The sequence below is a fragment of the Heterodontus francisci genome, chromosome 3, assembly GCF_036365525.1.
Source record: "Heterodontus francisci isolate sHetFra1 chromosome 3, sHetFra1.hap1, whole genome shotgun sequence".
Classification (NCBI taxonomy): domain Eukaryota; kingdom Metazoa; phylum Chordata; class Chondrichthyes; order Heterodontiformes; family Heterodontidae; genus Heterodontus; species Heterodontus francisci.
In genome coordinates, this window is record NC_090373.1 from 129330438 (window position 1) to 129402526 (window position 72089).

Below are 72089 nucleotides of genomic sequence, written 5' to 3' on the forward strand. Positions count from 1 at the left end.
GCCCATTGTGTCTGTGCCGGCCATCAAGCACCTAACTATTCTAATCCCATTTTCCAGCACTTGGCCCATAGCCTTGTATGCTAGGGAGTTTCAAGTGCTCATTTAAATAATTCTTAAAAGTTGTGAGTGTTCGTGCCTCTACCACCTCTTCAGGCTGTGTGTTCCAGATTCCAACCACCCTCTGGGTGAAATTTTTTTTCTCAAATCCCCACTAAACCTCCTGTCCCTTACCTTAAATCTATGCCCCCTGGTTATTGACCCCTCCGCTAAGGGAAAAAGTTTCTTCCTATCTAACCTATCAATGCCCCTCATAATTTTGTATACCTCAATCAGGTCCCCCCTCAGCTTTAATAATAATAATTTAAAGCAAAATACTGCAGATGCTGGAAATCTGAAATAAAAACAAGAAATGCTGGAAATACTCAGCAGGTCTGGCAGCATCTGTGGAGAGAGAAGCAGAGTTAATGTTTCAGGTCAGTGACCCTTCTTCAGAACTGGCAAATATTACAAATGTAAAAGGTTATAAGCAAGTAAAATGGGGGTGGGGCAAGCGATAACAAAGGAGAAGGTGTAGATAGGACAAGATCACATGATATGTTAACCAGAAGGTCATGGAGCAAAGATATGTTAATGGCGTGTTGAAAGACAAAGCATTAGTACAGATAGGGTGTTAACGGACTGACATTGAACAGCCATAATTACAAACATGAATAAAACAGTGGGTAAGCAAACTGAACAAACTAAGATGAAATAAAATAAAATAAACACAAAAGAATATATATTTAAAAAAGGAAAAAGAAAAAAATAACTAAAAATAAAAATAAAATGGAGGGCCCGTCATGCTCTGAAATTATTGAACTCAATGTTCAGTCCGGCAGTGCCTAATCGGTAAATGAGATGCTGTTCCTCGAGCTTGCGTTGATATTCACTGGAACACTGCAGCAATCCCAAGACAGAGATGCGTGCATGAGAACAGGGGGGAGTGTTGAAATGGTAAGCAACCGGAAGCTCGGGGTCCTGCTTGCGGACTGAGCGGAGGTGTTCCGCAAAGCGGTCACCCAGTCTGCGTTCGGTCTCCCCAATGTAGAAGAGACCACATTGTGAGCAGCGAATACCGTATACTACATTGAAAGAAGTACAAGTAAATTGCTGCTTCACCTGAAAGGAGTGTCTGGGGCCTTGGATAGTTAGGAGAGAGGAGGTAAATGGGCAGGTATTACACCTCCTGCAATTGCAGGGGAAGGTGCCGTGGGAAGGGGATGAGGTGGTGGGGGTAATGGAAGAGTGGACCAGGGTGTCACAGAGGGAACGATCCCTTCGGAATTCTAACAGGGGAAGGGAGGGTAAGATGCCTTTGGTAGTGGCATCATGCTGGAGGTGGTGGAAATGGCGGAGGATGATCCTTTGGATATGGAGGCTGATGGGGTGGAAAGTGAGGACAAGGGGAACCCTGTCATGGTTCTGGGAGGGAGGGGAAGGGGTGAGGGCAGAAGTGCGGGAAATGGGCCGGACACGGTCGAGGGCCCTGTCAACCACAGTGGGGGGAATCCTCGGTTGAGGAAAAAGGAAGACATATCAGAAGTGCTGTCATGGAAGGTAGCATCATCAAAGCAGATGCGTCAGAGACAGAGAAACTGGGAGAATGGAATGGAGTCCTTGCAGGAGGCAGGGTGTGAAGAAGTGTAGTCGAGGTAGCTATGGGAGTCAGTGGGTTTATAATGGATATTCATAGCCTATCCCCAGAGATGGAGACAGAGAAGTCGAGGAAGGAAGGGAAGTGTCAGAGATGGACCACATAAAGGTGAGAGAAGGGTGGAAATTAGAAGCAAAATTGATAAAGTTTTCCAGTTCAGGGCAGGAGCAGGAAACAGCACTGATACAGTCATCAATGTACTGGACAAAGAGTTGGGGGAGGGGGCCTGAGTAGGACTGGAACAAGGAATGTTTGACATATCCCACAAAAAGACAGGCATAACTAGGACCCATGTGGGTACCCATACCCTCCTTTTACTTGAAGGAAGTGAGTGGAGTTGAAGGAGAAGTTGTTCAATGTGAGAACAAGTTCAGCCAGGGGAAGGAGGGCGGTGGTGGATGGGGACTGGTTGGGCCTCTGTTCAAGGAAGAAGCGGAGAGCCCTCAAACTGTCTTGGTGGGGGATGGAGGTGTAGAGAGATTGGACGTCCATAGTGAAGAGGAGGCGGCTTTCTCAGCTTTCTCTGCTCCGAGGAAAACAACCCCAGCCTTTTCAGTTTCTCTTCATAGTTGAAATGCTCCAGCCCAGGCAACATCCTGGTGAATCTCCTCTGCACCCTCTCCAATGCAATCACATCCTTCCTATAGTGTGGTGCCCAGAACTGTACACAGTACTCCAGCTGTGGCCTAGTTAGCTTTTTATATATGGTGGTGGGGGAGGAAGGGCAAAATGGCCATGTCAATATTCAGGTGCAAACAAGGTTATACATTGTAAATAAGATGGAAATAAGTTTTTCCCGGGAAAGCCACAGCCGTCTCAACTGTTTCTAACACCTTCAAAGACATGTGGGCTACACCTCAGATCTCTCTGTTCCTGCATCCACTATAAAATTGTACTATTTAGTTTATATTCCCTCTCCTCTTTCTGTCTGCCGAAATGAATCATTTGACAATTTTCTGCACGTCTACCAAATCAACTTCCTATTGTCCCCTGGGCTATTACATCCCATTAATGCTATGGAAATGTACAGAAGTTTGCGATTCTAAGCGGCAAGGTGACACGCCTATTGCAGTTTCAGCTCAGTGTGTTATCAGAGTCCAAAGTTAGAAATCTGTAAGGATGGCTGAAAGGAATTACTGTGGTACCAATAACAGAATTCAGGGAACAGAGGCGAGTGGCGTTTCTACACTTCACTGACCTCTCCAAACTCTTTCAGGCTCAGCTTGTGAAGATGCAAGCTGTGCTCTCAGATTGCCAGCTCAGCCTTATCAACTCGTTTCCCACTGATAGGTCACGGACAAATCTAATGGATTGTCACTCCCACAACACTGCAGCTGACCTGTGAAGGAACAAGGTATCAGGAGAGCCGAAGCGAGAATGCACACTGAGCTGAAAGTGGACTAGGCGTGTCACCCAGCTGCTGGAAACCACTTTCGTGCATTTCCAAACACCAATCGGATGTCACAGCCAGGAAGAAAATACAAAGCTGACTTGGTAAGTACGAATTTTTATCAGAGATCTCTACTGACATCAAGCAGGTAAGAAGTGAATTAGGACAATACACTTGAATGAGTATAAGAAAAAATATTTTATATACTATAAATACAGGATGTATTACAAACCTTGCTATTATTGTATATATATATATATGTTATAACCATTCACTTGAGTACGTTTTTACATATTCGATATTTTGTTTGAACTAGATATTTCACTGCTGGAACACACGTGTTCCTGAGCAATGTCAGAGCATTCAAAATCGTTCATTTTTAGTGATGTTTAGGTTAGTAGTTCTGATGTACAGCTAAAGCTGGAACCTATTAGTCGATGTTCATACTCTATACAGTAGCACTTTAATCACTCCTGCGCAACTCTATCAGCAAGAGACAAAATTAAACTTTCTTTTCCCCCTCCCTGACCAACAGATTTTAAAAACGAAGCAGACTTCTGCACTTGGCCATTTTCTAATGTTTAAGAAAATCGGGCTCCTCCATCGAATGCCGACAAACCAGTAACACTGAAACAAATGTCATTAAAAAACTGGCAGTAAACCAAAGCCAATATATGTTTTGTGTGCATTGAAGAAAAAAAACAGCGACCTCTTTGTACCAGCTTAATATCAGAATTGCAGCATTATTTCGGAAAGCTAAAGGCTGTCAAGAACTTACTGCTGCACCAAAGCTGACCCAGCAGTCGGTAAGTTTGCTGGATTGTGAACTAGAGTTTATAGAGGCTTCCTTCAGAATTAGTTACTCAATGAAAAAAATGATAATCGATCAGGTAAGAAACGATTCTAAGGAACAGCGTTGTCTGAGGAAAATGTTAGGACTTTTACATTTTATAAACGGTGCTTCATAGAGAATGGAACACGATTCAGTTCTGCAGACCTGCTATCATTCAAAAGGGGGTTCCGGGTACTCGTGTTTTGAAATATTAACCCCAAGCACAATTTTGCTCCCCTTCTGGGGTACGGTACAATGGGTAAGAGACGAATCTGAACGGGTCAGACTCGACAGTGACTGCAGGCTATTCCATCCCGGAGAATAATACAGCCGAAACCTGATCTTGTCCAACACCAAAGTGTACTTTCTTGCAGGAGACATCTGACATCAGATGATGGCTCGTTTGTTTCAGGGTCAGAGTTCCGAAATGTAACGACCGCTGCAGACTGTGTTATTAATACCCCCTCCCTCCATCGCCCAACCCCGTTTAAATGAATCAAGCTACCCAGAGCTGAAACCAAACATGCGAAGGTGTAGAGTTATGAGAGAGTTGAGATATTGGGACCAATTCTGCTGTAACATAGAAGGCTAAGAGGAGGTTAACAGAAATGCTTTTAAACTAAGGGAGCCATTCTGACTTTGGGCAATGGTGTAAAACAGGCGATATCCATTCAGCCCGTAGTTGTTCATATCTTTTTAATTTCCAGAGGGTTGGCACAGACCTGACCCTGAATTCCATGGATCTGTGAAGTTAGCATCAGGTTGGACACTTCGAACTTTAAAATGCTTCACTGCGATCAGCGTGTCAATCAAATGAATCCGATATTGTTTAATCGATGTTAAATGAGTTGTCAGCTTTATTTTCTACATACGTTTACGTACAATTGTGAACCACAATACATTTAAATCTGAGCATTACCGGTGCAATGGATTTGCTTTGATTGTTAAAGTAAAGCATGCTAGGTTCATCAGCTCGTTACCAATGGCGCCAGTCTGCAATGGTCTAAGTGGTAAAAGCAGTCTCAGAGGCATCAATTCAGCAAAGTCACAATCGCCATTGCTTTCAGTGGGGGACGGAGCTGTTACAAGGAGCTGTTCAACAGCTTTGACGAGAGAAACTGCGGAGCAGCAGAAAAGGCTGTGGAAATTATGGCGTGGCGTAAGTAACGGCTTCTGCTGTTGCCACTAAGATGTCAACTTTGTCCTGAGTCTTGGAGCAAGTTCCTCTTTCTCCTTTGGTCAGGTCCGAGACAGTAGCTAATCGGGACTCATTCCGCAATTAAAGGCATTCCTTTATTAGTTCTTGTCTACGCTGGTTAAAGATTTGAAAAGGTGACATTATTTTTTTGAATCAAAGTTAATTAATACCATTAAAATAATTCATAGTTTTCCAGTTTATTCTCTTTATAAATAATGGTTTTAATGTTAAATGGCATTTTTACAAGTTGTTTAAATGATCTACCACACAAATACCTATAGAACCTCTAATATATACAATGATTAATGTTACTGTCAGAATTGGAAAACATTGTTTTACATAAATAATAAAATAAATGGAGGACTTAAATTATTTAATGGGCGGCATTAGAGAGGAATGATTGGTATGCTGAGAACGACAATCAACCCGCAATAATGTGGCAGGTACTTAGGAGGTATTTTATTAAGTGTTTTTACATATTTAATAGTAAATATTGTTTAATCCGGATGGCTGGGTTTTGTTTTGGCTCCGAAGGTGGTAATCATCTGTATTTGGAATATATTTAAAGATCTTATATCTGCATGTACTTTCTACAAAATGTACTTGCTGCCGTCAAGTCAAATTTTCCCATTATAACTTTGTATGTGCACATTTATAATGGATGCTTCCTATGTAAACTTCTCGCATTGTAATCACATCCTCCCATTGATGGGGATGTTAAACCTCAATTTTTGCACCACCCAGCAGAAATTCTTATGTTTCAACCACCTCGACATCTCTAATTCCTGACACCTGTGAGGCAGAGTGAAAGAAGATAAGCAGCTAAAACAGCATTCCTCATCCTAATTTGAGTTTTTTTTAAAGGAACAAATAAGTTTAAGTTTGAAAGAAGATAGAAAGCTTCTAATTATCATCTGTTTTTCTTGATGGTTAGAATATGTAAACTTTCTAATTAACGACACCTGTGAGACATAGCAAAAGAGAGAGATAAAAATACAGCAACACAATTCCAAGAACCAATCACAAAACTCCAAATTTAAAGTTTTCAGAGATCCTTTTTAAAGTTGTAAAGCAGTGTTACCAGAGATGGATTGTCTGCAACCTCACCCAATGCCACAAAATGCAAACCCTCTAGCTTCTTATACTGCTGATAGATACCAAGCTTCAGCAGTGAGCTAAAACACATTGTTATAGGCAGGTGGGAAATGGGGTGGCTGGCTTCCACTTTTCACCTCCCAATTGACCACAGACTGTGTTTTGTTAAACTAGTGTTTCAGCCCCTGCATTTTGTTGGCCAAATAAGCAGACAGTGACAGGTTTTCTCATGAGTTGAAAACAGAAGATTCAATATTTATTGAACAATAATCACCCAAAATGTTTTCAACACCACCCATGCATGCATTCACTCTCTCATGCACACTCAAGAAAAGATAGATTGAAGGTAAAGGATAAGAGGCATTAAGGTGTAAAGGTCTGCTGTTTTCAGGAAAAACCTGTGGGATCCTCTTGGAAGGTAGGTTTTTTAAAGTTGCAGGCCTGTTTGCTGGTTGTCTTGCCCTTGCTGAGTTGTTGAAATCTCTTGGCAGTCAACACTACAGTTCAAAGACAGTGCTGGTATTTCTTAGTTCACTTTTCACAGGTGGAGGAGACGGTGCTGGAATTCATGATGACTTTCGATGTTCCCTCTGTGCTTGGAGATCTCAGACTGCTGTTCTGATGGCTTAATGACTGATGACTCACTTCATTCTCTAAAAAGGTTACCTTTAAAGGTAAATTCATAAAATGTTAGTTTCACCCATGTGACTTTAGGTTTTCCGTTCCTGGGGGGCAATACAATTGCCTCTGATTTAAACTCATTTTAATAAGATGAGGTATGTTCACACTCTATTGTGGTGATTGTAGCTGGAGACATGGTGTCTGTGAGTGCCTTTGTTTTAGCTCATTTTTTGGATAGCTCACATCCATGCATGATGATGAGCTGTTTAATTTCAATCCAGACAGGGTTAATGAGTTTCAGTTCTGGCAGACATGAATGTATATTTCAGTGCAGGGGAAGGTATGTGTCATCTGACTTTGTCCTCCATCTTGTTGAAGGCAAGTGTACCAGTCTTTTTAATTTTTTTTAATATATATAACTCTTCAGTTTATTTTTGTATTTCCATTGCTGCACTTCCTGTGATCTAGACACACATATTTCAACTCACAGCTCTGCTGAGCCTCAAGTTCCTCTGCTATAGTTCTGTCAAATTCCAGATTCTGCATCCACAATGATAGTATAGACTAAATAATTTCCTCCTCTTTCATGCATAAAACCATTACATTGTTGATATGGAAATTGACCGATTTGGTTGTTGTAAATTAGTAGCCTAATGTTATGCCCTATATGGCATAACCAACCTTATTGTTATAAAATAGGGTATCATCCAAAATGCTGTACCATGAGAAATTTGCTGGCTATGATTAAAAATTTTGCATATGCTCACATTTTCCTGTTTACAAACCTTACTTCATTTTGTTACTATTTATAATAGCAAACCTGTAAGTAAGCAACAGTCTATGAGAATATAGTGCTCATGCTTGCCAGTGTTGGTATTATAACACTCCCTGCTTCCTCTAGCTTCCATTGCTCAGCCACACCTCTAAAACCCAGATTCTTTGCTGCTTCGATGATTTTAAAAGAGGCTGTAAATTGAAAAAAATCATTGTGGTTTCTATTCCCTAATTTGTGCTGCTCTTTATTATTCAATTTGTGCTGTCTAATAAATGAATCTTAAATATTTATTTACGTTTGCTGCCCTAACCCCTGTTCCCCACCAAATTAGCCTGCTTTGGCTTCCAACTCACTCTGTTACTTTGGTCTACCTCCATTCCACTAGACATTATGAGGCCCTTTGGTTTTCACACAGTGACAACCCCATTCCTTTTATTGAGCATTTTGGATTTTCACTTGGGCAAGTCCTGTTCCTCTTTTTTTAAGCTCTTTGATTTTAGCTCTGCCAGTTCAGTTTATTTAGATCTCTTGGTTTCTGCCAGTGCTAGACCTATTTCGTTGTTTATTGAGGTCCTCTGTTCTTTTTGAACCCCACTTCTCTGTTTTTATTTCAAGGCCTTCCAATGCCAAGCATGATCATGTTTCCTCCTAATAGCCTACTCACCTGTGCTTCCTTCCCACTATACCTTTGGACTGTGCTCCCACTTTAGTTTTTACTCTGTGCCTTTCTCCTTCTTGTTGTTTCTGCTCTGCTCTATTAATTTGCCAAAAAAAACCCATCTGTTTTTCGGTCACTCACTGCCCCATTAACTTTTAATCCATTGCTTTTTTATTGTATTTGTTGATGCCCATGCTTTTTTAATTTATGATTCACTGGTTGCTGATATTCTATTAACTCACAGTTTCCTAGAACAAAGAACAAAGAAAATTACAGCACAGGAACAGGCCCTTCGGCCCTCCAAGCCTGCGCCGATCCAGATCCTCTATCTAAACATGTCGCCTATTTTCTCAGGGTCTGTATCTCTTTGCTTCCTGCCCATTCATGTATCTGTCTAGATACATCTTAAAAGACACTATCATGCCCGCGTCTACCACCTCCGCTGGCAACGCGTTCCAGGCACCCACCACCCTCTGCGTAAAGAACTTTCCCCCCTAAACTTTTCCCTTCTCACTTTGAACTCGTGACCCCTAGTAATTGAATCCCCCACTCTGGGAAAAAGCTTCTTGCTATCCACCCTGTCTATACCTCTCATGATTTTGTACACCTCAATCAGGTCCCCCCTCAACCTCCGTCTTTCTAATGAAAATAATCCTAATCTGCTCAACCTCTCTTCATAGCTAGCGCCCTCCATACCAGGCAACATCCTGGTGAACCTCCTCTGCACCCTCTCCAAAGCATCTACATCCTTTTGGTAATGTGGCGACCAGAACTGCACGCAGTATTCCAAATGTGGCCGAACCAAAGTCTTATACAACTGTAACATGACCTGCCAACCCTTGTACTCAATACCCCGTCCGATGAAGGAAAGCATGCCGTATGCCTTCTTGACCACTCTATTGACCTGCGTTGCCACCTTCAGGGAACAATGGACCTGAACACCCAAATCTCTCTGTACATCAATTTTCCCTAGGACATTTCCATTTATTGTATAGTTCACTCTTGAATTGGATCTTCCAAAATGCATCACCTCGCATTTACCCTGATTGAACTCCATCTGCCATTTCTCTGCCCAACACTCCAATCTATCTATATTCTGCTGTATTCTCTGACAGTCCCCTTCACTATCTGCTACTCCACCAATCTTAGTGTCGTCTGCAAACTTGCTAATCAGACCACCTATACTTTCCTCCTGCTTAAGCTGTGCTGCAATGCTTATCAGCAACTTTTTATTGTTGTCAGTGAGTAGTGTTTATTGTTGGTTTTTGTAAAATGAGTTCTCCTGTTGGGATTGCACATTATCAAAAAAGACACTTGGCCTAAAAATTGGATAGTGCCAGTTTTCAGGTGCAGGAATCACGATGCGTGATTAACCTGTGCCCACTCCAGCACAAAGCTTGCGTGCTGCCTGCTCACCAGCATGACTGTGACTGAACTCGTTGCTGACTGGCTGCACACTAAGCAGGGGCCTAGGTTCTTACATGACGAGCACGAGTTAAAGCCAGCCTGCACCTCTTAAAGGGGAGGTGCATTCTGCCTGGAGCATTTGGTAGAATTGTCTCCAAAAGTGCTTCCGAAAAGGAAGTAAGTGTGATAATAGAGCAACAGGCCAGAGAGACGCCTCTGATGTGGCACTGGAGGCACTAGTCCAGGAGGTGGAAATAAGCAGAAACATCATGTTTTCACAAGGGGCCAGGATGCCCTCAAGGCATACACTGTGAAGGGAATGGGAGCAGCTAACCACAGAGGTCAATTCAAGGAGTGTGACCCCAAGGGCCTGGCTGCAATGCTAGAAAAAGTTCAGTGACATCACTTAAGTGGTCAAGGTCAGTGAATGCAGCTTCAAATGCCATCTTCTACCCACTGCACCACCAACCTCACACACTGCTATAAATGCACCACACACCCATCACTCACCCATCAGTAATTTCTAGCAATCAGGACTCAAACCTAACATTCATATGTTGCACTTCACCCTCACACAATTACTGCTATTGCAAACCTCACATCCAAACCTCACTGCTTCCAAATACTTCCAGTTATTCAGCAATGGCAGGTATGTCACCCAAGCAACTTGCACCACACTCACTGACACTCGTCCCTTTCTCTTGCACATTTGTCAAGGTGGCACATAACAGGAAGGAGCAGCAAAGAACTGGCAAGGAACAAGAATGCCTGCATATCCTCAGCTTCTTGGAGGGGACAGTAATGCGAATCATTGGGTCTGGAAGTGAATGAGGCTGTTGCAACCGGTGTCACTGACAACATTTAGGATGTAGGTGTGTTCCTTCTGCCATATGCACCTTGTGAAATCCCATTTCACCCTATCCCACAATCAGGCATGAAGTATAAGCTACAGAAGGTGTGACTATGGATATCTTGCTTACCATCAAACCCCCTTTCCTTCACACCAACCTTTCCAACTGTATTTGTTCTTTCAGATACCCAAGAACTACCACCTGAATCCTTGGAAAAGTCCAGTGACATTCCCTTCTGACTCCAACAACTTTTGAGAGCTCCTCCAACAACACAGAACACACTACTTCCACTAACTCTGCAGCAGCCAAAGAAGGTCAAACGCACCTCACCTAAAAGTCCCATTCTGATGCCTTTCAATAGCAATACTGGGGGTCCCTTGTGCAGCTGGATGTATGTCAGCTCAGAATGGTTAAGAGAGGACGTTAAAAGGACCGGTGAGATCCAAAATGGCAGTTTGCATGCCAAATCAACATTGGACACTGAGTGACATCACGAACTGCCTGCTTCTGCATGCTTCCGCTGCATGTATGCTTCCAAGTGTGGTGCACCGTGCAGGCCACATTGGAAGTAGCTGGAAGTGGATCAACCATCATTTTCAGCACTTCTGGGCTTCATAGCACTATCACTAGCAGCACAATGGAGCCCAATTTTGCAGCCACCATATCATAGCAAATAACACATTTTGTTGTATTTTAAATGCTTCAATTTATTCATTTAATTTTTAATTCCGATATTAAAACTTCTGCTGTCCACTTTTTCAAGATTTACTGTAATCAAACCATTTCAAAATGTCAAAATACAACTTTTCAACGATACACATTCCTTGACTCCCATGTGCAATGCCATAGGACACCAAATTGCTATATATAAAGACAGTACTGTCAATTTATCCTCAATTGATACCCAACTGCTTTTGAAACTTTACATTGAATAGAACTGAAATCAGCATTTCCTCTAACAGTATTGCAGGCAACTCATTGACACCTTTGAAGAAAAACAGGAAAGTAGCTCATTACATACCTTAGTCATTCCGTACTAATTATATTCTACCTAATTATAGTAAATGGAAAGGAATTTACACCATTTTTGAATATATTATAATTACAAAAGTGAAAGATTTTATAATGACAAAATTTAAATGAAACGTCATCTAAAACAGAGAATCACAGAATGGTTACAGCACAGAAGGAGGCCATTTGGCCCATTGTGTCTGCACCTGATTTCTTCAAGATCAACTCACCTAGTCCCAGGACCCCTCCTATTCCCCATAGCCCTGCAAATTTTTTCTCTTCAGATAATTATCCAATTCTCTTCACAAAGCCTTGATTGAATCTGCCTCCAGCACACTATCTCAGGCAGTGCACTCCAGATCCTAACCACTTGCTGCGTAAAAAAGTTTATCCTCAAGTTGCCTTTGATTTGTTTGACATTCACCTTATTTTTATATTCATTCAAAAGATGTGGACATCAAAGGCTAGGCCAGCAATTATTGCCCATCCATAATTGGTGAGCCGCCTTCTTGAACCACTGCAGTCCATGTGGTGTAGGGACTCCAACAGTGCTGTTAGGAATGGAGTTCCAGGATTTTGACTCAGCAACAGTAAAGGAACAACAATATAGTTCCAAGTCAGGATGCTGTGTGGCTTGGAGGGGAACTTGCAGCTGGTGGTATTCCCATGCAATTGCTGCCCTTGTCCTACTAGGTGATAGAAGTCATGGGTTTGGAAGGTACTGTCTAAGGAGCCTTGGTGAGTTGCTGCAGTGCATTTTGTAGATGGTACACACTGCTGCCTCAATGCATCGATGGTGAAGGGAGTGAATGTTTGTGAATGGGGTGCCAATTAAGTGAGCTGCTTTGTCCTGGATGGTGTCGAGTTTCTTGCGTGTTGTTGGAGCTGCACCCATCCAGGCTAGTGGAGAGTATTCCATCACACTCCTGACTTGTGCCTTGTAGATGATGGACAGGCATTGGGGAGTCAGGAGGTGAGTTACTCGCCACACGATTCCTAGCCTCTGACCTGCTCTCATAGCCATGGTATTTATATGGCTACTCCAGTTCTGGCCAATGTTAACCCCAGGATGTTGATAGTGGGGGTTTCAGTGATCATAATGCAATTGAATGTCAAGGGGAGATGGTTAGATTCTCTCTTGTTTGAGAGAGTCATTGTCTGGCATTTGTGTGGCGTAAATGTTACATGCCACTTATCAGCCCAAGCCTGGATATTGTCCAGGTCTTGCTGCATTTCTGCACAGACTGCTTCAGTATCTGAGGAGTCGCAAATGGTGCTGAACATTGTGCAATCATCAGCGAACATTCCGACTTCTGACCTTATGATTGAAGGAAGGTCATTGATGAAGCAACTGAAGCTGGTTGGGCTTAGGACACTACCCTGAGGAACTCCTGCAGTGATGTCCTGGGACTGAGATAATTGACCTCCAACAACCACAACCATCTTCCTTTGTGTTAGGTACAACCTCCAACTGCGGAAAGTTTTGCCCCTGAGTCCCATTGACTTCAGTTTTGCTAGGGCTCCTTGATGCCATGCTCAGTTAAATGCTGCCTTGATGTCAAGAGCAGTCACCCTCACTTCACCTCTTGAGTTCAGCTCTTTTGAGTGAGTGGCTCTGGCAGAACCTAAACTGAGCATCACTAAGCAGGTTATTGCTGAGCAAGTGCTGCTTGATAGCACTGTCTATGATACCTTCCATCACTTGACTGATGATCAAAAGTAGACTGATGCAGCGGTAATTGGCTGGGTTGGACCTTCCTTATCAATCTTTTAGTCATTCTTTGCAGTTTTTTATATTCTGTCCAATCTTCTGACCTGCCTCCCATCTTTGCGCAATTATAGGTTTTTTATTTAAGTTTGATACAATCTTTAACCGTTTTCGTTAACCACGGATGGCGGGTCCCACCCTTGGACTTTTTCTTTCTCATTGAAATGTATCTATTCTGTGTATTCTGAAATATTCCCTTAAATGTCTGACACTGCATCTCTATTGACATATCCCATAACCTGATTTGCCAGTTCACTTTAGCTAGCTCTGCTTTCATGCCCAAATAATTGCCCTTATTTAAGTTTAAAATACTAATCTTGGACCGACTCTTCACTCCCTCAAACTGATTGTAAAATTCATTCATATTATGATCGCTGATACTTAGGGGCGCCTTAACTATGAGGTCATTAATTAATCCTATCTCGTTGCACAATACCAGGTCTAGTATAGCCTGCTCTCTGGTTGGCTCTCGAATGTATTGTTCCAAGAAATTATCCCGAAAACATTCTATGTACTCCGCATATAGGCTACCTCTGCCCATCTGATTTTTCCAGTCTTTATGTAGTTTAAAATCCCCCATAATTATCGCTGTACCTTTCTGACAAGCTGCCATTATTTCTTCCTTTATACCTCATCCTACAGTGTGGTTAATGTTAGGTGGCCAGTACAGCATTCCCACAAGTGACTTCTTGCCTTTATGATTTCCCATTTCTACCCAAACTGCTTCTACATCCTGGTCTCCTGAACTTAGGTCATCCCTCTCTATTGCACTAATACCATCACTAATTAATCGAGCCACCCCTCCACATTTTCCTAGCTTCCTGTCCTTCCTAAATGCCATGTACCCTTCAATATTCAGATCCCAATCTATGTCATCCTGCAGCCACATCTCCGTTATGGCTATCAGATCGGACTTACTTATTTCCATTTGCGCTCTCAGTTCATCTGTTTTATTTCGAATGCTATGTGCATTCAGATACAGGGCCTTTAGTTTTGTCCTTTGATTATTTTTGTAACCTCTAGCCTTATCTGTTGATTTACTCTTAGATTTGTATGCTCTGTCCCTTCCTGTCACAGTCTGTTTATCATTTCCCATATTCATACCTTTCTCTCTTGCCTTGTCTCTACTTCTTGATTTACCATATCTTCCCAAATTTGATCCCTTGCCCCCACTATAAAGTTTAGAACCCTCTCTACATCCCTAGTTATGAGGCTCTCTAGAATACCGGCCCCAGCACGGTTCAGGTATAGATCGTCCCAACAGTACAGCCACTTTCCCCAGTACTGGTGCCAGTGCCCCACAAATCGGAACCCACTCTACCACAACAGTCTTTGAGCCATGCATTAATTTCTCTAATCTTATGTTAAGTTAATCTATCGTTCAACAATAAGTTGCAGTGCTGCAACAGTGGCCAGCATTTTACAAAGCTCCTGATGTGGGCTCAGTGGTGGATGGGGGCGGTGCTGAAAGATCATTCCGGCAGCAGCCCGCCATGGAGCCCGATGCCAGGAGGGACAGGCCTGATCTTCCTGGCGGCGGTGAGGTTCCATGGTAGGCCCCGCCACTGCTGGGCGACAGGACCATGATTAAAATATTCAGATTAGTAGAATGCATATATTTAAATAAAATTGACTCCAATATTACCGTCAGGGCCGTGATCTTCTGAGCAGTGGCTGGCACTCACTTGCCTTCACTTTCCCGTCTGGGGAAAGCAGATGCCTCGGTGGTGGGGAAGGGGGGAACCTAAGATTTTTAGTATGGGGCAGGGTGGAGCAGGGTCAAATTTACATCAATAGTGTAGGAGATGGTGGGAAGGGGTGACCTGTGCACTTTGTTCAGTTGTGGGGGTGGGGGAAGGTCAATTGTGGAAGGTAAGTGCTTTGGGGGGGGGGGGGAGTGGGAGAGGACAAATAATGAATTTTCTTGTTATTGGGGGATGGGAAAGGGTTGACAGTTTTTTAATCGGTACAGTGGTATAACTTTACAACTTTAAACATTTAAATTAGCTGGCAGGGCTTTTAAAATGGTACCGGTGCCTGTGCATAGGCAGCTGACACCATTGCTGCCATTGGAGAGCCTGCCGCCTCCATGTGATTGGGGGTGGGGGTGGGGGGGGGAGGGGGCGACCCGACCTGCATATTATTGTGGGCCGCCACGAGGAAGATTGCGGCAGCATGGTGGCGCGCGGCCCGACTGGTGCATAAAATCCAGCCCAGTCACGCACTACTTTATAATGGGGCAGGAGTTTCCGCGAGGTTGCGCTGCTTTTTCGGCAAAAATCACACAAAATTGGCCAAAACTGCACAAAAGAACATGGAATTTCAAACACAAATTCTGTTCTGCATAAATCGAGTTTCCATGATCTTTGCTTCTAGTTTATAAATTTGCAATAGAAGCCAGTTCTGCCTCCAATTCTGATCTGTTGTGCAGCCTGGATTTTATTCCCTCCATCATTGGTGGCCCCTTCTTCAGCTGTCAAGGTCCTGAACTCTGGAATTCCCTCCCTAAATATCTCCACCTCTCTACCTCCCTCTCCTCCTTTAAGACGCTCCTTAAAACCTATCTCTTTAACCAAACTTTTGGCTGATGTCCCAATATCTCCTTATATGACTGGATGTCAAATTTTATTTGATGATGATCAGTGAAATGACTTGGAACATTTACTGTGTTCATGGTGCTATCGGAATGCGAGTTGGTGCTGCCATAGAAACATCCCAGAGTACTTCCTGCAGTGGGACAGCTGGATCACAGTATGTCCTACTATTCCAAATATGGCCTCACCAGAGATCTGTACAAAATTAGGATTGTTATTATTTTGGCATATAGCCAAATGCCTTTAAGATGCACCAAAACAGAAGAAGTTCACTGTAGAGGATTTGGATCATTTGAGGAGCATGATTTGCTGAAGAAATGTCAGAGACTTTGAATATAATTTACCAAAATTCTTTATGTTATGATCCCCGTGGAAACCACCAACAAATGAAACGAATCGAATCCACCGACTGACCCCAAATTAGGAATCAAAAACCAAACAGACAAGATTTCACTTTTATAAATTTTATGTCAACACTCAAAGCAAAACCAAAATAAGTTAAACATGAACTCACAGCTAAATCACAGTCGATATATATCTTAAAGGTTACACGTTAACTGTCAGATGCAACAAGATAGTCCTTTCAAGGCTTCAGAAAAGTCTTATCAGCAAGGTGGCACTGAACAGTCCCAAATCCTTCAGGTCTTTGAACTTTCCAAGTAGATCTCCAGTTCCTGTCTCGCCAAGATGCAAATGCCAGCTTCCGTTCGATGGTAGTTTCTCTGCAATCCGAACCTCACCAAAAGTGCGCACCCTTCCAGAACTTCAATGGTTTTTCTCACAACAGTCCTGGTGGTGTAGCTTTACAGATAACTCTTTCAGTCACTGATGACAATGGTTGCAACTTGTCTTTTCCAAGGGCCAGCTACCAGAAAACGGGTTCCAATTCAAAGAGCTTCTCCTTTTAAAACTAACAGCTCCCAGCTTTTTTCCAGTTCAACAGCCCTGGGAGATTCTTTTAAAACAGCACACATTTTTTCTGCTTTTCAATCTCTTTAAACAACCAATCTCCCAGCTTTTTGAGCTGGCTTCTTGTGAAAATCACACGCAGCCTTTTTACTGGCTTAACACTCTGTATTACAGAGTTTTCTTGAAACTTAAACTAAAAACTTCTAGTCACGTGTCCTTGTTTATAAAGAAGTTTTTTGTTTTCAATCACTGGACTGTTTGTTTGTCTAACCTGGGTTTGACTTCCAACTTGGAAGACCCCAGCCCCAAATCAGGGACCGTTTCAAAAACTGAAACACATGCTCTACAGAACTCAGTTTCCATATGAAGACTTCGTACCATTTTGGATAGAAAAATTTGCCAGCGAACAGGAGGGTAGCCTTTTGCAAAAAGGAAAAAGGAGTAATCCAGAAAGCTCTAGGTCAGATAGTCTTACTTCAGTTGGTGGTAAATAACTAGAGTCTATAACGCAGGGTGAAATTATTAGCAGTTGGGAAACGTGAAATAATCAGGGTCAATGTAGGCTATGCTTGACCAACTTTACAGAATTCTTTGAAGAAATATTAATGGATCTGTTTTTTCTGTATTTTGAAAAAGCATTTGGTAAGGTATGGAATATAGCAGCATAGTGGTTATGCTACTGGATTAGTAATCCAAGGTATGACTTCAAATCCCACCTTGGCAGCGGGGGAATTTAAATTCAATTAAAGATCTGGATGAGAAAGCAATTGTCAGTAATGGTGATCCATGAAACTACCTGATTTCTGTAATAGCACATCTGGTTCACTACTGTTCTTTAGGGAAATCTGCCATTGTTACTCAGTCTGGCCTATATGTGACTCCAAACCACAGAAATGTGATTGACTCTTAACTACCCTCTGAAATGATCTAGCAAGCCGCTCAGTTGTATTCAAGGTGGTGACTCACCACCATCTTCATGGGCAATGAATGCTGGCCTTGCCAGTGATGCCCAAATCCCATGGATGAATAAAAAACACACTCCCTGTCTGGGCTCACATGTGAAGAATAGCCACTTGTGGGTGAGGATTATGGATAATTCAGCATCTCTAGATCGTATTCTAATGAATCAAGTCCAAAAAGGAAAGGGAGAAAAAAATTGATAAAAATGAAAACTAGTGTGCATTGAAGTAACAATAACTAAAATTGGGCTTCCAGTAAAACTAAAACCAATTTGAGGAGCAAACCTTAGTTCTGTGAGAAAAAGGCCATGAAAGAACAAGCATGAGTAGACATGTGGTAATTATGATAATTAATATATTTTTAAATATTCATGATCTATCCACAACCATAATATTTCCCCTAACCTCTTCATGCCAACTCCATCTCCCTAACCTCTGTGTCATGAAAACGTGCTATGCTGAATGATCTTTTTTAATCCATCGGTTGGAAACCTAAATTAAATTTTAAAAAGGAAGCAGGAGACAAAGAACTTAAATTAAACTTTTTTTAAAAAAGCAGCTAAGACGTCCACCACAATTTGCATTTAAATCTCCTACATACCAAGGTATTGAGGTGGAGATGCATGTCTGAATAGCCCTCATCCAGAACGGTGGCTTGAGCAGTTTGAATGAGCTACCTAGTATTGCCTTCATGAGCAAGACAATCAAAGCCATCTTGGAACATTAACACTAGTGAAGATGAACCTCAAAGAGTAAAGACTGAAACAATGGGACCCAAGATAGGGATTAGAATTCTTAAGACTTGAACTAATTAAGATGCAAAAGAGAGAATACACTGGGGCAATCATGTGACAGTCTCTCCATCAGTGTGAAAGCTTGGAATTTCTTTTGGTTACATCAGACAGGCACCTGAGTTTTAACCAGTGCAGGACCGAAGTGGAGGGTCTGTCTGTCTCACTCTCTCTGTCTGTCTAGGCAACGCTGTAAGTTCCAACCCTGCCTGCAGGCTGCAAAACATCCAAGTCTATGTTTGCTGCAGACAGAGACTCTGGGGAGAAAGCCATCTACCTCACTGTCTCCAAGAAAACACCGAACCAGGTGGCCACCTTTAACAAACAGAAACTTCAGGACAACAAGTTCAGCCCGAAGACAACTGAATTACCAGATGCCACAGACTGTCTATTCTTTTATTTGTTCTGGACTCTAATCCAACCAATCTACTCTTCTTCACTCTGTTAGCTATTTGTGTGTGTGTGATTCTCGTGTGTCTGTCTGTGTGTGTGTCTGTGTGTGTTTGTGTGTGAAAGGTGGAGCGTAGTTTCATATTTTACTTATATCAGGTTTTGATTTTAAGTACAATAAACTAACCTCTTTCTTGTTTAAACTCAAGAAAACCTGTCCAATTGGTTCTTTTATGATCATAGCACGTAAAGTGTTAAAACATTCACTGAATTTGTAAACACATCCACTATTTAAAAGAAATAAACCCTGTTGTGGTCAAACAAGGAACGGGTCAAGAGGGGAGCTTTTCAACCCCTCCTCACCTGATCGTACCAACTGAATGTCTCAGCTATGTTATTCTCTCTTCTGTGCCAAAGTGAATTTAGAACCGGTTGAATTTAATTCAGAGCTTGTGCTACTGAAACCACCTGGGTAAAATCTCTTACAAACAAACAGGGTAATTCTGCTTTAAATAAAATAAAACATTTTAATAAACTGCTTACCTTAAATAAATCAAGTTATTATTTTATGCAAGTCATGCAGTCATTGTATTATTATTTTGTTTATTTATGTAAATAACTTAAATAAAATGTTCTAATTTACTTATTTATAACTCAATAACTATTAAAAGAGAAAATGAGATAGTGAGTAAACATTTTTGCTCAATTTTTACCTAATTTTTAATTTCTCTCCAGCCTTGATTTTTCAATGGATTTGACTTTATTAACATTGGAATAAACTCAATTTAATGCACCAAGTTGAATCTATATAGCACCTACAGAAAAAATTGCCAAGCACTTCACAGAAACTTAAGGGAGAAAAAGCAAGGGAGAAGCAAGTGAATGTTTGTCAAAGACATGGGTTTAATGATGACCTTACAAGAATAGAGGCAGGTGAGGTGGTGGAAGGTTTGGGGGGGCGGGGGGGAATTTCCAAAATGTGGAGCCAAAGGCAGCTGAAAGCCAAGAGTGAGACAAAGAGAGGAAACAAATGCAAAAGAGGCTGGAGTCGAAAGAACAACAAATTTGAGGATTGGGGAGTTGGTGGGCCTGGAGCAGGAGGGGCAGAGGTGGACGTTATAGCACTGAAGGAGTTTACAGAGATAGGGAGGGTGAGACAATGGAGAGATATAAACACAAACGTAAGAATTTTAAATGCAATGCCTTGGCAGACTGAGAGCCAATGTAGGCCAATAAGGATAAGCTGATGGGCAAGCATTAGGTACAAATAATATCTAGTGGCAACATCAGTATTGGCTTGATCTTTATATGCTGCAAGCCTTCTGATCCTTTCTAACTAGGATGCCTAGTCTTCATTGGCTCAAATACCAGTGCTATTTATTGCTCTCATTGCAGGAAGAAGAACCTAAACCATATAGACAATGAATGGATCTCAGACACCATGCTGGACCTTGGAAAATGGATCTGATTGGATAAGCGAGTCCTGCACTACTGCACATAATTATCAACTGATTGATGTAATAGAAACAATCCTCCTTCCTTCATTTATTGGTGTTATCTGTTCAACAGGACTGGTCGGAAATATTCTCATCTTATTTACCATTATCAGGTACAGAAAAACAACAATGAAAGGATCTGAAAGATTAATTGAGTTACTGCTATACGAATTTGTAAAAGAAATTTACTGAATTAATGAACATCAGTGTTTAGATTTTATTTTAAGCATGACAGTGTTTCGTCTTTATGCGTGAGCTTTTAGAGATGTGCCACAGTAACAGAATTCTATTGTTGCTGTTAGGTGAAATTTACATTCTTTTGCTATCAGATAGTAAGAACAAGATTGATGGTTAGGCTTTTCAAGGAAATTTAATAAAATGGCTTTAAACATATTTAACAAGTCTGTGATGAAATATTCATTCATCAGATAGTAAAATATGAGTCAAAGGTACTGAAGAGCAAAGTTATTAAATGGGAAAGTGTCCCTCTGAGCTTTAGACAGCAGTACTGTAGTGCTACAGCAGTGTATTAGACATTTATCATATATGTTGGGGAGGAATGTCAGTTTTGTAGCCTACATTAATATGCACATGCAATTTGAGCAATTTCATAAAAATGTCTTGTATCAGAAAAGCCAAATACAGGTTAAGTTACTATGCAAAATTGATTAAATTGGTACATTTAATTATGTTCCCCATTTTAGTACATTGAACAAACATCTCTGTCAAACTTTGCTAATATGTTCTTACTGTGAAATTTAATGAGGTACGAAAATGGCTCAGGGATCATGACGTGTGATTAACCCAAGCCCGTTGCTTCCAATGCAGGCAGCATGCAAATTTCATGCTGCCTGTTCATTTACATGATTGCAGTTTGCAGCAAACTAAGCAGACTGTTGAGTGGCAGCATGCCTGAGCAGGGAGTGCACAGTCGTGACAGGCTAGCACGAGTTCAATCGAGCCTCCACTCCTTAAAGCCACTTGCAACTCTTAAGGGGGAGGTGCATTTTGATTGAAGCAGTTGCTGCAAGTCATTCTGGCAGTGAGCTTCTCCAGAGAAAGAGAGGATTGTACAGCATGGCAGACGGGGGCTCCAAGGTCCTCCAACACAGCACTGGAGGTCTTAGTGCAGGAGGTGGACAGGAACAGAGATGTTCTCTATTAACAGGGGACAAGGGTGCCCTCCAGCCAGACACTGTGAATGCAGTGGGAGTGGGACCATCATGGTCGGCAGTCTAGCCCCAAGGATCTCGTTGCAGTGCCACAAGAAGTTTAATGACCACATATGAGTGATCAAGGTGAGTGAATACATAACAAAATGCCATATCCTTAAAACTGAACCACTAGCCTCACAATGCTCAATTCACCATCCCCAATTTGAGCACCTACTCTAATTCACCTCTCTATCAACCAAAATCCGACACATTCATAGTTCCAGCTTATTCTCACACATTTAACACTGCCACATGTCTCACACCACATTTCTCAGCTTGCACACTATTCAACAATGACAGGCACATTACCCAAACACATTGTACTACACTCACTGACACACTTTCCACTCTCTTGAAGGACAAGATGATGTATAACCATAGGCAGCAGGATCATTTTTTTAATTCTTTCATGAAATGTGTGCATCACTGGCAAGACCAGCATTTGTTGCCCATCCCTAATTGCCATTGACAAGGTCGTGGTGAGCTTCTTGAACCACTAGAGTCCATCTGATGCGGGTACACCCACAGTGCTGGTTAGGAAGGGAGTTCCAGGATTGTGATCCAATGGCAGTGAAGGAAAAGCGATATATTTCCAAGTCAGGATGGTGTGTGGCTTGGAGGCGAACTTGCAGGGTGGTGTTCCCATGCACCTGCTATCCTTGTCCTTCTAGATGGTAGAGGTTGGGGGTTTGGAAGTGCTGTCTAAGGAGCCTTGGTGCGTTGCTGCAGTGCATCTTGTAGATGGTACACACTGCTGCCACTGTGCATTGGTGGTGAAGGGAGGGAATGTTTAAGTTGGTGGATGGGGTGCCGATCAGGCGGCCTGCTTTGTTCTGGATTGTGTCGAGATGCTTGAGTGTGTTGGAGCCAGACACATCGTCATTGCTTGGCACTTGTGTGGTGCAAATGTAAGGATGGCAGATTTCCTTCCCTGAAGGACATTAGTGAAATGATGGATTTTTACAACAATTGATGATAGTTTCATGGTCAACATTGCTGACTCGCTTTCAATTCCAGATTTTCATTAATTAATTGAATTTTTATTCATTAATTGAATTTAAATTCCGCCATCTGCCATATTGGGATTTGAACCCATATCCCCAGAATATTAGCCTGAGTCTCTGGATTACTAGTCCAGTGATATTAACACTATGCCACCATCTCCCCTAACTGGCAGCGAACAAGCATGGCTGCATGTCCTTACCCTGTGGAGGAGGCAGTGCTGGCCATCACTGGAGCAGCCATGACCTGCAGGCATGGCCAGTGGCAGGGCTGAAAGCAGCAAAGATGATGGTATGCTCATGCCTAATCCTTCTTCTCACATCTCACTTCTCTCTCATTCCTCAATCTCTTCTGATTTACAAGCTACAGAAGGTGTAAGCATGCACCTCTTGGTTCCGTCACCCCTGGCACCCCTCACTGCAACCTTACCCTTGTGCCTTTCCCCTTTCAGATACTCAAGAATTGCCACCTAGATAAGCAGTGATTCAGTTGCAAGAAGTGGAAGAGGAAGAAAAGACTGATGATGGAGTTACTCGTTATCACCCTTGCAACCACCAGTTCAGATACTGACTTTGCAGATACTTTAGAAGAAAGCTTAGAGGAGGGATCTGCATATGGTGGGACACCGGGCATGAGTGGCCTGCAGCCAGGGCAGGGGGAAAGGGTGGCACAGGTGAGTACTTGATGGAGGGAGGGGGCGCACACAAGTTCTGCTGCAAAGGACTCAGATGAAGATTTCGACCGGGCAATGTACAGAAGAAGGCTCATAACTATGCACATGTATTGCTTGATATATTGGGAGGCCTGTCAGAAAGCCTGTAGTCAATATCAAAGTGCACGGACGAGGCACTAACTGTGCACCCAGCTTTCTGGAGAGCTTGGAGCCCATTGTTTTCAGTGCGGAAGTGGTTGCCATCTCCATTATCACACCAAAATAAAAGCAAAGTACTGCGGATTCTGGAAATCTGCTCTGATGAAAGGTCACTGACCTGAAACATTAACTCTGAACAAAGAAAAGAACAAAGAACAAAGAACAAAGAAAATTACAGCACAGGAACAGGCCCTTCGGCCCTCCAAGCCTGCACCGATCCAGATCCTCTATCTAAACATGTCGCCTATTTTCTTAGGGTCTGTATCTCTTTGCTTCCTGCCCATTCATGCATCTGTCTAGATACATCTTAAAAGACGCTATCGTGCCCGCGTCTACCACCTCCGCTGGCAACGCGTTCCAGGCACCCACCACCCTCTGCGTAAAGAACTTTCCACGCATATCCCCCCTAAACTTTTCCCCTCGCACTTTGAACTCGTGACCCCTAGTAATTGAATCCCCCACTCTGGGAAAAAGCTTCTTGCTATCCACCCTGTCTATACCTCTCATGATTTTGTACACCTCAATCAGGTCCCCCCTCAACCTCCGTCTTTCTAATGAAAATAATCCTAATCTGCTCAACCTCTCTTCATAGCTAGCGCCCTCCATACCAGGCAACATCCTGGTGAACCTCCTCTGCACCCTGTCCAAAGCATCTACATCCTTTTGGTAATGTGGCGACCAGAACTGCACGCAGTATTCCAAATGTGGCCGAACCAAAGTTCTATACAACTGTAACATGACCTGCCAACCCTTGTACTCAATATCCCGTCCGATGAAGGAAAGCATGCCGTATGCCTTCTTGACCACTCTATTGACCTGCGTTGTCACCTTCAGGGAACAATGGACCTGAACACCCAAGTCTCTCTGTACATCAATTTTCCCCAGGACTTTTCCATTTACTGTATAATTCACTCTTGAATTGGATCTTCCAAAATGCATCACCTCGCATTTGTCCTGATTGAACTCCATCTGCCATTTTACTGCCCAACTCTCCAATCTATTTATATTCTGCTGTATTCTCTGACAGTCCCCTTCACTATCTGCTACTCCACCAATCTTAGTGTCGTCTGCAAACTTGCTAATCAGACCACCTATACTTTCCTCCAAATCATTTATGTATATCACAAATCTGCTTCTCTCTCCACAGATGCTGCCAGTCCTGCTGAGTATTTCCAGCACTTACTGTTTTTATTCCATTACTACACCTGTGGATTTAACCATGATGTAACATCTGATGGCTGACATTTGAGCTTCCATTGAAACACAAACAGAAGTCTGACTGCTCCTTTGGAACCTCAGACTGAAATCATGCAAGCTCAGCTTACTACCATGGATGTCTAGACTGCTGCCATCATGGCTGTGGATACCAGTGTTCAAAGGAACTTGCAATCTCTCACTGCAATGCAGTAATCTGTCCTCTAACTCATAGCTAGGGTTGCTGAGGCACTGCTCCAGGGGAGTGACAGTGGCTCCCTGGAGCACAAGCCTGCTGTCCACCCTCAGGATAACAGCATTCATCCGCAGCATCCCACAGCCACTCGGCCAGTGTCCTGCTGTTACTGTCAGCAAGCCAGCCCAGACTGCTGTGGTGGTGCAGTCCAAAGCCAGGTCTTCTAGCCCCAGAGCTGCATGAAGTTGTCCAGCAAGGCCATCTGCTGTCTTCCCCATTGACAGTCAGCAGCATTCTGCCAGCCATGCTACAGCCACTGGAGTAGCCCTGTGTAAGAGCAAAAGGCTAGACAAAGACACACGGAAGACAGGCACTAAGGGAATGCACAAGGGTGATTCGTTCATGTTTGTAAGGGACATTGGATGGTTTGATTGATAAAGTTGGTTTGAAATAGTTGTTTTGTGTTGGTTTTATTTTTAGCATTGTGACCAAGAGGATGCTGTGATGGTCAGTAACAGAGGGAAGGTAAGACGTGGGACTGTTTTTGAATGGGAAATTGTGATCGCTAGTTTCGCAGTCAGATGAGGTGATCATGGACAACATGACCAGAACTGGGCTGTTGTAATTGCCTCCTCCCTTCTTCCTCCTCCTCCTCAGCTGCTCAATACATACCAGGCAGCTAGGTGCCCTCATGGTGGAGAGGTCTTGCAAGACACAGCAGACCACCACGACTCATGAGATGTTCTTTGGAAAGTACTGTAGGACTCCTACCGAGTAGTCCACACAGCGGAAGTGTTGTCCAATGGTCTGCTTGATAAAATCTCGGGTGGCAGCTTGGCTTTTGTTATATGCATGCTGCCCACATGTGTGTTGGTTGCACACCGGAGTCAAGAGCCAGGTGGTCAGCAGATAACCCTTCATGCCCAGTACCTAGCCTCTGGTTTCTCATGGTAGTTCAAATGTAGATGGTACAATGGACTGGAGCAGAATAAAGGTATCATAGCTACTGCTAGGATACCTGCATTGACCTGCATGATGCCCTGAGTGTGGTCACACATCAGATGGACATTGAGAGAGTGGAACCATTTGCAGTTTCAGTATATTTCTAAATTTATATATGCCACCCGCAAAGCGACATACTTGCAGTCAATGGCACCTTACACCATCAGGATGCCTGCTATCCTGGCAAAGCCAGATGCTCAATCTGCCTGCTTTCTCTGGAAAGACAGAATGCAAGAAATTCCCCTCTCTGTCCATACAGAGCATCAGTGACCTCCCTTATACAGTGGTGGAAGGCGAACTGTGAGATGTTGAAGATGTTGCTTGCTCCAGCCTGGAAGGAGCCTGACATGAAGATGTTGAAGGCCATGGTCACTTTTACAGCCAAAGGCAGTGCTGTCCTCACCTTGCTCTGAGGCTTCAGGTCTGCCTGCAACAGGTGGCAGATTTCAGTGAGCATCTCCTTTGTAAAACAGAGATGGTGAAAATCCTGTTTCTCGCTGAGGGTGACAATGGAAATATGCTCCCTAAAGTCCCTAAGTTGATTCAGCCTCTTGCTGAGAACCCGTCTCCCCCTTCTCCTCCACCCTTTTCGAACAGCTTGTTTTGCTCTCTGTTGTCTCTGGTCATTGTCCCTGTCATACTGCGGGCCCAGGGGAATAGAAACTACAGGACCCAGGACTGAATGAACAGATTTGAACCATGATGAGGATCAAAATTAGTCCACCAGGAGCAACTGTATATGAATATAGGCCCAATTTACTCAGTGTCTCATCTTAGGACAACCCTCTCATCCTAGGGACCAATCTAGTGAACATTCGCTGTACCGCCTCCAATGTAAGTATTTCCTTCTTACAATATGGAGATCAAAACTGCATACAGTAGTCCAGGCATGGTCTCACCAAAGCTCTGTACAATTGTAGCAAGACTTCCTTATTCTTGTACTCCAATATTCTTGCAATAAAGGTCAACATGCCATTTGCCTTCCTAATTGCTTGCTATACCTGCATGCTGACCTTCTGTCTTCCTTGTGCAAGCACACCCAAGTTTCTCTGAACATCAGCATTTAGAAGTTTCATGCCTTTTAAAAAATATTCTGCATGTCTGTTCTTACCAAAATGAATGACCTCACACTTCTCCACATTACACTCCATCTGCCACCTTGTTGACCTGTCTATATCTCTTTGTAGCCTCTTTGTGTCCTCCTCACAGCTTACATTACTACCTAGCTTTGTATCTTAGATTCATTACTCTCAATCTTGTTGTCTAAGTCATTAATAAAGATTGTAAATAGCTGAGGCCCCAGCACTGATTTTTGAGGCACTCCACTAGTTACAGCCTGCCAACTTGACAATGGCCCGTTTAGCCCTACTCTCTGCTTTCCGTCCATTAACCAATCCTCTATCCATGCTAATATATTGCCTCCAACTCCATGTGCCCTTCATTATCTTGTGTATTAGCCTTTTGTGCGACACCTTATCGAATGCCTTTTGGAAATCGAAGTATACTACATCCACTGGTTCCCCTTTATCTACCCTCCAATTTACATCTGAAAAAAACGCAAACATATTTTCCCTTTCATAAAACCATCTTAACTTTGTCTGGTCATACTATGATTTGCTAAGTGCATTGTTAAGACTTCCTTAATAAAAGATTCCAGCAATTTTCCGATGACTGATGTCAGGCTAACTGGCCTGTAGTTCCCTGCTTTCTCTCTCCCTCCTTTCTAAAATAGTGGTATTACACCATATGGGGAATGAATCAATACCCAAATAAATGAGCCTGAGTAAATGTTGTTATTAACACGGTTATCACTGTGAAATGCATATTGTTCAAGGTCATAAAAAGGTTATCTGTGATATTACAGCCCCATTATTTGAACAAGCCCACCACTAAAAAAAATTAAATTTTGCTGGTAACACAGTATACCAGGCAATCATACAATGCTGTTTGAATTAATTTTGGATTTGTTTCAGGTCAGTGAGGAAGACCATCCCAGATGTTTATATTTGTAACCTGGCGGTGGCAGATTTGGTTCATATTATTGGAATGCCATTCCTGATTCATCAGTGGGCACGAGGAGGAGAGTGGGTGTTTGGCAATACGCTCTGCACCATTACCACATCGCTTGACAGTTGCAACCAGTTTTCCTGTTGTGCAATTATGACAGCTATGAGCCTGGACAGGTAAGCAAGAGCACGATGTTGTTACTTTAACAAATCTTTAAAATACTCTAAAAGAACTCCTGATCTTTTTCTATTCGTGCATTCATGGGATGTGGGTGTCCATCACTAATTGCCTTCTTGAATACAATTGCATTGTTTGCTAGGCCCTTTCAGAGGGCAGTTAAGAGTCAACCACATTGCTCTGCGTCTGGAATCACATATAGGCCAGAGCGATAAAGGACAGCAGATTTCCTTCCCTAAAGGGCATAGTGAACCAGATGTGTTTTTATGACAACCCAGTAGTGTCATGGCCACCAATACCGTTACTTTTTTATTCCACATTTATTTAATTTATTGCATTTAAATTTCCCAGCTGCTGTGATAGGATTTGAAGTCATGACTCAAGATCAATTAGTTCCAGCTTCTGTAAAATAACCACAAAGCAACTGTACCCCCTCTCCATACTGTATTTACCCACCCACAAATGATGGGCGTTATAGGACAATCACATGCAATTAAATGCTGAGGACTCTGTTAGGTCTCACCCCTGGAAATTTGTCAGGGTCAGATATGATGGTACAAGTGTGGTGCCAGAGGACTGGAGGCTAGCTAACATGGTATCATTGTTTAAAAAGGGAAAAAGGGATAGATTGTGTAAATACAGGCCAGTCAGGCTAGCCTCAGTGGTGGGAAAGTTATTGGAAAAAATTCTGAGGGAATGGATACATTTTCATTTCGAAAAATACAGATTAATCAAAGACACTCAACATGGATCTGTTAAGGGAAGGTCAGGTCTAACTATCATAGAGTCATAGAAGGAGGCCATTTGGCCCATCTCGTCCATGCTGGCTCTCCTCAGAGCAATCCAATCAGTCCCGCTCCCCTGCTCAATCCCCGTAGCCCTGCAAGTTTATTTCTTTCAAATGCCCATCCAATTACCTTTTGAAGTCATTGATTGTCTCTGTTTCCACCACCCTCCTGGACAGCGAGTTTCACGTTATTACCTTTCCCCTGCAGCACTTGCCCAAATCTTCAATCCGTGTCCCCTAGTTCTTGTACCATCAGTTAATGGGTACTGGTTTACCTTGTCTAACCTATTTAAGCCTGTTATACTCTTGTACACCTCTATCAAATCTCCCCTCAATTTCCTTTGCTCCAGGGAGAACAACCTAGCTTTTTCAACCTAACCTTGCAAGTAAAATCCCCCATCCCTGGAACCATTCTGGTAAATCCCTTCTGCACCCTTTCAAATATCCTCACATCCTTCCTAAAGTGTGGTGATCAGACTGGACACAATACTCCAGTTGGGACCTAACCAGACTTTTAGAAAGGTTCAGCATAATTTCCCTGCATTTGTACTCAATGCCTCTATTTACAAAGCCCAAGATCCCATATGCTTTATTAACCACTCTCTCAATATGTCCTGTCACCTTCAAAGATCAATGCTCATGCACCCCAGGTCCGTATGTATCTGCACACACACTCTTTAAAGCTGTGTCATTAAGTCTATATTGCCTCTCCCTATCCCTTCTGCCAAAATGCATCACCTCACACTTGTCAGTATTAAATTCCATCTGCCACCTGTCTGCCCATTCTGCTAGCCTATCTATGTCCTTTTGTAGGTGGTTCATATCATCCTCACTGTTTGCCACTCCTCCAAGTTTGGTATCATCGGCAAATTTTGAAATTCTCTGTATTCCAAGATGCAAATCATTTATCTATAGCAAAAAAACAGTAGCCCTAGCATTGACCTTGGGGAACACCACAGACTAGCATCCTCCAATGTGAAAAACAACTATTCACCACAACTCGTTTTCTGTCTTTAAGCCAATTTTTTTTATTCAATTGGACACTGACCCTCCTGTTCCATGAGCCTCAATTTTGTTAGCCAGCCTTTTATGTGGTACTTTATCAAACACTTTCTTAAAATCCATATAGACAAGATCCACCACATTCACAACAACAAGAACACAAAAATTAAGAGCAGGAGAAGAAAATATGGCCCATCGAGCCTGCATCACCATTCAATACATTCATGGCTGATCTTAGGCTTCAACTCTACTTTCCCACCACTCGCCATATCCCTTTATTCCATGAGAGACCAAGAATCTGTCTATCCCAGCTTTAATTGTATTCAATGATGGAGCATCCACAACCTTCTGGGGTAGAGAATTCCAAAGATTCACAACCCTTTGAGTGAAGTAATTTCTTCTCATCTCAGTCGTGAATGATTGGTCCCTTATCCTGAGACTGTGCCCCTGTGTTCCTAGATTCCTCAACCAGCAGAAACAATCTCTCAGTGTCTACCCTCTCCATCCCCTTCAGAGTCTTGTATGTTTCAATGAGATCGCCTGTCATTCTTCTCAGCTCCAGAGAACACAGGCCCAATTTACTCAGACTCTCATCATAGGACACCCCCTCATTCCGGGACCAATTTAGTAAACCTTCACTGCACTGCCTCCAATGCAAGTATATCTTTTCTTAAATGTGGAGACCAAAATTGCACACAGTACTCCAGATGTGGTCTCACCAAAACTCTGTACAATTTTAGCAAGACTTCGATATTCCTGTACTCCAATCCCCTTGCAATAAAGGCCAACATGCCATTTGCCTTCCTAATTGCTTGCCGTACCTGCATGCTAACTTTCTGCGTTCCTTTACAAGCATGCTCAAATATCTTTGAACATCAACACTTTCAAGTTTCACACCTTTTAAAAAAAATTCTGCTTTTCTATTCTTATGACCAAAGTAAATAACTTCACACTTCCCTATATTATACTCCATCTGCCATCTTGTTGCCCACTCACTAAACCTGCCTATATCTCTTTGCAACCTCTCTGTGTCCTCCCCACAATTTACTTTTCCACCTACCTTTGTATCATCAGCAAACTTAGATACATTACTCTCTGTCTCTTCATTTAAGTCATTAATATAGCTTGTGAATAGCTGAGGCCCCAGCACTGATCCTTGCAGCACTCCATTATTTATTGCCTGCCAACTTGAAAATGCCTCATTTATGCCCACTCTTTGCTTCCTGTCAATTAACCAATCCTCTATCCATTCCAATATATTACCCCCAACTCCATGAGCCCTTATCTTGCCTATTAACCTTTTGTGTGGCACCTTAGCGAATGCCTTTTGGAATTCCAAGTATACTACATCTACTGGTTCCCTTTATCTACCCAACTAGTTACATTCTCAAAAAACTCAAATAAATTTATCAAACAGGATTTCCCTTTGGTAAAACCATGTTAACTTGTTCTAATCATACTGTGCTTTTCTAAGTGCATTGTTAAGACTTTCTTAATAATAGATTCCAGCATTTTCCCAACGACTGACTGACCTGTAATTCCCAGTTTTCTCTCTCCTTCCTTTCTTGAGAAGCAGTGTAACATTTTCCAACTTCCAATCTGATGGGACCGTTCCCAAATTTTGGTAAATCATAGCTAGCAGATCCACTACCTCTGCAACTATCCCTTTTAGAATCCTAGGGTGTAAGCCACCAAGTACCAGGGTTTTGTCAGATTTTAGTCCCTTAAGTTTCTCCCATACTTTTTCTCTGCTGATTTTAGTTTCCTTAATTTCCCTTCATCAACCTTCTCTGTTACTTCATCAAAAAATTCAATTAGTTTGTCAGTCATGATCTGCCCTTTACAAATCCGTGCTGGCTATCCTTAATTTACTTAAACCATTCCAAGCGCCTGTTGATTTTTTCTAAAACCTTATCCACCACTGATGTTAAACTAACTGGCCTGTAGTTGCTAGGACTGCCCTTACACCCTTTCCTGAATAAGGGTGTCACATTTGCTACTCTCCAATCCTCTGGCACCTCTCCCATATCTAGGGAAGATTGGAAGATTATGGCAAGCCGTTCCGCTATCTCCATCCCCACTTCCTTTAGCAACCTGGGATGCAAGCCATCCAGAACAGTTGACTTATCAACCCTAAGCATAGCCAGTCTTTCCAATACCTCCTGCCCCTCAATTTTTACCTTGTCCATTGCCTCTACTCTCTCCACTTCTACCGATATTTTGTCCAATCCCTCTTCCTTAGAGAACATTGATACAAAGTACTCAAGTATATTTGCTTTGCCCTGTGCCTCTAAGCATATATGATTCTCTTTGTCCCTAATAGGCCCCACTGCACCTCTTACTACCCGTTCAATATTTACATGCCGGTAGAAGATTTTTGGGTTCCCTTTTATGTTGACTGCCATTCTAGTCGCATATTCTGTCTTTGTCAGTTTTATTTTCCTCTTCACCTCCCCTCTTAACTTATTGTATTTGACCTGGTTCTCACTTAAGAATTCACCTGAAAAGCATCATACACCCTCTTTTTTTGTTTCATCATTATCTCTACCTCCTTCATCATCCAAGGAGCCCTGTTTTTGGTTCCCCTATCTTTCACCCTTGTTGGAATGCATCTAACCTGCACCTGAAGCATCTCTTCCTGAAAGATAACCCATTGTTCCACTACAGTTTTTCCTGTCAATCTTTGGTTCCATTTTAGCCTGGCTAGATCCCTTCTCATTGCATTGAAATTAGCCCTCTTCCAATCCAGCCATTCTACCTTATATTGTTCCTTGCTTTTCTGCATTACGAGCTATATTTCTGTTATTGTCACTACATCATATTTCCATACTGCTATTTGTGCTTGTAGCTCATCAACCTTATTCATCACACTTTGTGCATTTACATACATGCATTGTGATCCTGTTTTTGCTTTTCTCTAGCCCTTCTCAGTCTGCTCCTATATAATATGGAACTATTCCCTTCTGTACTACTTTTGAACACTCTCACATTATGCACCTTATTTCTCTTTTCTACTTCTATATGCTGGTGCCCATCTCCCTGCCAATTTAGTCCATACACTTCACAACCACACTGGTGAAGCTCTTCAAGGACATTGGACCCAGTCCTCCCTGTTGAATAGGTGCCTTCTGCCCCAGAACTGGTCCCAATGCCCCAAGAATCTGAAGCCCTCCCTCCTGCACCATGCTTCAAGCCACACATTGATCCTCCCTATCAGTGTGTAGCACAACTTCTGACTCACTCCCTTCCCCCTGCAGAATATCCTGTACCCTCTCTGTGATATCCTTTAACCTGGCACCAGGGAGGCAACTCACTGGGCTGAATTTTACAGTGCCCCCCCCCCACCCCACCCCACCGACATCAGGGGTCATGGCGGAGGGGGGGTGCTGGAAAATGCATCCCGCAGAGGCCCGGCATGGGCCTCGACACTGGATAGGCCCAGCCCGATGTTGCCGGTGGTGGCGATGCCTCATAGCAGCCCCCTCCCCCCCAACCCAAGACATGTGAGGTGTCCTAGAGTTCCCACATGGAACAGGAATTGCAAACAACATGTCACAGCTTCCCATTATGATCTAAAAAAACCTCTCTTCCCTCTTTTATAATATAGTTGATCCAAGTTTAAACTATTTATTTTAATTAATGCCTCGAGACCTGCTCTGTGCTACTACCCTTATTAATACACTCACTGTTATACTCACCCTGATTGAGGTTATTAACATCCTGGCTCCTAATGTGAAAGAGGGAGAAAAAGAGAAACACTCACTAAACAATCACTATTTTAAATAAAAATAAAATAAAATTAAATTAAAATTAAAAAAGAATAAAAAGTAAAAATAAATAAAATTTAAAAAATAAAATAAAATAAATAAATAATAAATAAATAAAAATAAATAATAATAAATTAAATAAAATAAAAAAATAAGTCACTTACCTTTCCTGTGACGTCACACTTCGGATTTTTTTTTCCTGATTTCCTCTTGCAGTGCTCTATCTCACTCTGTCTGCCGTTGCTTTATCCTTGCTGCATGTCGTGCCTTCTGCTATTCCCACAGTGCTCTTGTTGAGGAGGTAAGAAGGAGGGTCGATGGAGGTAGTGCATTTGATGTAATCTATCTGGATTTTGGCAAGGCTTTTGATAAGGTCCCACATGGAAGACTGGTCACAACAGTAAAAGCCTATGGGATCCAAGGCAATGTGGCAAGTTGGATCCAAAATTGAGTCAGAGGCAGGAAGCAAAGGAGAATGGTCGATGGGTCTTTTCGTGATGAGAATTCTGTTTCCAGTGGGGTTCCACAGATCTTAGTACTAGGTCTCTTGTTTTTTGTGGTATATCTCAATGATTTGGACTTGTGGTTGATAATGAAGAAGAAAGCTGTAGACTGCAGGAAGACTGAGGTAATGCATTTGGGGAAGGCTAACAAGACAAGGACATACACAATAAATGGTCAGATACTGAGAAGTGTAGAAGAACAGAGGGACATTGGAGTATAATGCCACAGATCTCTGAATGTGGCCAGACAGGTAGATAAGGTGTTCAAGAAGGCATACGCTATACTTGCTCTTATTAGCTGAGTCATAGAATATTGTTATGATCCCTGTGGAGACCACCAACAAATCAAAAAAAAAATCAAATCCACCAACTGAACCCAATCTAGGAAACCAAAACCCAAACAGAGATTTCACTTTTATAAATTTTACTGTAACACTCAAACCAAAACCAGCATAAATTAAAAGTGAACTAACAGTTAACTTCTGTTTATATATATATATATATATATCTTAAAGGTTACACATTAATTAGCAGAAGCATCAAAGATAGTCCTTACAGATCTTAAGAATAGTCTTATCAACAAGCTGGTGCTAAACAGTCCCACAGTACAACAAAATCAGAATCTTCCTCAGGCAGTTCTTTAAGTTCTGTCCTCCAGGATGCAAATACAGAAGTAATGAGGTCCTGTCGATAGCAAGCGATGAAATCTTGCCTTTATTGGTTCGATCTTGTCACCTCTTGAACCACCTCTGCCTTTCTCACTACCGTCCTGATGGCGTGGTATCATTGATAACCTTTTACTCACCGAAGACAACTGCCGTAAGTCATTCACCAATGGTCAGCCCTCAGTCCAGGTTTCTTTGTCAGCAGTCAAACTACTTCAACCAGCTGCTTTGTAGTCTGATTCTCGAGAACCTGCAGCCCTCAGTCAGTCTCTTTAAAACAAACTGGCTGATTTTCCATCCACTGCAGAATTCTTCACAATTTCCAAAAGTTTTCTTTTTAAAAACACATGTAGCCTTTTGCTGGCTCAACACCTTATAGATTTTCTTGCTAAACTGTAACTAAAACCTCCAGTCACATGTCCTTGGTTAAAAAACTGCATGTTTGTTCTCAATTACAGGACAGTTTGTTTGTTTGTCTAACCTGGGTTTGATTCCCAGAACTTGGAGACCACAGCCTGAAATCAGGGACCGTCTCAAAAGTACAAACAGAAGCTGTAGAGAACTCAGTTTACACACAGAGACTCCATAACACATCCCCGCTTGAAAAAAGACCTTACAATAGTATGGTTTTCTTTAAACAGTTCAACAAACAAAAACAATAAATTCTTAATATCATAAAAATGTTTAACAAATAGCTTATTGTATGCTGTACAGGTATTATTTTCACATCTCAGAGCTTTCCTTCACTCTTACAGCTTTCTTAAATTCTGGACTGAGCATCAGCAATTACATTAATTTTCCTTGCAACATGTATAATTTTCAATGTAAATGGCTGTAACATTAAGCTCCAGTGAAACAACCTGAGGTTCTTTGTCTTGAACTTTTCCACAAACACAAGTGGATTGTGATCTATATAAACCAATACTTCTCTCTCTAGCTATTGGTTACGTACACCTCAAAAGTTGTAAAGCTAATGCAAGACTTAAATCTTATTATTCGATGGTCAAGTAACTTGTTTGATGTTTATTGAGCTTCCTAGAGTAGTAGCTATTGGGCCGTTCCATACCAGCATCATCATCTTGGAGCAGCACCGCTCCTACCCCTAGGTCACTGGCATCGATAGTCACTTTGAATTGTTTATTAAAATCTGGGGCTGCAAGAACTGGTACTTTTCTGAAAATGGCCTTTCACTTCTCAAATGCGATCTGCCTGTTGTGCCTCAATCAAAAAGGATCTGCTAAACAATTCACCATTGTTAGCCTTGGAGCTTTTACCACCAACATCTCCATCCACATCTGACCATTCGGACTTCATGTTCTTTTTCAATAGATTATTCAATGGAATGATCACTGTGCTGACGTTAGAGATAAATTTCCTGTAGAACCCAAACATACCCAGAAATCGTAACACTTCTTTCTTTGTCTTGGGTACAGGAAAATCTATTATTGCCTGAAACTTGGCCTCTTGTGGTAATACTTGACCTTGATCCACGATATGTCCTGAATAAGTGAGTGTGACCTTGGGAAACTCACTCTTAGCCAGGTTCATGACAAGGTTAGCTTTGGCCAGCATGTCAAACAGAGCTCTTAAATGTTGGAAATGATCACTCCATGTGTCACTGTACACCAAAAGGCTATGGATGTACACAACACAATTACTCCATCTTGGAAGCTCGCCGCCAAGATCGTCAGCAAGCTATAAAAATTCAGCCCATAATCTAAGAGGGTAGTTTCCTCCTCCTGTGCAAAAAATCTCTCCTTAATGAGTTAAAGAGGATCCTTAACCTTATGCCATGACCAGTTCAAATGGACTGAAACCAGTGGACTCATTTGGTGTGTCCCTGGTTGCAAATCATAAAAATGATATACCTTTATCCCAGTCATGGGGATACTCAAAACAATAGGCCCTAATCATACTCTTTAGGGTTTGGTTATATCTCTCTAAAGAACCTTGCAACTGTGGGTAATGTGCAGATGATTTGAGTTGCTTCACTCCTAAATTACACATGACCTTCTGAAATACCCCTGACATGAAAATTGACCCTGGGTCCAACTGAATTTCTTTCGGCAACCCATATCAAGTGAAAAACTGAATCACAACTTATGCTGTGATTTCTTTCAAGGGTATTGCCTATGGAAATTCGGTGGACAAATCCATGATAGTTAGGAGATACTTGTGACCTGACTTAGTCGTGGGTAAGGGTCCAACATAATCCACAAGAACCCTACTAAATGATTTGTCTAATGCAGGTATCGGTATTAATGGGGCTGGCTTAACCGAAGGTTGTAGCTTCCCAATCATCTGAAATGTGTGACACTTCTTACAGAAGTCAACCACATCCCTGTGCAGCTTCAGCCAGTAAAAATGCATCATTACCCTAGGCTATATCTTCCAAATACCCAAATGGCCTGTGTCTAGAATCTCATGGGCAATCCTCAAAATTTCACTGTGGTAGCAAGGAGGGACAGCAATTTGATGAACTACAGCCCAATCCTCATCAGTGAACCTTTGGGGAGGTCTCCACTTCCTCATCAAAATATCATTCTTAACATAATAACACTCTGGGACCTTTTCAGCTTCTGCCTCAGAACACGGCATCTGAGACAAGCTTCTTAACTCAGGGTCTGCCTGTTGTGCCTCAATCAAAGAGGATCTGCTAAACAATTCACCATTGTTAGCCTTGGAGCTTTTACCACCAACATCTCCATCCGCATCCTAGAAAAAGGTTTCAGCCAACCAAACACCTAAATTGTTCTCCACAACATCTGAATCCTGTTTAACCCAATGAGCCTGGGATCTAGACATAACACAATCTGGGAAATTCTTCCTGCAAAACTCAGTTTCAGCAACCTCAATTGGCCTTTCCGAAACTACTGGAGACGCCAATACGTTATCCCCAGCCAAGTCATTTCCTAGCAGAAAATATACACCGTCAATGGGCAATCTAGGAACCACATCAACAGTGTCAGGACCAGTGACCAAGTCACATTTTAAGGAACAGATAAATAGGTTCTATCTATCCCTTGGATTACCACCTTTGCATTCAGCGAACTACTGGGGAAAATGTTCATGCCACCTGCCAACATCAGTGACTATGCCACCCCTGTATCTCTAAGGATAACAATTGGCTTGCCTGCCTCACCAGACGACTGTGGAAATACTTCACCCTTAAACAGAAAACTTTGATAGCCTTCTGCAACATGATTCACTCTATTAGTGAATGTGGGAGTAACTACCTGCTTATTGTGGACCTTACCTGCTAAGATAATATTTCCTGAGGAAACACCCTTCGACAGTACACAATGGGCTTGTTTTACCACTTCCAATAGTCAGCCTTCACATGTCCTTTTTATAGCATGTCAGTCATCTTGAACCAGACGTTTCCTCTTGGCTTTCTCTTTTATTAACCTGAGGAATGTCTGTGTTTTTATCTTTGCCATCTTCCTCAATGGAGCCAGATCTCTTTTCATTATCAAACTTCCAATCTCTCCAATATCTTTAATAGTTTCCAAACTGGGGCCTGTAACTACTACCTTTGTGGGTCAATTTGTAATCATCTGCATTACTGTGGTATCCCTTATTTTACCAACTTATGTTCTTCTGGGTGGGACCGTATTCCTGAAGGGACACTATTTTTGAATCCTTCCATCAGAATTATTTCCCTGAGGTTCTCAAATTCTTGTGGAATCTTCATCAATCTGCACCACCCATCAAATATCATTTCCTTCGCTGTAGCAAATTCCGTGTATGTCTGGCCCTGTTTCTTTCTTAAATTCCTGAATTTTTGTTTGTAGGCCTCTGGTACTAACTCAGGCTGTCTTTACTCTGTTATAATTTCGTGAGTGTTCATCTGAAAGACATGAGTACACCTCCAAAGCTTTCTTTACGAAAACACTCTGTAGGTGCATTGGCCAGGATGATTTAGTCCCCTCAAGATTCATAGCAATTTTCTCAAATGACACAAAGTACATTCTTACTCCCTCTTCACTAAATTAAGGTACCAAGCATGTATTCTTTGCCAAATCAAAACTCTGAGGAGTTTCATCTGGGTCATCCTCAATTTTCACCTCCGATGCAAGCCCACCAACTTAGAGCCTTTCCAGTCTAGTTTTGTACTCTAATGCCAATTTTTGCATTTCTTGTTCTCTTTCTTTTTCTTTCTCTTGCCTTTCCGGTTTCATCCTCTCTAGTTCGAATTCAAGTTTTCTCATTTCAAATTGTCTTTGTCTTTCTCCTTTCTTTTCAGCTTCTCTAATTTGAATTGCCTCCTTTCCCTTTCTCTTTCAATTTTGGCTGGTTCTACTTTCTTTTTCTTTCTTTCTTTCTTTTGGGCCTCCTTATCTCGAGAGACAATGGATACGCGCCTGGAGGTGGTCAGTGGTTTGTGAAGGCTGGTTCTACTTTAATGCTAGCAGAAATAACCTCTTCTTTCAACAGCTTGAGGCAAGGAACCAATTCTTTCTTAGCCCCTGGGATTACACTAACACCCATGTGGGTCGATATTGCGACCAAGTCGACCTTTTTCAACAGTTAAAATATACTGAGGGTCAACTCTTTCCTCTTAACAACATCCTGTACATTAATGGTATTCATGTTGATTTCCCACTGAACACAACCAAAGCCTTGTTTCTTTAAAGTCTAGAAAATTCTAGCTAATTCATTTCACAGCCTAATCATAAACAGTCTGATCCCAGATGACCCCCAATTTTGCTATGTTCCCCATGGACACCACCAACAAACGAAAAGGATCAAATACGCCAATTGAACCCAATTTAGTAAACCAAACCAAACGAGATTTCACTTTTATAAATTTTACTTTAACTCTCAAACCAAAACTTTATAAATTAACCATGAAACAACAGACAGATCACAATCAATATATATATTACAAATTACACCTTAATTGTCAGTTGCAACAAAGAAGGGTCTCTCAGTTTCACTGGGCAGTCCACACAGCATATACGGCACCAAATTACAGTCACACAGTTCTTCACAACTCTGAAGTCCAACAGGTAGATTTTTAGATCCTTTCTTCAAGGGTTTAGCCGTTTTTCTTCTTCCGACAGCAGTTTCTCTCAATCTGAACTCCACAGGTGCAGTCTTCACCACAAGGTGCACTTCACCAGAATCTCCTCAGCTCTGCTCACAGCAGTCTTGATGGTGTGGATTTCCTTTATCCGAGTCCTTTAGTGACAACCTGTGCACTGTATGGCCAGGTCTGGTTAGTCGGCTACGTTAAGTAACAGAAACAGCTCCTGGATTTAATCTTCACTTTCTTCTGCTTGCCAGCACTCCACTCCTGCCTGATCTGCTTCATCTGCCTGGTCTGCCTGATCTGGGGAGGACTCTGTCTCCTTTCATCTGGTTCTAAACAATGTCAGTTTCCCCAGAAATCTGAAGGTGTTTTTCCATCTTTGGTTTCAGCTGTTAGGTTCCGTTTCTGTTTCAGTTCTAGATTCCCTCTCAGTTAGGGTCTAAAAGAAACAAGCTTTACAACCACGGATTTCATCGCACATGCCTCACAACTTATTGCCTTAAAACGGGAATGGCCATGAATGTGACTTTTGGGGATGTGTTCCCCATTTTTTAGGGTTAATCTCCCTACCAGAGCTTCTCCCGCCTGTCATCGGGGATATTAATAGCAAGGGTTTGGATACTATCAGACCAAGAGGTAGCCTGGAGAAAGCTTTGACTTGGTGGGCAAGCAGAAATGTAAAAGCAGAGTAGAGCAGAGACAGCCAAATGAACTCAATCTCAGTGACAAGAAAATACATGACCTCATCATCCTTGTTGTTGAAGGTGGAAGGGTAGGGATGGGGGTACTAAAAGAGATTGTTGGTAGGGCAAAAAAGAATATGGGAGTTATTCTTGCTCTCCTGGATGATTCTGGAATAGTGAACAGTTTTGGCAGAGGAGAGGGAGGCCTAATAATGCTTGGTGTGGTCCAGCCTGATCGAACAATGCTTGGCTTGACCAGTTGTGCACCAAATTCCAGTGGGATTGACTGTGATAGGAAAGAGAATGGGTGGCATAAAGGGTCAGATCTTGCAGTCAGTGGCGAAGTGGAGGCGTACACTGCTGAGTGCATTTATACTTACGTGACTACCTTTTCATTGGCTGCAACAGGAACTTGCTCTCCCAGCTGCAGGATGGATCCATCAGCAAGGAGAGTGGGGAGGACTAGTGGCGTGGCTCAATCCCACCGAAGCCACGTCCCCTCTGACATCATGAGCTGAAGACACGGCACTTGAGGTCTGCCTTCAGCTCAAAGACAGGGAAGTGGTTTTAATGATTGTGAATTTTTTCTTTGATCTACCTTTAACTGCAACTTCCTCCAGCACCCTGAGCTCCCCCAACTCTAGCACCCCACCTCCTTCCCCTCGGGAATTCAACCCCCTGGCTCTCCCCTCTCCTCTCCAGCATCCCCCCCCGCCCCCCCTCCAACTGGCTCTCCTTGCTCTCCGCCCACCCTCAGCACCCTGCCCCCCCAGGCACAGGCTCTCCACCCCTGGAACCCCCATCCCCCCCAGGACCTCCCCACCCTAGCTCCCCCATCCTCAGCTTTCCCAGCTCCCCTCCAATCCAGCACCTTCCCCCCCAGCATTGGTATCTGCCCCACTGGCTGCCCCGGCAGTCCCAATAACCGTGCCCCCATCGTGGGAGTGCTGGGGGTACTGGGGTGCTGGGGGGGGTGGGTTGGGGGGCAGTCAGGGGTAACAGATGATGCCCAGGGGTGATGGAGAGTAGGGGGAGCCAGGGGTGACAGTGTAGGGGTGCAGCCCCAGGGGTGATTGCGGGGGGGTGGGGATGTGGAGCTGGGGGCACCAGGGAGGGGTGTGGGGTGCTGGGTGCGTGGGTGTTTTATTATAACACTCTGGTTGATTTAAAGGGCTGCACTCCAGATCAGGCTCTACATCTGCTAGGAGAAGACCTAGATAAGCCATCATAAATACTGGGTTAAGTACAGGCAATCAGCCCAAGTTCCTGAATGACAAGTCCCAGGGGGACCACCAGCATGCACTCCCCCAGAGCCCATTCAGGCGCACCTCAAGTTCCGGATTGGAGGGTAAGTGGACTCCTCGGAAGCTGCGGTCCCATTGCGGCCCTCAACTTCTCAGCATTCATCTCTACTGGGGCTGCAAGATCCGAGCCATTGTCTAATGCAATATTTGAAAATGTATTTGTGATAAGCCTGTGATTACTTTACTTTATATTTTATGACTTCATGCGACCCTCCCCACCCCCGGAAGCAAGGACCTATCAAAATTTACTTTCACATTTTTGTTATTAAGCTACTTTAGTGTTATATGCCTCTGATACATTCCTCTGATGTTTCCGGTGTCTGAGGCCAGCTGAATATGACTGCATAGGTGTTGCCAGTAGTCGTTTGCGCAGCACCTGGCTGTTCTTTGTGCAGTGCTTCTGGCTGCTTTAAGTGCTGCGGATGTTAAATCGCTGGGGGCTTTCTTGTAGTTCAACAGTGCAATGCGCTTAGCGGCTATGACAGGTACCAGCTCTTCATTATGAGATTGAAACCAGTCTGCATTTGTCTTTGCACTTTTGCCGTAGGTGGTCAAAGCTGACTCATAGATGGTGTCTCTGATGTGGGCCCACTTGGTCTCAGCATCCCCTGTGGGAGTGTTTTGAAGGACTGTTACAAGTGAATTTAGAAATTTTTGTAACAGCTGTGGGTGAGAAATTCTGCTCGTGTTGATGCGCGGGTGGCCCTTCTGCTTGGAATGATGCAACTTCTTTGGTCTGAGTCTAACCTTGCTGCACACCAGGGAGTGGTCGGTGTCGCAGTCCACACTGTGGAAGCTGCGTGTGATTTGAACACTGTTTAAGGCGGCTCGCCTTGTGACAATGAGGTCTAGCTGGTGCCAACGACGCGATCTTGGGTGCCTCCATGAAACCTGATGACAGGGTTTAGTGTGAAAGAACGAGTTGGTGATGCAGAGGTTATGATAGGTACACAACTCAAGCAGTCTCTGCCCGTTCTCATTCATCCTTCCAACGCCATAGCGCCCAAGGCAGGAGGGCCATGAGTCATGGTCGGCCCCAACCCTGGCATTAAAGTCCCCCAGCAGGAATAGGTGTTCGGTGTTGGGGATGCTGCTAATGATGTTATGGAGTTCCTCGTAGAACTGATCTTTAGCTTCAGGTGGGGAGCAGAGTGTTGGAGCATAGATGCTGAGTAGGTGTACTGGACCAGAGGTGGTGAGCAGTCGGATGGACAGTATGCGTTCCGAGCCATTTGAGGGAGGCTCTATCATGCTGAGCAAGGAGTTTCTGATGGCGAAGCCCACTCCATGCTGTCTTGGTTCTTCAGGATCCCTGCCCTGCCAGAAGAAGGTGTAGTCTTGCTCTGCTAGAGATCCACTCGCGGGGAGGCGAGTCTCCTGAAGTGCTGCAATGTCTACATTGAGTCCACTGAGCTCGTTGTTAATGATAGCGGTCTTCCGAGAATCGTTGATTTGTGTAAGGTGTTCCGACAGGCCAGGACACATACTTCTGACGTTCCAGCTTGCAAAGCGAAGGGCTGGTACCTTCTTTCCTTTTTTCGTGTTCTTTGGTGCGGTGTATTACCTTTCGGGCAATGACCCTGAGCTCCAAGCACCCATTGAAGCAGGTGGACTGTGGCGGGACAGAACCTTATTGACCGGGGGCTGCCCGGTTTGAGGCGGGCGGTAGCTGTCCAGTCAGGTGCAATGACCTCTCCCACCGACAAAGGCAACCCGTGGCGCCCAGTTTCTACGCCAATTTATCTGGACTTATAACCCGTAACTGCTGCCTTCCGTGTTGAGCATGAAGAGAGCTCTTGGGCCAACCATCAAGAAGATCGCCCCCCTCAAATCTAAATCAGGGGACATAATCACTGACCAACACAAACAAATGGACTGCTGGGTTGAGCACTACCTAGAACTGTACTCCAGGGAGAATGCTGTCACTGAGACTGCCCTCAATGCAGCCCAGCCTCTACCATGTCATGGTTGAGCTGGACATACAGCCAACCAAATCGGAACTCAGTGATGCCATTGATTCTCTAGCCAGCGGAAAAGCCCCTGGGAAGGACAGCATTACCCCTGAAATAATCAAGAGTGCCAAGCCTGCTATACTCTCAGCACTACATGAACTGCTTTGCCTGTGCTGGGACGAGGGAGCAGTACCCCAGGACATGCGCGATGCCAATATCATCACCCTCTATAAAACAAAGGTGACCGTGGTGACTGCAACAACTACCGTGGAATCTCCCTGCTCAGCATAGTGGGGAAAGTCTTTCTCGAGTCGCTCTGACCAGGCTCCAAAAGCTGGCCGAGCGCGTCTACCCTGAGGCACAGTGTGGCTTTCGTGCAGAGAGATCGACCGTTGACATGCTGTTCTCCCTTCGTCAGATACAGGAGAAATGCCGTGAACAACAGATGCCCCTCTACATTGCTTTCATTGATCTCACCAAAACCTTTGACCTCGTCAGCAGACATGGTCTCTTCAGATTACTAGAAAAGATTGGATGCCCACCAAAGCTACTAAGTATCATCACCTCATTCCATGACAATATGAAAGGCACAATTCAACATGGTGGCTCCTCATCAGAGCCCTTTCCTATCCAGAGTGGCGTGAAACAGGGCTGTGTGCTCGCACCCACACTTTTTGGGATTTTCTTCTCCCTGCTGCTTTCACATGCGTTCAAGTCCTCTCAAGAAGGAATTTTCCTCCACACAAGATCAGGGGGCAGGTTGTTCAACCTTGCCCGTCTAAGAGCGAAGTCCAAAGTACGGAAAGTCCTCATCAGGGAACTCCTCTTTGCTGATGATGCTGCTTTAACATCTCACACTGAAGAGTGCCTGCAGAGTCTCATCGACAGGTTTGCGGCTGCCTGCAATGAATTTGGCCTAACCATCAGCCTCAAGAAAACGAACATCATGGGGCAGGATGTCAGAAATGCTCCATCCATCAATATCGGCGACCACGCTCTGGAAGTGGTTCAAGAGTTCACCTACCTAGGCTCAACTATCACCAGTAACCTGTCTCTAGATGCAGAAATCAACAAGCGCATGGGAAAGGCTTCCACTGCTATGTCCAGACTGGCCAAGAGAGTGTGGGAAAATGGCGCACTGACATGGAACACAAAAGTCCGAGTGTATCAGGCCTGTGTCCTCAGTGCCTTGCTCTATGGCAGTGAGGCCTGGACAATGTATGTCAGCCAAGAGCGACGTCTCAATTCATTCCATCTTCGCTGCCTCCGGAGAATACTTGGCATCAGGTGGCAGGACCGTATCTCCAACACAGAAGTCCTCCAGGCAGCCAACATCCCCAGCTTCTACACACTACTGAGTCAGCGGCGCTTGAGATGGCTTGGCCATGTGAGCCGCATGGAAGATGGCAGGATCCCCAAAGACACATTGTACAGCGAGCTCGCCACTGGTATCAGACCCACCGGCCGTCCATGTCTCCGATTTAAAGACGTCTGCAAACGCGACATGAAGTCCTGTGACATTGATCACAAGTCGTGGGAGTCAGTTGCCAGCGTTCGCCAGAGCTGGCGGGCAGCCATAAAGACGGGGCTAAAATGTGGCGAGTCGAAGAGACTTAGCAGTTGGCAGGAAAAATGACAGAGGCAAAAGGGGAGAGCCAACTGTGCAACAGCCCCGACAAACAAATTTCTCTGCAGCACCTGTGGAAGAGCCTGTCACTCCAGAATTGGCCTTTATAGCCACTCCAGGCGCTGCTCCACAAACCACTGACCACCTCCAGGCGCGTATCCATTGTCTCTCGAGATAAGGAGGCCAAAGAAGAAGAAGTAGTGTTATATACAACTATTAATACTAAATTGTTGAGTCATTCAATGTGAGCTAATGTCACAGCAGGCGCTGGCAATTATTTTGTCATTATGCCTCTGCTTGGAGCTTTGCGACATTTTTTCTATGCTATAGGTGCTATACAAATGTCTACTGCTGTTGTCTCAGAGTACTTAGTTAAAAGGAATAAAGCTAGGATTTTATAATGGGGGCATAAAAGTGGCAGTATTAGGGATTTTTAGATTTTGCTGGTTTATATTTCTATTTCCTTGTGAATAGTTTCATTTTAGCATCCATTTACTGTGAAAATTTCTTCCAATAATGCAATGTCATTATGCATTATGACACAAGCAGAGTGTGAAACATTACAAGGAATTATTGATGAGTAACACCTGCTCATAAATGTACACAGGATAATTTTTTCAGTTATCCTCTTCTTCTAGTGATAGTGTACCAATATTGATAAATTTTCCTATTTTGAACTCTTGGCACCAAGCTTTGTGTATCTGTCAAGAAATCAGGGAATGGATGTCACCATTTCCCATAGGATATTCCATCCTCTAAAATTAAAATTAATAAACAGAAAATCCTGAAGGGCCTGCTGATCTTCATGCCAGAATTCCTGTTGTTATCACTTGGTACACACTGGAAATGAGGATTCATAAAATCTAGGAGTTATTTTAACTCTACCCACCCATGAAAATTGGATGGGTGAACAGTTAAAATCGACACCAGGTAGCTGCCAGGATCCCATCATTTGAGATTTTAATCTGCTCTCCTGAGCAGGAGGCAAGAGCAACCATCCAAAGCTAGTGGGGAAGTCCTTCTTTCCATATGCTTCTAGGGTCCTAATGATGTCATCAAGATCTGGCTGCAGTTTTAAATGAGGCCTGTTGAAGGAAGTTGGCACAGAGACTTTCGCATATCCCTGCAGGAGGAGGAAAAGGACAATTGAAAGGGAGAGTCGTATGTGATAACCCCTGATAGCTGGCTACAGGAGGCATTGTCAACAAACTGGGAGCAGACTCACTACCCACACTATTGACAGCAGCTATACGACATTGTGCAGAACAGCACAGGAAAACTTATAAAGTAACATAAATTTACATAAAGACAAAGTATAAAATACAGTAATTATCATTTGTCTGAAATCAGATTATATTAAAGACCACAAATGTCAGGACAGACACCACTGTTCCACACACAAAGAGAGTTTATTCATGACCTGTCAGACTGTTTCAATTATATATTCAGTTCATGAGCTATTGATTTGCTTTTCTGTTGATCAAAATTAAATGTCAGTTTCTTGAGATTATGGCTTAGTGGTATTGATCTAAGATGAATAGTATTGATCTAAAATGAGTGGTTCAATAAAGATAATTAACAGGGGAACAAACTGTCCTCTACACTTTATATGTTTTTGTATTTACGTATCAGTATTCTTGTATAAAAAGGGCTGCTCTCATACTATAATAACCATAGGATATATAGAGGAAAATCTCTAGTAAGTCAAACTCAGAATTTAATGTGGAATTTTGAAAATGTGATGTAAAAGCAGAAAATGCTGCCATGTGCAATAGGACAATCAACATCTGAAGGAGAAAGGTAAGTTTCCAGAGTATTATTACATCAAAGGGAGAATCTCCAAACTTTGCACTTCCTGTACAGAGCCGTGCCATCGGAAAGGTTAGATAAGAAATTCAAGCAAGGTGCTTTGGAAAATCATGCACAGCAGGTGCCAGAATTTCCAACATGCACTTTCAGTGGGTAAGGCTCCCTGTCAAGTGCACAGACTCAGTTGGTTACTCAAAACTTTAACCTATGTTTCTCTTTTAGATGTAATCTACCTGCTATATGTTTCAAATAATTTCTGTTTGCTTTGAATCACTTTTCCATGTGTAGTTTGTGTATCAAAAATAAAACAACCAGCTCCTTTGTCAGATGAGACATTAAACCGAGACCCTGTCGGCCCTCAACAGGTTGATGTAAATGATCCCAAGGTACGATTCAAAGAAGAGCAAAGATTTTGGCCAATATCTATCCATCAATCAGCACCCCTAAAGTACAGATTATCCAGTCATTATTTTGTTATTGGCTGTGGGACGTTGCTATCTGCAGATTGACTGCCACGCCATTATAACACAAACTGTACTTCAAAAGTACCTGATTGGCTGTAAAGCACTATGGAACATCCTGAGATTGTGAACGGTGCTATATAAATCAATTTAAAATTTGTATGTAATTTCTGTGATGAGTACATAATTTAACAGGTAAGAATCTATTTAAAAAATAGTGCCTTACAATCATTCCCATGTGACAGCAATGCTGAGTGACCACACCAGTCTTATATAGGTGATCAGGTTCAGATGAATGAATGGAATATGTTAATCAGGGATTCCTGCAGCTCAGCTGAAGTAAATTCATCACATTTATTAGTGTAGTAATAAACCAAAGGGGAGATGAGGAAATTTTTTACGCAGCAGGTTGTTATAATCTGAAATGTACTGCCTGGAAGGGTGGTGAAAGCAGATTCAATAGTAATTTAAAAGGGAATCGGATAAATACCTAAGGGGGATTTTTTTGAATTCTTTCATGGGATGTGAGTGTCAGGTAGGGCAAAAGAGAAAGAGTAGGGGAGTGGGACTAATTGGATAGCGGTTTCAAAGAGTCAGCCCAGGCACAATGGCCTCCTTCTGCACTGTATGATTCGACGTCCTTTCTTTCAATCTCAATAAATTTTACAGACCCGAACTTCCCTAATTTTATTTTAATCCCAGTTTAATCCCTGGAGCAGCATTTACTAACAACATAGTCTCAATCGTAGTGGTAGGAAATCTCTAAAACCACATTTCTTTGTATATCTTTTATATAATTTAAAGAAGCAGCTCTGAGAAATGTGTAAAGATGATTGCTGTGTAAAAAAATTCTAACAGTTATTGAAACTCTATCCAAAATTTGGTCCATAGGTACCTGGCTCTTGTTCATCCATTTCGTCTGACAAGCTTCAGAACCAGGTCAAAAACCATTCAAATCAATCTCTGCCTTTGGGCTATTTCACTTGTATTGGCTCTTCCTGTCTGGATGCATGCGAAAGTCATTAAATTTAAGGATGGCTTGGAAAGCTGTGCTTTCGATCTGACTTCACCCCAGGATATACTTTGGTATGTTTATTTTAAAATAAAGCTCTTAAGTGCTTTGGAAGTAAAGTGGTTAATGCACATCTTTCTTTCAACTACTGTAGGGTTTACACTGCCTTAAATTTCATAATGTGCTATCCAGAAGTAATTTGTTAATTTAAAATTTCATAGCATTTACATATAAAAACAGGCCATCCAGTCCAATTGGTCTATGCTGGTGTTTATGCTTCATACGAGCCTCCTCCCACCATACTTCATTTCAACCCCATCAGCATATCCTTCTATTCCTTTCTCCCTCATGTGTGAAATAAACCGATGCTATTCTCTTCAACTACTCCATGTAGTAGCAAATTTCACATTCTAAGCACTCTGGGTAAAGAAGTTAATGCAAAATCTCAATTTATTGCGTGAGGAATTATATAGCATTTTAATAATACTATGTGAGAAAACAAACCTGTCTCCACTTTCAAAATATTCCTAGATTTTATTTTTTTTACTTCTTAAGTGCGAAGTTTGAGTTAAGATGTTTTAACATATCATTAAGCTTAGACTAAACAATGTCTGTACGTTTTTCACTGATGATTTCAACAATGTTCAAAAATCATTGATATATATTTTTGTCATAATACTTTATAGAATTAAACTCATATAGGTTCTGCAAGTGTGACATGTGTGACATGTTTCTATAAGGGATACGGGGAGAAAGCGGGACCATGTTACTGAGTTTGGATGATCAGCCATGATCGTATTGAATGGCGGAGCAGGCTCGAAGGGCCAAATGGCCTACTCCTGCTCCTATTTTTCTATCTTTCTTTCTATGTTTCTATCTTATAATAGGCATATAATGAACATAGAACATAGAACAGTACAGCACAGTACAGGCCCTTCGGCCCACGATGTTGTGCCGACCCTTTAACCTACTCTAAGATCAAACTACCTACATACCCTTCATTCTACTATCATCCATGTACCTATCCAAGAGTTGCTTAAATGCCCCTAATGTATCTGCTTCTACTACCACCGCTGGCAGTGCATTCCACGCACCCACCACTCTCTGTGTAAAGAACCTACCTCTGACATCTCCCATAAACCTTCCTCCAATCACCTTAAAATTATGCCCCCTGGTGATAGCCCTTTCCGCCCTGGGAAAAAGTCTCTGGCTATCCACTCTATCTATGCCTCTCATCATCTTGTACACCTCTATCAAGTCACCTCTCATCCTTCTTCGCTCCAATGAGAAAAGCCCTAGCTCCCTCAATCTTTCTTCGTAGGACATGCCCTCCAGTCCAGGCAGCATCCTGGTAAATCCCCTCTGCACCCTCTCTAAAGCTTCCACATCCTTCCTATAATGAGGCGACCAGAACTGAACACAATATTTCAAGTGTGGTCTAACCAGGGCTTTATAGAGCTGCAGCATAACCTCGCGGCTCTTAAACTCAATCCCCCGTTAATGAAAACCAACACCCCATACGCCTTCTTAACAACCCTATCAACTTGGGTGGCAACTTTGAGGAATCTATGGACGTGGACCCCAAGATCCCTCTGTTCCTCCACACTACCAAGAATCCTGTCTTTAAGCCTGTATTCTGCATTCAAATTCGACCTTCCAAAATGAATCACTTCACACTTTTCCAGGTTGAACTCCATCAGCCACTTCTCAGCCCAGCTCTGCATCCTGTCAATGTCCCGTTGCAACCTACAACAGCCCTCCACACTATCCACAACTCCTGCAACCTTTGTGTCATCGGAAAACTTACTAACCCAGCCTTCCACTTCCTCATCCAAGTCATTTATAAAAATCACAAAGAACAGAGGTCCCAGAACAGATCCCTGCGGAACACCACTGGTCACCAAGCTCCAGGCTGAATACCAAAGCCATGCTGACTATCTCTAATCAAACTATGCTTTTCCAAATAATCATAAATCCTGTCTACTACCACCCTCTGTCTTCTATGGGCCAGCCAATTCTGTATCCAGACAGCCAAATTTCCCTGTATCCCATACCTCCTTACTTTCTGAATGAGCCTACCATGGGGAACCTTATCAAACGCCTTGCTAAAATCCATATACGCCACATCCACTGCTCTTCCTTCATCAATGTGTTTTGTCACATCCTCAAAGAATTCAATAAGGCTTGTGAGGCATGACCTGCCCCTCACAAAGCCATGCTGACTATCTCCAATCAAACTATGCTTTTCCAAATAATCATAAATCCTGTCTCTCAGAATCCTCTCCAATAATTTGCCCACCACCGACGTAAGACTGACTGGTCTGTAATTTCCAGGGTTATCCCTATTCCCTTTCTTGAACAAGGGAATAACATTTGCCACCCTCCAATCATCTGGTTCTACTCCAGTGGACAGTGAGGACGCAAAGATCATCGCCAAAGGCGCGGCAATCTCTTCCCTCGCTTCCTGTAATATCCTTGGGTATATCCTGTCTGGCCCCGGGGACTTATCTATCCTCATGTCTTTCAAAATTTCCAGCACATCCTCCTTCTTAACATCAACCTGTTCGAGCATATCAGCCTGTTTCACGCTGTCCTCACAAACGACAAGGTCCCTCTCACTAGTGAATACTGAAGCAAAGTATTCATTTAGGACCTCCCCTACCTCCTCCGACTCCAGGCACAAGTTCCCTCCACTATCCCTGATCGGCCCTACCCTCACTCTGGCCATCCTCTTGTTCCTCACATAAGTGTAGAACGCCTTGGGATTGTCCTTAATCCTACCCGCCAAGACTTTTTCATGTCCCCTTCTAGCTCTCCTAAATCCATTCTTCAGTTCCTTCCTGACTTCCTTGTAACCCTCCAGAGCCCTGTCTGATCCTTGCTTCCTCAACCTTAAGTAAGCTTCCTTCTTCCTCTTGACTAGCTGTTCCACATCTCTTGTCATCCAAGGTTCCTTCACCCTACCATCCCTTCCTTGCCTCATCGGGACAAACCTATCCTGCAGTCGCAGCAAGTGCTCCCTAAACAACCTCCATATTTCTGTCGTGCATTTCCCTGAGAACATCTGTTCCCAATTTAAGCTCCCCAGTTACTGCCTAATAGCATTGTAATTCCCCCTCCCCCAATTAAATATTTTCCCATCCCGTCTGCTCCTATCCCTCTCCATGACTATAGTAAAGGTCAGGGAGTTGTGATTACTATCACCGAAATGCTCTCCCACCAAGAGATCTGCCACCTGGCCTGGTTCGTTGCCAAGCACCAAATCCAACATAGGCCGACTAGAGGGGAGACTATCTACATATTGAGTCAGGAAACCTTCCTGGACACACCTGACAAAATCTGCTCCATCCAAACTATTTGCACTAAGGAGGTTCCAATCAATATTAGGGAAGTTGAAGTCACCCATGACAACAACCCTGTTACTTCTGCACCTTTCCAAAATCTGCCTCCCAATCTGTTCCTCCGTGTCTCTGTTGCTATTGGGGGGTCTACAGAAAACTCCCAACAAAGTGACTGCTCCTTTCCTGTTTCTGACTTCCACCCATACTGACTCAGTAGACAAACCCTCCTCGATGACCTCCCTTTCTGCATCTGTGATACTATCCCTGATTAGCAATGCCACTCCCCCGCCTCTTTTACCTCCCTTCCTATTCCTTTTGAAACATCTAAACCCCGGAACATCCAACATCCATTCCTGCCCCTGTGATATCCAAGTCTCCGTAATGGCCACAACATCGTAGCTCCAAGTACTGATCCATGCTCTAAGTTCATCACCCTTATTCCTGACACTTCTTGCGTTAAAATAGACACACTTCAATCCATCATACTGGCTGCAACTTTGCCCTGTCAACTGTCTAACCTTCCTCACAGACTCTCTGCACTCTGTATCTGCCTGTTCAACAGCTATCCCATCCACTTATCCGTAGCTCCGGTTCCCATCCCCCTGCCAAACTATTTTAAACCCTCCCAAAGAGCTCTAGCAAACCTCCCGCCCAGGATATTGGTGCCCCTCCAGTTCAGATGCAACCCGTGCTTCTTGTACAGGTCCCACCTTCCCCAGACGGTATCCCAATGATCCACATATCTGAAGCCCTCCCTCCTACACCAGCTCTGTAGCCACGTGTTCAGCTGCACTCGCTCTCTGTTTCTAGCCTCACTAGCACGTGGCACCGGTATCAATCCTGAGATTACTACTCTGCTCGTCCTGCCTTTTAAACATTTAAATATTGCTAGGGGATTTATGACATTTTAACAGCAGCAAAATAAAGCAGAGGAGAGATGGAGAGAGGTTTGCTTTGGAGCCGCAAAAACTCAAAGAGACCTAATTTCTCTTCTCTTCAAGGGGGATAGTTACGAGTTGGTTACTAGAAAATTGATAAACATGGATGTAAGCCCTTGCAAGATAAACTGCAAATACTAGGAGCAGTCCCTAAGTGGTGTGGTAAATCAGCTATAAATATATGACTTAGTTGTCTGCATTCTTCTGAGCATAGCATGGACACATACTGTATCAACTCATTGTAGTTCTGCCAGTTGGAGACAGCAAATTTTAGTAGCAATTGCTAGCCTTTCTCAGTAAGGGTGCAATTACACTCCAATATTCAGACCGCAGTTTCCAATTCACTGTAATGCTGAAGTTAAATGTAAAATCAGAACAGTGATCCAGTTCCCTCGCTGAACTTTCCTTAAATATGTGACATGATCACAGACTGAGTGTAATCTTGAAGTCTCATACAAATTGGCTTCATTATACCTCAAAGAGTGAATCATTCTCAGTTCACTTTGTGCAGTATAACCCTGCCCAAAGAAGTTCAAGTTAGCAAAAATATTTCAAGCCTTCTTAAACCGCTACCCATTTCTATGTAAGCATATAGTTAGTGTGGTTTGCTGCTGATTATATAACTGCAGCCGCATTCTTAAGGAAACCGGTACTTTTTGAATTGTTTTGCTGAAAAAAGTTGTTTCAATTTGTCTTTTTATGCTGTTGACTCAAAATAGATGGAAATTAAACACGATCCTGTGGTTTCCTTAATTCACCAAACAGCAAATCAGTGCTACCATTTTCAGCATTATTTGATAAACGGTTTGATTGGATGGCCACAAGTACCAACAAGCAAAACAACTTCAAAATAAAGCAATAATCTTATCAATTGTTGAGAAAACCAAATCAATGTTTAAGCACTGATCAATAACCAGCCAAAATTATCATATATTCTTTCTGATCCTTTCACAGGTATACATTATATCACACCTTAACTTGTTTCTTCTTTCCTTTACCACTGATACTGATTTGCTATATATTGATTCTATGTTACACATGGGACATCTATCGGGAGAACAAAAGAACTGGAAGGTAAATAATTTATCAAAATCATATGTTATACTCAAGATAACGAAATGAACAAAGGCGAGCTGTTTATTCCAAAATGTTATAGGCTTTTTCTGGTTATCCAAGTATCTGACACATGAAAGCCTATCTTCATGTTTAAAAATCTCTCAGACAAAATATTGAGAAAGCCACATATATGGAATATCAGAGTCGCATGCACACGCTTTCCCCACAGGGACAAAGGGCACTTAACAGATCACAGAGAATATGAGGGCAATTTGGCAAGAGTCAAGGCTTAGGGACTCCCAAGTAGCACTGGGACACTACCAGTGTTTCACCAGCTAACATTATGCAGCTTACCAGCAACAGAACAAATGGGCTTCCCTCCACTTGTCTAGTTCAGACTTTTGCTTGCAGGGTGATCTGGAGCAGAGTGACAGAGCTATTCCTCCAGATATCTTGAATAAGCCAGACTGGTCTGTCAATCATCAACAACATCCCGAAGTATTATAGACCCGCCTGGCTCAGACATCAAATTGTTACGGGGATCAAGTCGGCTTCAATTTCTTATTGCCAAGAATATCATCATGGAGGCAACATGACCCTGAATAGATTTTGCTTAGCTCCACTGCTAAGAACTGACAACCACTGGTTTGAATCCTCATAAGACAGAGCAGGACCACGAATGCCTCCTGAGCAGTATGTTGAGCAGCCATAAAATAAATGAGTTACATAGGAACATTAGGTACAGGAATAGGTCATTCAGCCCTTCGAGGCTGCAACACCATTCACTTAGATTGTAGCTAATCTGTACCTTAACTCCATTTCCCTTCTTTTGCTCCATATTCCTTAATACCCTTACCTGATAAAATGTCTATTTGTCTTAGCCTTGAAAGCTCCAATTCTCTGAGCATCCATAGACTTTTGGGAGGAAATCCAGATTTCAATTACTCTTTTCGTGAAAAAGTGCTTCCTGATTTCATTTCCATCATTCACCTGACCATGGTTTGAACACTAATAAAACATTGATAGTGGTTCTATCATTTAGAGGTACAGAATTTTAACAGCAAGTGCTGGTCTTTCTGCAATACAATTGAAGTAGGCATTGAACAACTGATATATGAGCATTCATGGGATGTGGGCATTGCTGGCAGGATCAGCATTTATTGTCCATCACTTAATGCCCTTGAGCAGCTGGTGGTGACAACTGAGTGGTTTGCTAGGCCATTTCAAAAAGCAGTTAAGAGTCACATATATGCCAGACCAGGTGAAAATGCCTGGTTTCCTTCCCTAGGACATTAATGAACTAGTTGGGTTTTTATGACAATCTGGTAGTTTCATCATCACCCTTGCTAATTTAGGTTAATTTAAATATTTAGATGAAGGCCCCACCACCAAGCGGTGGGGGGTACTGCTCTGAGGTCCCCCCGCTGCCAGTAATATACGGCGGGCCCTTCTCGGCGTTGCGGGTCGAGGCGGGCATCACCCTGCAGAATTTTACGGCCCCCCCCCCTCCCCACCATGATCTTCGGCGTCGAGGGGCTGGTACAATTTAGCCCATAGAGTCGAAAACCAAGGAACATGTGCTGAACTTTTATAAATCACTGGCGGGACCCCAGCTGAGAAATTATTTTTATTCGTTCATGGGATGTGGGCGTCACTGGCAAGGTCAGCATTTATTGCCCATCCCTAATTGCCCACGAGAAGGTGGTGGTGAGCTGTCTTCTTGAACCACTGCAGTCCAGGTAAGGTAGGTACACCCACAGTGCTGTTAGGAAGGGAGTTCAAGGATTTTGACCCAGCGACAGTGAAGGAACGGCGATATAGTTCCAAGTCAGGATGGTTTGTGGCTTGGAGGGGAACTTGCAAGTGGTGGTGCTCCCATGCATTTGCTGCCCTTGCCCCTCTAGTTGGTAGAAATCGCTGGTTTGGAAGGTGCTGTCTAAGGAACCTTGGTGTATTGCTGCGGTGCATCTTATAGGTGGTACACACTGCTGCCACTGTGCGTCAGTAGTGGAGGGAGTGAATGTTTGTGCATGCGGTGTCAATCAAGTGGATAGCTTTGTCCTGGATGGTGTTGAGCTTCTTAAGTGTTGTTGGAGCTGCATCCATCCAGGCAAGTGGAGAGTATTCCATCACACTCCTGACTTGTGCCTTGTAAATGGTGGACAGGCTTTAGGGAGTCAGGAAGTGAGTTACTTGCCACACGAAGCCTAGCCTCTGACCTGCTCTTATAGCAACGGTATTTATATGGCTATTCCAGTTCAGTTTCTGGTCAATGTTAACCCCCAGGATGTTGATAGTGAGGGATGCTGCAATTGTAATGTCATTGAATGTCAAGGGGAGATGGTTAAATTCTCTCTTGTTGGAGATGGTCATTGCCTGGCACTTTTGTGGCGCGAATGTTACTTGCCACTTATCAGACCAAGCATGGATATTGTCCAGGTCTTGCTACATTTCTACACAGACTGCTTCAGTATCAGAGGAGTCGCAAATGGTGCTGAACATTGTGCAATCACCAGTGAACATCTCCACTTCTGATCTTATATGTTCAATTCTGAGCACCACACTTTAGGAAGGATGTCAAAGCCATGGCAAGGGTTCAAAGGAGATTTACTCGAACGATAACAGAGATGGGGGACTTCAGTTATGAGGAAATACTGGAGAAGCTGGGATTGTTCTCCCTGCAGCAGAGGTTAGGAAATTTGATAGAGGTGTTCAAAATCATGAAGCATTTTGATAAGAGTAAATAAGGAGAAAGTGTTTCCAGTGGCAGAAAGGTCGGTAACCGAAGGGACACAGAGTTAAAGTGATTGGCAAAAGAACCAGTGGCGGTATGAGAAAATCTCATTACATAGCAAGATGTTGTGATCTGGAATGAACTGCCTGAAAGGCTGGTGGAAGAAGTTTCAACAGTAACTTTCAAAAGAGAATTGGATAAATATTCGAAGGGTAAAAATATACAGGGCTACGTGAAAGGACCAGGGGAGTAGGACTAATTGGATAGGTCTTGTAAAGAGCTAGCACTGGCATTATTAGCAAATGGACTCCTTCTGTGCTCTATCATTCTATGATTTTGATCTTTGATCTTAGCAATAAGTTAATACTTGTCGGATTTTTCATCCTTCTGAATGTATAGTACAGTGTTGCTTGGTTGGTCAGTCATGAAGAAACCTTGCTTTTCCTCTCCAGCCAAAACTGCAGACATACCTTTGAGCCCTTCTGGGTTTTATGGGGTCCTTTCTATAAATGGCAAAGTTTTACAGAACACAAAAGATGTAGATGATTTTGGACACTTCTTTGGGGCTGTAGAATATGTGACCATCTGATTGGTGTAGACATCGGAAAGCAGAACAGAATGCATTGTAATATTCTCCCCTCTATTTAGTGGTAATGTCCAAAAAATAATCATAGAATCTAAGAATGGTTACAGCCCATCGTGTCTGTGCCGGCTCTCAGTGAAAGTAACTCATTTAGTCCCACTCCCCTGTCTTTTCGCCGTAGCCCTTCAAACCTTTTTTCTTCAGATAATTACCAAATTCCCTTTAAAGCCACGATTGAATCTGCCTCCATCACACTCTCAGGCAGTGCATTCCAGATCCTAATCACTCACTGCATAAAAAATCTTTTCCTCATGTTGCCTCTGGTTCTTTTACCAAGCACCTTAAATCAGTGTCCTCTGGTTCCCAAACCTTCCGCAAATGGGAACAGTTTCTCCTGATCTACTCTGTCCAGATCCCTCATGATTTTGAACACTTTGATCAAATCTCCTCTCAACCTCCCTTCTCTAAGGAGAACAGTCCCAGCTTCACAAATCTATCCACATAATTGAAGTCTCTCCTCTCCAGAACCATTCTCATAAATCTTTTCTGCATCCTCAGATCACTTATAATCCAGAGCATGCCATTACCTGCCTAACAGCTAGGAAAATGTCAACAAGACCCAGAGGCTGAGCAAAGAAATCTCTCTTCTATACTCTAACTTACTGATACATTTCAGGTGGACTGATTTTACTATCCGACCAAGGCTCAGGCTATAAACCAACCATCAATGTATTTAACATGGAGTAGATAAATGGACAGTACATGGTACAAAGCATTATATTCACAGTAATTTACAAACTTTACTATCCTTCACAATATATCAAAACAGCAAAGATACTTCTCCTGAGATACCTTTTAACATAAATTTTATGTAATTCAGCTGTGCTCTTTTAATTCTCTATCAGTTCCATTAATTATTTTTCTCCTCGATCTTTCCATTGTTCTTTCCTGCTTTAGTCTTGCTGGTTCTGTGAATTCTTTTGCTCTGTGACATATTTTCAGTTCTTGCACCTTCCAGTGCAGCATCAAAAGATTCACTCATATGTCTGGGAGCATGAAGCAAATCTAAAGGCCTTGTATAGTTAGTTATTTCCCAGGAAAATCACCTGTACATGCCGCACGGAAAGAATGTGCATGCATAGTGGCCCAGAGCATTGTGAAAGAACGCCAAGTGAATAACATGGCCCCTGGGAAGAAAATAAAATGCAAGGTCAAGTCTGGTAAGAGAGGGGAGGGCCTGAAGTGATGAAGACCAGTGAGGGATGCTGAAGAAATATTACAGGAGTGAATCAGAGCAGTCCAGGGAATCAACCTCTCGTTGCCAATATATTAATTGTGTTTAATTCGGCATTAACTGGGATTTCACTTGACCACATATAAAGAGAAACTTGTTGAAACTGTGGTGTGGTTGAGTTAGGAGGTGCATGTAATGTTTAATTAGACTATCCTTCACCAAATGGCTTTCTGGACTATTACACAGGATTCCCTAAACTGCAGCAAATGCATATTATGAGTTGGGGATATGGATCTTTTTTAAGGGATTGGTTGCTTTTTTTGTGAATGGGAGTTTTTGAGAAATAGTGAAGTACACTGCATGTGCATTTGTGAGTGTTTTAGAATTTTTTGATTGGTTTGTTTTCAGCGAATATGAAATTTGTGCCAATCGGTTTCAAGATCTATGGATATCTGTCAATTTCCTAGGATCTGTTAACACATTGGATATTCAACAGATGCAAACGTTGTAGTGATATATATTGTAGGAAAGAAGCCCAAAATCCCAAATTTCGTGATGATTGCTTCTTTGGTGTTGTTCAAAGATTAATACCTTTCCTTTATTATTTTGTTGAAACATGAAGAATTGCCTTATACTAGAATGTGCTCAAAAACCATAATATTAAAAGTAGAACAGCCTTGTTGTGACTCAAATGAATGAAGTGAAATAGGCTGTACTTAAATAAATCATGTTTTTTTATTAATGTTTAGATATAATGCAACTATCCCCAGAGCACGGCTCAAACAACTAACCAAAATGGTCCTGGTGTTAGTGGCCGTTTTTGTGGTTAGTTCGGCACCATACCACGTGATGCAACTGGTAAATCTCAAAATCACTCAGCCGACCACTGCTTATTACATTGGCTATTACATCTCCATCTGCCTCAGTTACGCCAGCAGCAGCATTAACCCCTTTCTATACATTTTGCTCAGTGGCAATTTCCGAAGGAGGCTGACTGGCTGCACAAAGATTCAAATGAAAGTAACTGAACGTGAAATTATGAATATAGAAAGCACAGTAAATTTGAGTTATAAGCTGAAATAGCCTCTTTATAAGTAAAAAAATATGTTTGTGAAGTGTTACTGTGTAGGTGAATATTGTAATACAGATTTCAATGTCCAACTCTTGAACTCTTGAACACAAGTAGCTCTGCATTATAAATATATGATGCTGCTACTTTTAACTTAGATGCAACCTATAGAATCAACCATTTTCCTACCTCCTGAAGGTAGTGGAAAATCTACCAGGTGCAAAGAGTGTTCTAGATCAATGAAATGGGATAGTGCAGTGTGGCAGAATATTATCATTTCTGCCCTTTCAGTCTGAATCCAACCAAGAGAGAACCAGATTATGGTCTCTCTATCGAACAGTTGGCAAGGGCCACAAGTTCAAGGAAATCTAAGTCTAAAATGTAATTCTTAGGCTCAGATCTCATTCTGAGAGGCAGCAAAAAGAGATTGCACTGCTATAATAAAGACTTTCTCTGAGATGCGGGTCAAAATCCATTGTCAGAAGAATAATGGTCAGAGCCCTAAACTGCAACCCTTCCACACCATTAGTTGGAAAAATGATTTTAATCTCCAAGTTACTGTCATCCATCTGCTCAATAAAAGTCAACATACAGTTAGAGTGACATAAATAGTGCTAGCAGCATTCAAGTAGAAATAACATCAAACAACTGTTATAAAGCTCAGAATATTTCTAATTGTACATTTCAGCCTATTCTTAATGCAAACTACAGCTGTTACTTACAACTAACAATGTTTTCTTCGTGTATTTCTGTACCTGTGGCAACAAGGCTTAAACAATTGTTAGAAATAAGTGGCTATACGCACTCGTATTTGCAATTGTGTTTTCAGGTTTAACAGTAGTTTTGAGAAGAAAATGATACAGATTTTTCACAGTATTTGTTCTGTATATGTCATTGATAAATATCATGTTTTCTGTTTTTACTTTTACATTTGTAAAGAATTTGTAAGAAGTAATAGAATACAGTAATTAAAGAACAATATTAAGTATAGGATGGCAAAAATCTGATGTGAACTGTTAGGTAACTTGTGTATTAAATAGTGTTCTAAAATTATATGGAAATATATATTAATGCATGCAATAAATGTTAAAAGATTACAAAATGATTTATTGTTTACTCAGAAAATAAAAGCCATTTGTGTGGTGCCAGGGTCTGGTCAAAATTACATCATCATACTATTTATCTAATATTACTTAATTGAACTCCCATGGCATTGCTCATGAACAGAAATAAAAATAAAATTTTGCTGAGTATGTATCTCTCCTGCTTCATGAAATTGTGTCTGTGCTTCTCTCCCACACTGTAATTCTTTGGTGTTTCATGCTTTGTCTTTTTGCTTGACTTCCACTGTTTATACCCCCATTTTTCACTCTTTCTGTGTCTCTCTCTGACTCTGAGACTATTTATCATGTTATATTAGTGTCTATCTGTCTCCGCCACTCTCTCAACTCTGTCTTGCTTCACTCAGCCTGTCATTTCCTCTTACCTCTCTCTTCTGTATGTCCTTCCTTCTCTGTGTATGGTTGTCACACAGTTTGGGCTGGATTTGGCTCATTTAAAAATGCAGGTCGGCTTCCCCCCTACCTCGCCGCCCTCCCCCCCAGTCACGTGTCTCTGCGCAGACACTGGTGCCATTTTTAAAGGGCTGCCAGCCCTGCTCAGAGACTGCAGAGTTGCCCCCGTTCGGCCACTTTCCAGTTACACTAAAAGTAAATGTTTGGCCCGTTTCCCCCCGACCCAATACACTGAAATGGCAAAGTTGACCCCTTCTCCCAGCAACTGCACAAAGTGCAGAGATCACCCCTCTCCACCCCCACAACCGCACAAAGTGCAGACTTGACCCCTTTCCCCCTCCCCTACACTAAAAATGCAGAGTTGACCCCCATTTCCCACCCTCCCCCACTACACTAAAAATTCTCTGATGTCCCCCCCTTCCTCACCTCAGTGGCGCTAGCTTTCCCTGGACAGAAAAGTGAAGGCGTGTGTATGCCGCTGGTTGCACAGAAGATCCAGATCTGAAGGTAAGATTGCAGGAATTGGAGTTAAATATATGCATCGAATTTATTTAAATATTTAAAGTCAGGTCCCATTGCCGAGGGTGGGGGGGTCACCACGGAGCCTCGCCGCCACCAGGAAGATTGGGCCCAGCAATCCCGGCGTCGGGCTTTGTGGCGGGCCGCTGCCGGTGCAATCTTTCAGCCCGGCCCCTCCACGGAGCCCGACATCAGGAGCTCAACAAAATCTAGCCCGAACTGTTTTTCTCTGTGTATGTCCTTTTTCAGTCTTTCCTTCTATTGGGGGAATCTTTAATTAACAGACCCACAGAGAGTGGGTCGTTCAAAAAGTTAAGGGAACTCGCACATTGGGATTCCCCCACTCGCTGTGAAGTTTTAACTCCACAGTGTGTTAGTGACATAACTGATCAGTTTTTTGCCTTCTCAAACTTTGGTTGAAGGTCCCCTTTCTAAATGGATTAATAATCATGGACTGCCATCTAAATTGTAATACTATATAATACTCATAATGTTGAAAGCGCTGCATAAAAAGTGCTTTAATAATGCTTTCAAGAAAACAGGTATATCCTTACAGATATTTACTTACAAATATAGTAGTCTTTATGACGCTCTCAGAAGTCCACCCTGTGTGCTCCCTTCCTAGTTCAGACAGCCAGCCAACTCTGCACATGTAGCAGCCGCACTTCACTCCCGCCTCCCAGCTCACCCCAAGCCTGCTTCCACCTCCCATATCACCCACCTATAAACCTTGTCCACTTAGTAAACACTTAAGGACCCCTTGGAAAGTCTCTCTGGACCCCAGTATGAGAACCACTGCTCTATGTGGCTGCCACACACATGTTGCATTCTGTTTCATTTGTGGTGCTTCAATCTTTTAATTTTTCTTTGCTTTGTTCTTTCTGATAGTCTCCTTCTTTGTTTTCCACATTGTATTTTTACTTTTAATTTGCTACTTAACATTACTCATCAGGGCTAATTTTAGAAATGCATACCCCTTGCAGGCAAGGCTCACCTGCCTAGAACATGATTTTGTAAATTTAGCCGCTTACATGTACAATGTCCCAGCCTGGTGCTGGGGTCACATTGAAGGGCATTGTTTAAGTAAAGTTGAGTCAGGTGTAGAAAAGCAGAGACCTTGGCAGGCTGGACTTTAATGTGTGGCCATTGGATGGGAACATCCCCCCATTTTTGTGCGGAGGGAGCGGGGATTTATGTTGGTCCAAGAACAAAGACTGAGTGAGTCAAGGCTGGCTCTGTGGGGGAAAATAAAGAGCAAAGAATGTTAAAAAGTAATTTAAAATTAGAAAGCTAAAAATGATACAGAAGTAATAAGAGAAGTGGATGATTGAAACTAGGCAAATCAGATTTTAAAAAATACATTGGCACATTTGGACTGTCTTGTACGTTTTTGTGTAATTGTTTGTCAGGATGTGACCATGAGATAATACACTAATGGATTTTTACCAACACAAAACTTTTAGTAATAAACTAGTTGATTTCTTGAGGAATTGAATAAAGGGAATCAAGCCCATGTGTATTTTTTATGTAAACTGGAGTTAGAGAATTGGACCAGAACGTACAGAATAATTCAAGCCCCAATTTAAAGTCAGATATGCTTTCTTTATTTTTATATATTAATTTCATATGAGTACTAGTTGATCTTCTGTGGTGTTATACACCGAGGGCTGGATTCTGTGCTGGAGCTGGAGCTCCCAGCATTGGCTGGAAAGGTGGGGGGGTCCCCACCTTGGCCTTTTCATGCCCAACCCCTCCCCACCACCACCACCGCTGAGTGATCCTCCGGGCTTTTTCAATCACAGTTTCATGAGCCAGGATCCCCATCCCTTTAAAGACGGGGATCCCAACTCAAAGAGCTGCCAGCCAATCAGAGGAGCAGCTCAGCAGTATTGGCAGTGCTGCCAGGAGCGGTGGCCATTGCCGATACTGCAGAGGCCTAGGACTCAGGCCTAGCGCTGGTACCCCAGACCAGACGTAGGTGAGGTGGGGTCACCAGGGCCCATCCAGAAGGCCCTGGCGAGGGGCCATGATCTCATTGAATGGCAGGACAGGCTCGAGGGGCTGAATGGCCTACTCCTGTTCCAAGTTCCTATGAGTGATAGTGCAATTCATGGTGGGGGGTGTGGGTGGCGGGGTCCTGTGGGGTAAACTGGTTCCCAGTGGGAGTCCTCCATGGGCCACAAATTGCCCACAAAGGAGAGATCACCCTCCCAATCCTACAAGGAGTGTGCCTTGTATTACAAGGCGTCCTCCCCACATGGTGGAGGCACCCACCCCGCTGCTGTTAAGATCCCTGTTAAGTGGTAGGAAGAGGCCCTTAATTGGCCTCTGGGTAGGAAGGCCGTTGCGGCCTATCCCACTCCCAGGAAGATCGCTGGGTGACGGGGAGGTGATGGGCCCTCCGCTCCTCCTTCACACCTCCCCCCCCACCTCCCCACCACCCATCACAATACTCCATACTCCACCACCTCCAACCTTGTCTCAGAGGGCCACACAAAATCCCAGCCAGAGACCTAGGACTAAGTGCAGTATTCAGGTCAAGTGGATTTAAAAGGCACAGAATAACCAGACCTTGGCAACGAGAAAGGAGGTCAGCTATGCTTACAGGAGGCAGATTGGAGTAGAGGAGAAGAAGTGATGCAGGTGGGATGTGAGGTGAGGGAAAAAAGGGGTTGATGGAGAAGAGGAAAGGAGAGGGATGATGGGGAAGGGGATAGCAAGAGCAGCAGAGAGAAGAGGAAGGGGTAGGGGAGAATGAGAGAGAGCAATGGAGGGCAGGGATGTTCTTAGTAGATGTGAGATATCCATTTTCCAGATATCCAGTATCTATTTTCTTCACAGTGGGGTGGGGAAGTGGGAGACAAAGAAGGGAGAACAGTAATGGATCAGGCTGTATGAACATTACCATCCTCAATGATGGCAGAGTCCAGCACATGAGTGCAAAGACAAGGCTGAAACATTTTCAACCATCTTCAGCCAGACATGCCAAGTGATGATCCATCTTTATATAAAAGCAAAATACTGCGGATGCTTGAAATCTGAAATAAAAACAAGAAATGCTGGAATCACTCAGCAGGTCTGGCAGCATCTGTGGAAAGAGAAGCAGAGTTAACGTTTCGGGTCAGTGACCCTTCATCGGAACCTGTTCGGATCCATCTTTGTCTTCTCCTGAGATCCCCACCATCATAGATGCCAGTCTTCAGCCAATTCAATTCACTCGATATGATTTCAAAAAACTTCTGAGTGCACTAGATACAGCAAAGGTTATGGGCAACATGCCAACTGAAGTGCTTCTAGCCAAGCTGTTCCAATGCAGCTACAAAACTGGCACCTACCCAACAAAGTGGAAAATTGCCCAGGTACACAAAAAAGACAAATCCACCCTGGCCAATTACCTTCCCATCAGCTTACTCTCAATCATTAAAGTGATGCAAGGTGACATCAACAGTGATTCAAGCAGCACTTACACACAAATAACCTGCTCTCCGATGCTCAGTTTGGGCTCCACCGAGATCACTCAGCCCCAGACCTCATTACAGCCTTGGTCCAAACGAGGATTAAAGAGCTGAACTCAAGAGGTGAGTTGAGAGTGACTGCCATTGAGATCAAGGAACATTTGACTGAGTTTGGCATCAAGGAGCCCCAACAAAATCGAAGGCAATGGAAATCAGGAGGGAAACTCTTCACTGGTTGGATCATACCCAGCACAAAGGAGGATGGTTGTGGTTGTTGGAGGCCAATTACCTCAGTCCCAGGACATCACTGCAGGAGTTCCTCAGGGCCGTGTGCTAGGCCCAACCGTCTTGACCTGCTTCATCAATGACCTTCCCTCCAACTTAAGGTCAGAAGTGGGGATACTCAATGATGATTGCACAATGTTCAGCACCATTCGCAATCCCGCAGATACTGAAGTAGTTCCTGCCCACAAGCAGTGAGAACTGGGCAAATTCCAGGTTTAGGCTATTAAATAGCAAGCAACAATTGCACCATAGAAGTGCCAGACAATAATCATCTCCAACAAAAAGAAATCTAACCACCTCCCCTTGACATTCAATGGCTAACCATCATCAAATTGCCTACCATCAACATTCTGGGGTTACTATTGAGCAGACATTTAACTGGTGGAGCCACATAATTACTGTGGCTACAAGAGCAGGTCAGAGGCTGGGAATCCTGCAGCGAGTAATCCATTTCCTGACTCCCCAAAGCCTGTCCACCATCTACAAGTCACAAGTCAGGAGTGTGATGGAGTACTCTCCACTTGTCTGGATGAGTGCAGCTCCAGCAACACTCAAGAAGCTCAACACCATCCAGAATAAAACAGCCCACTTGATGGGCACCCCATCCACGAATACTCACTCCCTCCACCACCGGTGCACAGTGGCAGCAGTGTGTATCATCTACAAGATGCACTGCAGCAATTCACCAAGGCTTTTTCCACAGCACTTTTCAAACTTGCAACCCCTATCGCCTAGAACAGCAAGGGCAGCAGATGCATGGGAACACCACCACCGGCAAATTCTCCTCCAAGTCACACACCATCCTGACTTGGAACTATATTGCTGTTCCTTCACTGTGGCTGGGTCAAAATCCTGGAACTCCCTCCCTAACAGCACTGTGGGTGTACCTACATCACATGGACTGCAGCAGTTCAAGAAGGCAGCTCACCACCACCTTCTCAGGGGCAATTACGGATGGACAATAATTGCTAGCTTTGCCAACAATGTCCACATCACGTGAATACATTTTTAAAAAGTTTAATTATAAGAAACTTCTTGAAGGCCTGTAAATGGGCGCAATTATCAGAAACTCGCAAAGTAATTAATTAGATCAGGGTAATTGCCAGTTTTGTGGGAACTGCCTATTTCTAGTGCAATGTGTTTTAAACTGGTGCAAAATATCACTGAAATCTGATTATCACTAGATGTAATTTGAGTTTCAAATTACACAATCATTTATGCTGGTGTAGCTGTTTGGGGCAATGTGTGCGAAAAAAAAGCACAAACTAGAAGAAATTCCTGCCCAGTAAATCACAACAACAACAACTTACCATACGACCATACGAAATAGGAGCCGAAGTAGGCCATTCAGCCCCTCGAGCCTGCTCCGCCATTCAATAAGATCATGGCTGATCTGTTTCTGACTCGAATTCCACACTTCCATTTACCCCCGCTAATCCTTGATTCACTTGCCTAACAAAATTCTATCTACCTCCGCCTTAAAAATATTCAATGACCCCGCCTCCACCACCTTCTGAGGCACAGCGTTCCAAAGTCGCACAACCGTCTGAGAGAAAAATATTCTCCTCAACTCTGTCCTAAAAGGGTGACCCATAATTTTAAAACAGTGACCCCCTAGTTCTGGACTCACCCACAAGAGGAAACATCCTTTCCACATCCAACTTGTCAAAACCGTTCAGGATCTTATAAACTTCAATCAAGTCTCCCCTCACTCTTCTAAACTCCAGTGAAAGCAATCCCAATCTGTCCAACCTTTCCTCACAAGACAACCCAATTTGTATTTATATAGCACCTTTAATGTAATAAGGTGCTTCACAGAGATATTATAAAACAAAATATGACACTGAGCCACTTAAGGAGACACACAAACGAACATACGAATTAGGAGCAGGAGTAGGCCACTCGGCCCTTCGAGCCTGCTCCACCATTCAATAAGTTCATGGCTGAACTGATTATTCCACATTTCCACCTACCCTTGATAACCTTCCACCCCCTTGCTTATCGAGAATCTACCTACCTCTACCTTAAAAATATTCAAAGACTCTGCTTCCGCCACCTTTTGAAGAAGAGAATTCCAAAGACTCACGACCCTCTGAGAGAAAAAATTTCTCCTCATCTCTGTCGTAAATGGGTGACCCCTTATTTTTAAACAGTGACGCCTAGTTCTAGATTCTCCCACAAGGGGAAACATCCTTTAAACATAAGGGTGGATGACCAAAATCTTGGTTAAAGAGGTAGATTTTAAGTAGTGCCTTAAAGGCGGAAAGAGGCGGAGAGGTGTAGGGAGGGTATTCCAGAACTTAGGGCTGAGACAACTAAAGACAGCCACCAATGGTGGTGCAATAAAAATCGGGGAAGCTCAAAAGGCCAGAATTAGAGGAGCGTAGATAACTCATAGGGCTGTGAGGCTGGAGGAGATTACAGGTGTGAGGCCATCGAGGGATTTGAAAAGAGGGATGAGAATTTTAATAGCGAGAAGTTGCTGGACCAGGAGCCAATGTACGTCAGAGAGCACAGGGTGATGGGTAAACGGAATTTGATATGTCAGGACATGGGCAGCAAAGTTTTGGATGACCTCAAGTTTAAGGAGTGTAGAATGTGGGAAGCCAACCAGGAGCGTGTTAGAATAGTCAAGTCTGGAGGTAATAAAAACATGGATGAAGGTTTCAGCAGCAAAAGAGCTGAGGCAGGTGCGGAGCTGGGCAATATTACAGAGATGTAAATAGGCCATCTTAGTGACTTCACTAGTGGAGTCAAATATGACACCAGGTTTGCGAGCAGTCTGGTACAGCCTCAGACAGTTGCCAGGGAGAGGGATGGAATCGATAGCTAGGGAGCAGAATTTTAGCAGGGGCTGAAGACAACGGCTTCAGTCTTCCCAATAATTAATTGAAGGCAATTTCTGCTCATCCAGTACTGGATGTCATACAAGCAGCTTGACAATTTAGAGATAGTGAAGGAGTCAAGAGAGGTGGTGGTGAGGTAAAGCTGGGTGCCGTTAGTTTATGTGTGGAATCTGGTGTGTTTTCAGAAGATGTCACCAGGGGCAGTATGCACATAAGAAATAGGAAGGGGATAAAGGGTAGATCCTTGGGGGGACATCAGAGGTAACAATGCAGGAATGGGACGAGAAGCCATTGATGGCGATTCTCTGGCTACTGTTAGATAGATAAGAATAGAACCAAGCGAGTGCAGTCCCATCCAGATGGACGACAGTGGAAAGGCATTGGAGGAGGATGGTGTTATCAACAGTGTCAAAGGATGCAGACAGGTCGAGAAGGACAAGGAGGGATAGTTTGCCTTTGTCACAGGCACATAAGATATCATTTGTGTCTTTGATAAGAGCCGTTCTGGTACTGTGGCAGGGACAGAAACCTGATTGGACAGATTTAAACATGAGTTCTGGGAAAGATAGGCAAAAATTTATGAGGTGACAACACATTCATGGACAGAATCATGTAATGTAACCCTTGCAGCATCATCTCCAGGTGCATACTCACAGAATGATGCTAAAAACATGAATAATTTCAAAATACCTAACAGTGAAAACCATCAACAAGGAGATAGGAAAAAATACAAATACAGCAGAAAACTGCTGCAACTTATGTATATGGATGCATATAAATAGAAAACCAGGAAGTAGGAATTAAACAACACATATATAAATCAACACATAAATATATAACTGTGAGAATAAATTAACCTCGAGGGATTAATTTCTGGAAATCTCACAACATTCTGACTGTGTGTAGCCACATAATGGCTGGATATGGAGACAAAAATTATTTAAGCCTTTATAAAGGCTCAGAATGGATTGAAATTAGGCCTAAGATTTTCTTGTTGGGCCTAGAGGAGTACTCCTATTCTTCCTAGCTCACAAGGAAAGCATTAAAAAATTAAATCCTTACCCTCCATTTTTCCCAATGGTGCAATGTTGATGCTGCACATTAGCTGCACTTTCATTTTTAAATATTAAAGTTTTAAAAAGCAGTTGGATCGTTTGTAGAACAGTTGTTAAGATTCTTAAGAACAGAAGTAAAAGGACTGTCCTGCTGATCTTTTCAAACTTGAAAACTTACACTGGTTGTTGGAGGCTGGTAGGGAGAACTCTCATTAGACAACAGGGGAAGCAGGTAGTCGAACTCTACACTGCTCACTGGCCCTACTCCAAAATTAGTATTGGTATCATACTGATTCCAACAGTATGGATGAAGCATTAGTCAGCAGTACCATCTTGTGGTAATTTGTTTTACTTCAGCTACGGCACAAAGTACAAGGCAAATAAGGGATTTTGCCATTGTGTGGACGTTGGCTGGGATTTTCAGTTGCCGTTGGGGGTCAGGAAGGGGTACAGGCGTGATTTGGAAATCATGTTCCCGGAGGGCAGTACTGGATCCTGCTACCTCCGGAACACAAGACAATTTTCAAAGGGAGGGTGGGGGGTGGAGGTGGGGGAAACAGGGGACCCACTCACCTCCAACTAACGGCCTATTAAACTCCTTGAGGAGCTTTTGAAGCGGTTGGGGCGGGCGAGAAGACAATTTTCAAAGTTGAAATCACCGTACCCGAAGAGTCTGGTGCACCTTAGTGCACAGCTGTCGGGTTCAAAGCGATCAGAGGTTACAGCTTTTTTATTGATGATAAAAGATTTTGGGAGCTGGGGGATCTTGCGGTGGATCATGCTTCCATTTGGCCATTTGGATACTTTTGCGCTCGTTGAGGCTGCTGGCCCTCCGAGGTGCTGCAAATTGGGAACTGGAAATTATCCAGGCGTTGGGTTCCAGACCCCATGACGCAACTGTGTCACTCATGCGGCACTATCTTTAAGTGCAAATGCCCTAATTGGGCTGGAGGTGAGATTGGCATCCAGTTAGTGGCGTCAAGCATAACCAGGAGGAGGGAGCTGCCTGGGTCGGGACCCGGAAATTATTCAGGCGGTGGGTTCCCGACCCCGATTTGAAAATCCAATCCATTATGTCTAATGTCTAAAATATTGCAAAATTTAACAATTATGAAAGAACCCTAAATCCAATGAGAAAAATGCCTCAGTGACTTAAACAGTAATGAAGTTGTCGACATTTCAAGTTGTCTAGAAATGCAAGATGAAAGATCTTTCTTGCTCAGACCTTTAGTACGGCAGAAGAAGATTTTTTTAAAGGGCTTGCGCCTGAACATTCAGAGCGATCCTGCTCTTAGTGCCAGGTGCATCCATTGGCAAACTCCACTACTGACCCTGCCAGATTTTCTGGAGTCAAAGGGATGGTTCCCCAACCTGTATTTTTGTGCAGGACACCTTCACTACTTATAGGCACAACTCAGGCACACATCACTGCAGAGGGGCAATAGAAGTGGTGCTGGAAAGCCACTCCAGAGTGGTTCCAGTGCCTCCAGCACAGAAGATTAGAATCTGTGAGACATCAGTCCCTTTTTAAGGAGGAAAAATCATCATGTAATTAGAGAAACCTAGTTCTCCCCCAGGCATCGGGTTCCATGGCAAGGGAGGGGGCTGACGATGCCTCCAGGAAAGGGCTGCCACGTACCCCGACGCCAAAAGGGTCCGGTCCGATATTACCGGCGGCGGCGAGGCTGCTTGGCGACGGGAACCCCAATTTGAATACTTAAATAAATTAAAATCAATGAATTAATGAAGCTCATGTTGCCGCCTGATGTCCCGCTGCGATCTTCGGACTGGTGGCCAGCACTCCCATGCCTTCGGATCCCCGTCCGGGGAAACCAGGGGCCAAACTGGTGGGGAGGGAGTCGGGGTAAGTTTATCAGTGTGGTTGTGGGTGGGGCGGGGGGAGGGAAATGGGGTCAAATTAACGTCATGGGTGTAGGGGATGGTGATGTAGTTGATGTGGTGTACATAGACTTCCAAAAGGCATTTGATAAAGTGCCACACAACAGACTTGTGAGCAAAGTTAGAGCTCATGGAATACAAGGGACAGCAGCAACATGTATATGGAATTGGCTGAGTGACAGGAAATAAATCAAAAGAATAGTGTTTATTGGATATTTTTCGGACTGGTGGAAGGTTTGTAGTGGAGTTACCCAGGGGTCAGTGTTGGGACTCTTGCTTTTCCTGATATATATTAAAGACCTTGGTGCAAAGGGCACAATTTCAAAATTTGCAGATGATATGAAACTTGGAAGAACAGTGAACTGTGAGGAGGATAGTGTAGAACTTCAAAAGAACATAGACAAGTTGAGCGGACAAACGGCAGATGAAATTTAATGCAGAGAAGTGTGAAGTGATACATTTTGGTAGGAGGAATGTGGAGAGACAATATAAAATAAAAGGTGCAATTCTAAAGGGGGTGCAGAAGCAAAGGGACCAGGTTTTCTTTTAATTTTATTTAGAGATACAGCACTGAAACAGGCCCTTTGGCCCACCTGTGTCTGTGTTGACCAACAACCACCCATTTATACTAACCCTACAGTAATCCCATATTCCCTACCACCTACCTACATTAGGGGCAATTTACAATGGCCAATTTACCTATCACCTGAAAATTTTTGGCTGTGGGAGGAAACCGGATCACCCGGCGAAAACCCACACGGTCACAGGGAGAACTTGCAAACTCTGCACAGGCAGTACCCAGAATCGAACCCAGGTCCCTGGAGCTGTGAGGCTGCGGTGCTAACCACTGCGC

The 72089-nt window shown here is 43.1% G+C and overlaps 1 protein-coding gene across 1 annotated transcript; it reads left to right on the forward strand.

Annotated features, from left to right (window-relative positions):
• Positions 1-20363: 20363 nt before the first annotated feature.
• mchr2a (melanin concentrating hormone receptor 2a) lies at positions 20364-59677 on the forward strand. The gene is made up of 5 exons (XM_068028581.1): positions 20364-20551; positions 27891-28100; positions 48588-48782; positions 53942-54061; positions 59344-59677. The coding sequence occupies exons 1-5, from the start codon at positions 20364-20366 to the stop codon at positions 59675-59677; spliced, it is 1047 nt and encodes a 348-aa protein (XP_067884682.1).
• Positions 59678-72089: the final 12412 nt, after the last annotated feature.

Coding starts and splice junctions, on each gene's coding strand:
- mchr2a (XM_068028581.1), top strand. CDS start 20,364: ATGAATGGATCTCAGACACCATGCTGGACCTTGGAAAATGGATCTGAT. Junction 28,101..48,587: donor ACAGCTATGAGCCTGGACAG/GTAAGCAAGAGC, acceptor TTTGGTCCATAG/GTACCTGGCTCTTGTTCATC. Junction 48,783..53,941: donor TCACCCCAGGATATACTTTG/GTATGTTTATTT, acceptor ATCCTTTCACAG/GTATACATTATATCACACCT.